General features: G+C 39.4%; 3 protein-coding genes across 6 annotated transcripts; 1 reads left to right on the top strand and 2 right to left on the bottom strand.

Moving 5' to 3' along the window:
• The first annotated feature begins 3,904 nt into the window (after positions 1 to 3,904).
• LOC104093797 (DNA replication complex GINS protein SLD5) lies at positions 3,905 to 15,219 on the top strand. Of its 4 annotated transcripts, none has more exons than XM_009599615.4 (7): positions 3,905 to 4,193; positions 10,000 to 10,212; positions 13,443 to 13,565; positions 13,945 to 14,027; positions 14,101 to 14,210; positions 14,608 to 14,683; positions 14,774 to 15,219. In XM_009599615.4, exons 2-7 carry the CDS (start codon positions 10,033 to 10,035, stop codon positions 14,871 to 14,873), a joined length of 672 nt encoding a protein of 223 aa, XP_009597910.1. In that variant the 5' UTR covers positions 3,905 to 4,193; positions 10,000 to 10,032; the 3' UTR covers positions 14,874 to 15,219. The 4 variants fall into 4 exon arrangements, with proteins under 4 accessions (XP_009597910.1, XP_009597909.1, XP_009597912.1 ...); XM_009599614.4 differs by lacking the exon at positions 3,905 to 4,193 and adding an exon at positions 9,516 to 9,671; XM_009599617.4 differs by lacking the exon at positions 3,905 to 4,193 and adding an exon at positions 9,528 to 9,628.
• Positions 15,220 to 54,582: 39,363 nt separating this feature from the next.
• LOC138893882 (uncharacterized) lies at positions 54,583 to 55,698 on the bottom strand. The gene has a single exon (XM_070178549.1). It carries the CDS (start codon positions 55,696 to 55,698, stop codon positions 54,583 to 54,585), a length of 1,116 nt encoding a protein of 371 aa, XP_070034650.1.
• Positions 55,699 to 56,244: 546 nt separating this feature from the next.
• LOC138893881 (uncharacterized) lies at positions 56,245 to 56,583 on the bottom strand. The gene has a single exon (XM_070178548.1). The coding sequence runs from the start codon at positions 56,581 to 56,583 to the stop codon at positions 56,245 to 56,247; it is 339 nt and encodes a 112-aa protein (XP_070034649.1).
• Positions 56,584 to 72,089: the final 15,506 nt, after the last annotated feature.

Genomic DNA, 72,089 nt, shown 5'->3' with positions numbered 1-72,089 from the left:
AACTGCTGCCACAGATTTTATAAATTGAAGCAAAAATATTCATTTAGCTACAAGATTTTGATTGACATAAATTATTGTGGTAAAATATACTTTGTTGCTATAACAACTTCAAACACATGGCAAAAACTAATAATTAGCTATAAATCTTTAGTGTAGCAATAAATTTGTAGCTATTTTGACAGCTATTGCCACGATAGTTAGACACTATAGCAAAAATAAGAAATTAGCTTTGTCAGTTTAACTTTTGTAGCTAAGAAATTTTACAAAATTGTGAATAGCTACCAAATTATAATTTTTGTGGCTAATATTCGGTAATAGCCACTTTTTTTAAATTCGTAGCTAAGAATCTGTAGCTATAAATACATAATGTTGTAGTGTCTGCACATGTTTCGTGTGTAGATCCAGGTACTTCTTATCAGCCCCGCTACTAGCTGAGAGTGCTTGCTATTGTACGGAGACTTCAAGGTATATCTGCCGCGTCCGCAGACCTCAGAGTCCCCCTCTATTCCCTCCTATGTCATTTACCTTCCTTACTTCTATTATTAGACTCTGGTGTATAGAGATACTAGTTTCCTTCTGTAGCTTGTGACTTATGATGTTCCGGATTTTGGGATTACTGTGTATTTTGAACAGTTAGTTGTTTAATTCATGTTTTTATTTTATTATTCCGTAAATGTTAGGCTTACCTAGTCATAGAGACTAGGTGCCGTCACGACGTCATACGGAGGGGAAATTGGGTCGTGACACAATTTTGAAAGGGATTTTTACTATTATTTTGAGTGTTTATTTCTACCTAGATTTGATTATATATTCTTGATTCTCCATGGATTTTAACCCCTAAACTAAGGATTTAAAGTATAAAAAATGGAGTTTTGGATATGAACTTAAGCGAGTGTATTTCAAGAATTTGAGGGTTGATTTGGACCCGAATTTGAAATCTAATTACATATTTGGACTCATGAGTTTATGGATAGTGAAGATCTACCTCTAGACTCGAATTTTGACCATATGGGCACGAGTTGACTTTTATTGACTTTTTGAGATTTGATAAAAAACTTGGAGCTTTATTGTTTATATTTGATTTCTATAGTATTATTTGACTTTATTAAGTAATATTTGACTAGATTCGAGTTGTTTGGAAGTGAATTTGAAAAAAAAACTATTTTGGAAGGTTAAAGGTATTCTCGGGTGGAGGTAAGTCTCTTCACTATCCTTGTAACAGGGAATTCTCCCATAAATGATGTATTTTCTACTTGCTACATGATTTAGGTGCCACGTGTATGCGAGGTGACGAATGTATATGCGTAGCTAGGTTATGAACGCAAAGTTAGGCTGAAATAATGCCTTATTTGAACTATGTGAATTGTCTGTCTATGTTTCATTGATTCTATGACTATGTAACGAGGCTTATCTATTATTAGAAGTCATGCATAGGGTTTTTGCTTGTTGATTTGGCCGTATTCATATTCTAGCCTTGCTTGACTTATGGTTTAATAATTATTGGCTCTTGTTGCTCATGTTTGATATCATGATCACAATTAAGAATATTAAATGAACATATTGAACTGTTATTGAAAGTTAAAATTACATGATTAGTCATAGCCATCTCTTATTCATATTAATCTTCATTCACATTTTTATTACTATGTCCTGGTGTGTCTTTATCACATCATCTCACGTGCATATACATGAGTTTTGAGAGCTGATTTATGAGGAAAGTTGAGAATTTTGGCACGAAAGATATTATGAGCAAATATTAATTATGGATTACAGTATTATTAGTGGATCGGGTTACACGTCGCAATATCGCTTGCATATTGATCTGTCCCTCCGAAGCCAGGTGATTACCCATGTTATTTTGGGCCCAGTGAGCGCATGCACCCATAGTTTGGTGCTTAGTTTGGATACTTGGCTAGTGTCGGGCATATGGATTGGTATTGTGAGGTGTTGATATTAAATCATGAGCATGCACATGCATCGTAGATTCATATAGTAGCTCTCATATATAAATATTGATTGGTTTATATCATTATTTCGTTTAAAAGTAATTGAGATATTTGACATTGAATTGTATTTCCTTTGTCCGAAAAGCATGTTGTTACACCTCCTTTTTTTTATGATTGTGAAAAGGAGTTTTTCCAATTAAAGTGACATTATTTGAATTTTTTTTAGGTGTCTCCACTTGGAATTATTGATTTTGGGGTTCCAAGTCACCAATTTTAAAATTTCTAATCAAGAAATTTTTTGACTCTGAAGTATGATCCGCAAACATAGAAAACCGGATAAGAAATTCTGTTGACTGGAGAAGGTGTAAGGCACTCTGCGAGTCTCATAGTTCTAGCACAGTCGCTTAGTAATTCATACTTGGCTTAATTAATTTTTGAATATTCTATGTGTAAAGGGTTTTATGCATATTTACCTTTAATCTCTTTTAATTGTTTATTTAATAAATTATGAAAATTATCTTGAACAAGTCACGCGTACGTGTACTTTCATGTGTTAAAAATTCGTGACACACGTACGTACCCACGATTAATAACATTTATTATTATTTGGAATTAGTTTGTCAAGTTGCAGGAACGCACACTTAAATTTTAATTTATGGATCATAGACATGTCACGCGAATGCACCCATAACTATGATAGTTAATTTAGTTAATCGTACCTAAAAGCATGCTAGCGTATATTGTGAGTTATTTCCTAAGTTTGAGATTTTTTGTAAAGGCCAAAGATTATGGAATTGTTTGTGAAGAAAGGTATTCGATTCAATCTCGTTACCAAGTTATGAAGTATTTACAACTTGAAGCATAACTAATAATTTCCTTACTAAAGAAGTAACTAAAGTGAATAATTATTTAGGAATTATTTGAGACCTTAATAAAATCGTTGAAGTCTTAAAAGTTTTGAATCTATTTCGGCTTATCAGCAGTCCTAGCATCATTTCTTCTTCGATTTTAGTCTATAGATTCCAAGTGAATAAATATGGCAAAGATCACTATCGATTTTTGTTGTAAAGAAAACACATTTAAACAAGTGCAAAGGAATTGGAATAGAGCTGACGGATTTATGAAAGGACTTATTGGATTATTGAATAATCTAAGAGTTTTGGGCTCGAAGTGAAGCTCATTCTAGCAGAATAGTGACAAATAAGCTTATATGGGCCTGAAAGAATTAGTGGGCGTTTGGACATAAGAATTGTAAAATTTCAAGTGGGCGTTTCTCACTTTATATATTTTATTTAATTATAACTTATTAGTTAGTTTTTTTTAAAATTATTTATGGTCACTTGACTAAAATAGCAGCCCATAGCTTTCTCATTTGGGTACCCCAATTTTCTGTTAATTAAACCCATCTACTACTCCTAACCAGTTTTACTTGTAGACTAAACTAAGCCCAATAGCCCAATAACTCATTTGGCCCTTCACAATATTTTCCAAACAAAATTCCTTTCTCTAAATTAAGTGAAAATAGCACATGCTAGCCAGTTTTTGAACTGATAATTAAAAAATAGCCAGCATTTGCAAAGTCATTGAAAAATAACTACTATTTTGCTGCAATACGGAAAGTTCCAGCATTAGAGATTAGTGAACATATGTATGAACTTCCAGCATATTATGCTGGAACTCCAACACACGAAAAGTTCCAACATAATATACTGGAGAATGGAGCACCTGCATATGAACTTCCAGCATATTATGCTGGACCGGTATATTATGCTGGAACTCCAGTATATTATGCTACAATATTTTTCGAATTTTGAATAATATTTTCTTTCACATTTATCTTTATGCGAAAAATGACTAAATTTCGATTACTTTTTAAACAATAACTATTTTTCAATTACCACTAATAAATTTGGCTATTTTAGAATTTCACCCCTAAATTAATCCCAAAACCAGACCAATTCCCCATTCTCCTCGTTATCTTCCTCGCCACAATACCCATTTTTCCCTTTCCTTCATTTCTCTATTTTATCACTTTAATTAGTCTCTTTATTTCCTTCTATTTTTTTTAAAAATTATTTTCTTTCCTTAATTGTTTTACCATTTTATTACTAAGTGTCATAGCAAAATCTCTTCCCTAATCACTCAAAATCAGAAAGTATTTCTTCCTTTAAAGAACGAATTTTAGCTGAAGATTGGGGTACGAATCTCTTTGGAGAATCAGTCTATGTTCAAGAAGTCACCAAATAGGTAAGAATTTCGAATTTCTCGCGGGTTCCACTCTCGCTATTATCAAGTTTGATTTGATATAATTTTATTTTGATTAGAGAATCTCAATCTTGTAAGTTTCTTTCCTTCTTGACATGATTTCTTGCTCTAATTATATTAGTGGTCGAATTTTATAAATATTACAAAGATCACTTTTCCCCAAAATTGGGGCCTCCAATTTCTGCTAATTGATTCTGTCACATAATAATATATTAAACTTAATTTCCGTCCTTTTATCTTGTGGGATTACACCGGGTTGTTGTTGTTGTAATTTCTGTCCTTTTAACTTTGAGTGTTAATAATTTTTAGCTATAAATACTACTACTGTTAAGGCAATGGGGATGACTTTTGGACCACTGCTCTTCACCACTGTTATAATATTGCTAGGATAAACCATATTCACTGCTTTTCAGCTACTGCTTTGCTAGCTGTAAGCCGCGACAAAGTTTGGATTCTTTTATTTCACTCGATATGAGTATATTGCTCGGAATCTTTAGAGGTTCTTGCGATCTCGGAATGTGAAGATTCTGGTATTGGTTTCTTGTTGTTGCCGTTCAAAATTTTTATCACTGAGTATTCTGAAGTTTGTTTGGCTTATTTACGGCTGCCCAAGCTCTGTTCGTTTATCGGTATTTGGATTTCTGGTTTTCTTATTAATTTGGAGCTTTGCAAATTGGTTAGCTTCTTGTCGATACTGTTTTTAGCTTCCTATGCGTTAGTTATGTGTAAAGTAGTAGTGTTCGATGCCATTTCTTAGTTTCTTGCGTGGTAGTCGTATGTAGAGTAGTTGGTTTAAATATTTATGCTGCTGGAATGCTATATTAATCCTGAAAGCTCCCAGGTCAGTTCCCTCATTCTTTATGAACATTGCTAACTTACTTGCGTGAAACTTCTCTGTTTGAATCATGCCTTTACTGCTTTCTGTGGATTGGTCATCCTGCTAAAACTTGCTTGAATACATAGGTCCTGTTAGAAAATGAGATATGGATTTAATGCGTGTAAATCGGGTTGCCTGCACTCCATGTTTGTCTAGATATAAATTTATACTAGGTTTATTCCTCATGTGTTAAGCATCCCAATATCCTAAGAGTTTCATGTTTAAAGTGTCGAGGACCATGCTTTAAGTTCCAAATATTACGGTGCTAGAAGCAAAATATTTGGTTTAATAATGAAATTTGCCTAACCCTTTAATCTACATCTGGATAAGTAATTTCTTAAGAATGTAAAAGGATTGCATTTGATTGATGTGTGACTTGGGTATTTAAATAACATAAGCCTGAACTGAGCATCATAGAAATAACGTGCTTAGGGAAGTCTGATTAACCAATTGAAGTGTTGTAATGTAGCAAAATCAATTCAGATGCATGTTTGTATGTTCTCTGCTTTCTGGAATAGCAGGTTCATGATCTGAAATATTTGGACCAAAGCTGAAAATTTGAAGAGTGGAAAACCCCCAGAGAAAGAATCGTGTGGAGTCTGCCGAAGTCTAATGAACTATTAGTTTTATTTTTGGACTCTGTTGTAGTATTAGCATGCAATAACTTTGTCATAATGGAAAAGGTGATATAAATTGCTAAGTATTTATTTGAAAGTTTCACTTATATGATTAGTTGTCAATTCTAGTCTAACAGCTAGCGATTGCATAGAAGTATATCAAAGTATATTTTCTTGCTAATCCTAATTACTTATGAGTAGTGATATGCGTTTTTTTAAAGTAGACTGAGTCTTTTATAATTACAACAACAACAACAACAACCCAGTATAATCCCACTAGTGGGGTCTGGGGAGGGTAGTGTGTACGCAGACCTTACCCCTACCATGAAGTAGAGAGGCTGTTTCCAATAGACCCTCAGCATCCTTCCCTCCAAGAACTCCCCACCTTGCTCTTGGGGTGACTCGAACTCACAACCTCTTGGTTGGAAGTGGAGGTTGCTTACCATCAGAGCAACCCCTCTTGTCGAGTCTTTTATAATTCACTGCTCAAACTTACAAATTTTTTGACATGTTGTTGGTAAACTAATAAAAAGCTAAAGTATTCTAGACTTGCTGAAAGTTAGTATCCTAATTGCGGTAGTCCATTTGAGTCTATTATAGTATTAAATTTTTTGTAAGCACTTGATTCTATTTTGAAATTATCTGCACCTCTTTGTATCTTATTCTAGTTCTAAAACTCATTCCTTTTTTTCTAATCATATAGGTTCACTTGGCTTTATCTAAAATCTGAAATTTTCTTTAATTGTGGTTCAAAAAATGATAATCTAGGGTTAGTTTCGCAAGTATTTTGGATATTTGGCCTTATCATTAAGTTAAGATTTTCTTTACCAATACACCTGCCCATTTGGGTTTATAAAATTTTGATGAATAATATTTTATTTTTTGATACATTGGTTAGTAAAAGATCAAAATTGCCTTTATAAATATTTTGCTATACTTACTCTTTTAAACACGCCCTTTTATCATACTTGTTTTCAGTTATATTTGCTTCATCTTATTTCAGATCTTGAGTATTATATCAAATAACATAGTTCATTTTTAAGACCCCTAGATTACTATTCTAGTAATTATTAATTACTTAATAAATTCGGAGGCCAACGTGAGCCCTTGCTCGTCCTGTGTGCTACTTGTTTAAGTCCAATGTGCTCCCCTTTGCGTGACGCTAATAAGTAATTAGACTAGAAACTTGAGCTTTTTTTCAAGTCTAGCACCACCTATTAGATAGTGTCCAATGCCTTCTGGACTATAGGAAGGGACATGTAGCAGTCTTAAGACACGTGCTAGAATCAATTAGTGCGCTTTAGGTAACAACTTAAAGATAGTAATGAGAGTGCGCTTTAGGTAACAACTTAAAGATAGTAATGAGGGTAGCGGAGATGATACACAAATTTCCCAAATAGCCATTGCACTTTGGCTATAAAAGTCTTAGCAGATTTTGCACGTGAGTTGATCCATTAGGCTTAACAATTTAGGTCCCCTTTAAATAATTAATTACTTCTTTTAGGCTATCAGTTCTTTCTTTATGCATTTGACTGTTTAAGTAATTATTTGTTCATCTTTAATTGTTTGCATATTTACCGTGTAGTAATAACAAACTAGTTTAACTTTCGAGTAGTAACCCAATATTCCCACATAGTCTAAAATTCGGCCGGGAACCACAGTTGTGGACCTCAAAGAGTGCCTAAAACCTTCTCTTTGAGGTAACTTGAACCCTTACCCGATCTTTGGTGATGTTGACTAGTCAAATCAGAGTTATTTGCAAGTAGGTGCCCTAACGCACCTTCAAATCGTTAGGTGACGACTCTTCTCTTTTAGTATCCATTTAAAGGAGTTGTCACATGTCGAAACCCGCTTTCGCGAGAAAATGGGGCACGACAGTACCCATCCAGCTACTCAGGAGCTTGCATTGGAGACTTCGTGGTGAGCTGCCCTATTTGTTCGATCCGCAACACATGGAGTCCCCTTTCCTTATTACCCATTTCTATCCATTTACTTTTTCCAAGACAGATGTTGTCATTTGGTTGATATAGTTTACTCTTTCTTAGATGCTTGTGATATTGTGACACCGGGTTTTGGGCGTTGGTTAGACAATTATGGTCGTGTTTAGACTCTGTCTTGGTTTTATATATATTATGATGTTATTTTGAGACTTATTCCGCTTTTATTTATATCATAACTTTGACAATAACTTAATAATTGCCTCTATTATTGTTGAGTGTTGTTTGCCTAGCAAGCAGGTTAGGCGTCATCATGATCTTTGGTGGCTTTTTGGGTCGTGACATCCGAACATCGCCATTATGTAAAATTCTATCAAGAGGTGTCCACAACAATATAGTTTGCTATGTCTTAATCAAGAATAATATTGACTTCCAATTTAAGTAGATTTTGTTTTCTTGGCTTGCGCATTAGGTTATAGGCTCTAATTTTTCAGACATTAGTTATAGTCTCTTATACCGAAAAGCTAAATACTAAAAGACTGAATTTTCTGTTCTTGTCCTTGGCTGAATACTAAAAGACTCGATTTCTGTTCTTGTCCTTCTTCACCTGATAATTTAGTTGCTAATACAGTTTTTTCTAGTTCCCTTTTCTTTCCTTGTTGATAAAATAGGTACTCGTGAGATTTGAACACTACACCATTTTGTCCAAAGTGATGTTGCAGCCACTCATTGGATACTGAACCTCCAGTTGGTACTTTTAGGAAAAGAAATTTAAAGAAAATTATGTGTAATATTGATAATTTGATATAGATGAATGTTATAGCAAGCTCTGAAATTGGATTTAAAACAGAATTGGACACTTTTAGTGCAAATATATGTCCATAAAATCAAATCCAACTTAATACATCCCATATTTGGAAAGCAATTTAAAAAAAAATCTTTTATAGTGACCATAAAAATTAAATGTAACTAATTTCTTTAAATGATGAATTAGCATAGTTTTGTATATGATCGTAAAATAAAATCGAACATAGATAATTAAAGCAAACTCACCTGTACATGACTTAAAGGGGCAGGGCTGGGCAAAAATCTGGAAAAATGTTAAATGGGGCAAGATAGGACGGGTCAAAATGTTAGCAGGTCAAGACTTGTCCAGCCCTGCCACGCCCCATTGCCATCCCTATACATGGCTAACAATGTTAAGGAAATTGGAGAAGAAAAACTTGATCATCTTAGGCCAAACATACATGCTCGTAGTCATAAAAAAACAGTAAAGGTAAAGAGAGATTATAGGACGTTAGTGTTGCCACCAAAGGCTGAATCTTCATTCTTCAATTTGCACCAAATTGGTACAGTGTTAAAATCTTACCAACAATTTTGCTTTCTTATTTTAGTTTTCCTATTACAAACACCGTTTCCTAGAATAAAATAAAAACAAAAACTTTACTCCTATTTCAATACTGGTTAATATCAAGAATACCTTGGTGATCGAAATCAATGTAACTGATGAATGAAGTTGGTTGTCCTAGCATTTGTCACATTTTCAGAAAAACCATAGTTAAGTGGCGAACGTTGTAGCAAAAATGGGGTTATTTTAATCCACCTAATGTTGAAAATATTTATATTTTAGATTTTCAGTTCCCTTAAAAAAGTAGAATTTCGACTTGTAATGGACATGATGTTATTTCAATTTAACATGTAAATTGAGGGTGTTTAGCACCCTCTTCGTCTTTGAATTACCCATTTTTCCCTGTTACTTTTATAAGTTCCTTGAATATTTTAATTTTGTAATTTAAGTCAGGGAAATTAAAAAATGGGGAGGATAAATCTGATATTTACTCTCTACTAGTAGACATGGCACAAAAAGGGATGACTGGGAATCATCACGTGCAAATCACGTATTATCCATTTTCTTGAACTCCTTTTAGCTTCCTAGCCCATCGATCCAAATTGAACTTGTTCTCTCCCTCACTTGCCGCCCATTAAGTAAATCTCAAAATCTTAAACCACCGGAGCAATTTCATCTGTGGTTAGGGGCTTGCTTCCTTTTTCGAATTCTTTCGCTGGGTCTAATGTCTTCTCCTTTTAGAATCCTGTAGCTTTGTGTTTTCTTAAAAAATTCTTTCAGAACTTTTAGATATTGCCTATTGCCAGTCTTTTTCCCCTTTAATAGGAATTCTTTCCTCTTTGTTTCAGCTTGACACTTCACTGTGAAAATGCTCATCTTATGATATTTCTAGCCAAATCTTTTGTCAATTCCTGGTGTAATATAGTGAAAAAGCACTGGTTGCACAATTATTCTTTCTATTTATTTTATGTTGTTTTAGGATTGTAATTCAAGGTGTGTTCTACTGCAGAAAAGCTTGAATCTTTGGTGAGAAAGGGAGAAAATGGATTCAGGTGATGCATCCGGATATTCAGCTGGGGTGGACGATGATTATGAATCTTTACTGTCAACGACTGATGCGGAGCTCTTGAAACGGGCATGGCGGAATGAAAAGGCTGCTCCTGAAATTCTTCAATTTGAGGCTGCTTTAGTTCAGCGGTCTAGAGAACAGATCCAATTGATGGTATGCACATTTTACATATTTAGATTTGTCTGGTTAATTTTTGAACTTTGGCTTTCACCTTATATTCTAAGTATTAGATAGATTCCTTTCTATGTCACTCCCTCCGTGCCATTTTATGTAAGAGGATTGGGCACGGAATTTAAGAATGAAAGACCTTTGAAACTTGTAGTCTAAAATTAGCCATACACATTTGTGGTTGTAATTCATCTCATTGAGGGTTAAATGAGAAGCTTAAAGTTAAATTATTTTTAAATATAGAATGGTGTTATTCTTTATGGGACAGACTAATAAAAAAAGTGCAGCACATAAAACGGACAGAGGTATTAATACTTATTTTGTGTTAAACTTGTATTTCGTTTGGCATTATGTGGTGGACATATGGCTCAGGTTGAGAATTATTAGCTGGTCTCATAATTTCAGATGGGTAGGGACTATGCTGTACAAACACAAAAGTGTTTGTTTTGCCCCAGACTCTAGCATGATTCAACTGAAGTTTCTTAGTCTTCTTGAAAGGATGAGATTCACTTTTATTTGGACATACTTACATCTAGTAGAGATAATTTCACTGGAAAATTATTGAATTAATTTTTTTTATTTTTGATAAAGTAAGTGATTTCAATACAAGGTATCAAGAAGATGCAAGAAGTACATGATTTGGCATTTGAGCTTACAAAAAATATTCGTGGCTCCTATACATAATTGACTAAGCCAGAGCTAAAGAACTAATGAAATCTAAAAGATGATCAATATCGTTGATAGGGTATAGTCTTGACTAGCAAAACAAATTGGCAATAAACAGAACCTTTAAAGAACCTATAGGAGTTGAGTTTCCATCAAAACATTTGTTGTTTCTCTCTGTCCAATTGCACCAGAAAATACAAGCAGGGACCATTGACATTGACCAGATTTCCTAATGGCTTTATCAACTCTGTAAACTCCAGCTCTTATAAGTATCCTTGACTGTGTATCCTTAACAACTATTCAATTAATGCATAACAGAAATTTAAGTCTAGAGCATCTGTTTGCACTTTGTCTGCTATTTCTATTAATATTCCTGTAGGAGCATGACTTCAATGGAATATTTTGTTCGCGCACACCCTCTCTCTCTAGTCTCCCCTGTAACTAGTAACTTTTCTAATGTCATATACCATGACACACTTACAGTTACACCTTTTGTTGTGCATAAGTTTTTTAAAGCACTAGGAGCATTACTCATAAAATATCCTAGTTTAAGAAGCATCTGCCGCTCAAAAGATGGAAAAGTTAGTACTGGAACTTAAGTTTGTCGGGGAATACCACCGTTACGTGTAACTTAGTCCAGTAGTGTTGGAGAGCTCTATTTGCAGGTATAAAACAGGAAGGTAAATGGCAACATAGACTTGAATAAACAAATGGAAGAACCATGAAAGAAATGTTAGAATCTTTTTTTCACTGGAAATTGTTGTTTGTCGATATAAGTGAGTGGCTTACAGTTGAAGCTAGTGAATTGAGAGCTTAGGAACTTGATGCTCTCAAATAAGTTGTTTAACATGTGGTTTTGGATGTGATGATTTTGTCCGGTAGAAAGCTTCTTGTGATTGCTTATTAATAAATAAAACACTTAGCAAAATTAATAAATAAAAAACTGCGTGGAGCAAAACACTTAGCAAAATTAATACATAAAGAATTGCAAGGGTAAAATAAATGCGAGGAGCATATTCTCAGCAAAACAAAAAAATAAAAACCTACAAGGGTAAAAAAATAATTGTAAGGAACGGATAAAATTCCAGGCAATAATTGTAACCTCGAGTAGTGCAATCATCAAAAAAGTAAAATAAATAAAAAAATATGAAAAATTCAATTACACACTACATATGTCTTCCCAAAAGTGGGAAACAATCCTAAACTAACTCATCCACGTTCTCTAAACATATATGTCAATGTCGATTCTTCTTTACGAGTCGTATTTCATTCCATATTTTTTGCAAAGATGGCTTCAACCATTCACTATATCTGACAAATTTCCAGCAATTCCATGCAATAGAATTTGTAAGTTTGAGTAGTGCGATTGTGCGAAATCCGGGATAAATTCACATCTGAAATACCGTTTTCTATCATGCTTCTTTATGACTACCGTATCATTCAAATAAAAGTTTCTTACTATTTTTAATTTTTATAAATCTCCGCGCAACGAGCGGGTACGAATACTAGTAAGTTGTTTAACATGGTGGTTTTGGATGTGATGCTTTTGTCCAGTAGAAAGCTTCTTGTAATTGCTTATTAATAATAAACTGAAGCCTATGGTACAGGATATAGCCACATTTCGTAAATCACAAATGAAGTTATTGGTTGTAATATAAAATTGTGTGCTAATCATAATGTAAAAGCTGTTACGCTCTCATCCAAACAACGATTATCGTGACTTTATCATTTTGTGCTGTTGCTGCTACTTAATGGAACAGTGGGTAGAATGGTTGTATGTATGCATTTAATGTCCACTGCAACTCTTTTTTCCCTGTGTTTGTTTTTCTATATGTCATACATTATTTTCTCTCACCTGTTTTGATGGTTCATGGTCTCATTCCTGGTTTGCTATCAAATTTGCTCTTCATGGTATCTGCTTCTTACTTTCATTACCTCAACTTTTTAGGTTATGATGTATTACCTTTTCTGGACATAGTCCTTTCACCCATCTTTATTTTGATTGGCTTCAATCCATCGAGACACTTCATGAACATCTACTTCAGCAGAGTGTTATGAGTTCAAACTAACACTGGCTGAAGACATGTTAGGATGAAAGATGCCGTCAGACAGGTGGTGAATAAGACATTGTTGAAATCATTGCAGAAGCTTTAATTGTTAATGTGATTGGGGAACAATTGTTTAGTAGCTCTGGTTAGGTAATCTTGATGTTATGATTGAGAAATGTATCTGACGGGAGCTCTTATTTGTACTTCAGCTATAAAACTTCACCCTATGAGTTCATTTAATGTAAAGATTTTATTTCTTAAAAAAATTATATCTTCAGTATTGGTGTACTAATCAGTATGGATTGTAAAACTCCTCTAACAGTCCAAATCTATGTTTCATTTGATAATGCTGTAGTTTCTCATCTTAGGTTACTCATTCCAAATCTTTGTGAATTAACTTTCGCTGTAGTTTCTCGTCTTAGGTTACTCAATATTAATTTATGTGACTTCATTGTTTAGAATATATTGCATTGCTGATGCTTCTTAATCTTTGCTCTTCAGGAAGAAACAGTGGAGGAATTTTCAAAAAATGGTGTTGATCCACTCACTGTGTCTCTGTACCAGATGGACTTGGATAGAACTCTGTTTCTATTGAGATCATATTTAAGAACCCGTCTCCAAAAGGTAGTCGTGAATTGTAGTATCTTATTGTGTCTTTGATAAAGGTGAAGTTCATATTCTGGAAAGAGCTATAATTGTGACGCTGGAGAGATACCTCAGTCTACCAACCACTTGTAGTTTCGAATAGTTCTTTAAGTTACTGAAAGTGTTGTTAAAGCAATGTGTTTTCTGTTTGTGTGTGATACGATCTCATCTCTCAGCTATGTTGCGCGAACTCCCAAAATGTTGCCGCACCCGTGGCGGATCCTCCAAAAATGCACTGCTTTTGTTGGATCCGACACGTACCCGGCAACATTTTCAGGGAGCCCGGGCAACAGTCTCTCATTGTGTCGATGTAGCTTATCCCATCTTCATTCATTTTGTAATTAACATTTGACTGCAGATTGAAAATTATGCATTTCACATACAAAAAACTACTGACTTACGGAATCGTCTATCTAAACAAGAGCAGAATTTTGCTGAAAGGTAGATCTGTTATTCCTTATTCTTAGTGTTCAATGCATACCAAGTTTGTGATGTTGATTGCCTGTGATGATAGGTGTATTGATGATATGGAGCAACATCTAGATCAATCTGTTCTTTCAAAGTTACCTCAAGGTTTCAAGTCCCATTTGAAGCAATCTTCGCTAAGTTTGGCAGATGACACGGGTAGGCTTGCCATACTCCGTACAGATTCATTAAGATAAATTTTTCTAGTCTCTTCCGCTATCTGCTTGTTTATACATCTCCGTGTGTGTTGAAAATCTATATGAGCTAAGAGAGTTTCTGGGAAGATAAATGGTTATGCCGTAAAGAGAGCATTTTGAAATAGTAGACGGTTTGTTGCTAAGTGATTTAAATTGTTTATGAACGCGGTGCAGCAATGTAAATGCTCTAATGAATTGCCAAACCTGCAATCTGATTGTGAGTTAGTTTAAGGCGTGGTGCAAATTCTTGTACTCATGATATCAGCTTATTTTCTTAGCATTTTAGACATCTCAGATATAAAGACTTGCAGGATTTACATTTGTAGTGAAGTAACGGTTTCTCTGCTTGTGTGTTGTAGTTCCTGAGCCACAGCTGGATCAGTATGTTATCTGCAGAAGCAAGAGATTTTTAGGAGCTTTTCAGCTTGATGACAGGCAAAATTCCTTACTTTATTGTATGTAGTTTTTATTTGGAATGCTGCCTGATTATCTTCTATGTTTGTAATTGTCTTTCTTTGATGACAGTGGGGAAGAACCAGTGAACATTGAAGCCAATGATTTATATGCTCTGCCTTACAAGTCCATAAAGCCACTTGTGGAGAGTGGGCAGATCGATCTGGTATAGGAAACACTACCCCTTTGTTTTCTGCTGATAGGAAACTGCGGCGGCTATGCACAAATCAAGACTTACATTATCCAAGCTTAAATGATGTAGTATGGGATGTTACACTGCTCAAGAATTATCTCTCACATTGTGGTATGAATACTCCTCTGTTGTCTGTTTCGAAAGATGTTTAATCTTTTAATTTGTTAATTTTTACCATGTGTGGAGTCATCTATAAAAGTTTTAGGGCTTTGGTGAAAATTTGAAAAACAAAATCATTTTTTTCGAACAAACTAAGACTAATTTCAGTTTGAAACATCATCAGCATCCTTCTTCAGTTATATATAGTTAGTCATTGTTGTAAGCATACTTGGATCATCCTTCTCATCTTCTACTCTAACTCTTTTGTACAAGGATGAAATATTCATCCTTCTCTCCTAATTACACTTCATGATAATGATCATCGTATCTATCTGGAAATATACAGCCCTTGTCACCTGGCTCGAGGTAGAAAGTGGCATCAAATTCATTCCTTTTTTTTTTTATCGGACGATATATTACATATTAAAGATTTTCAAACTCAAACTATAGGGGACTCAACCAAATAGGGGTGTACAAACCGAACTGGAAAATCGCATCAAACCGAAAAGTCAAATCAAACCGATTAAAAAACCTGATGAGGTTTGGTTTGGTATTGAGTAAAAAAATCCGAATCAAACCGACATATAAATATATAATATATATATATATATATATATATATATATATATATATATATATATATATATTTTTAAGACTTTAAATAGAATTTTCTTTAAAAAATGTCTAGAAATATTTGGGATTCTCTTATGGGATATTTAATAGAATATGAAGTGCTCCATTTTTATTAACTTTAAATAATGTGTTGTATGATAACTTTCTTACAACAACAACAACAACAACCCAGTATAATCCCACTAGTGGGGTGTGGGGAGGGTAGTGTGTACGCAGACCTTACCCCTACCTTGGGGTAGAGAGGCTGTTTCCAATAGACCCTCGGCATCCTTCCCTCTAAGAACTCCCACCTTGCTCTTGGGGTGACTCGAACTCACAACTTCTTAGTTGGAAGTGGAGGGCACTTACCATCAGAGCAACCCACCTTGTTAAGAATGCGTCAAACGTTATTGAAATGCGTCAATCTCTTTGTTTTTTCATATTCATATGTTAAGATCTATTAGATTCTTATATCTTTTTCGAATTTGAAGTGGTATTTCGATAATTGAAAATTAAATAGTACATATGATTATTTAGGAATCATATTGGTTTTTATGTTTAATTATTAAATTCAGTTAATTTTGAGAGTGTACATCAACGAAAATTAAATGTCAGGCAACTAAAAAAATAACTATTATGTGTTACTAAGAAAATTCTCCCATAAGAATATTTTAATAGATCATATGTTTGTCATTTTTTTAATATCTATTAAACATATATTTACATATAAAAAATTTAACAAAATAAGATTGACATATTATTCATATAACAAAAAACCCGAAAAATCCGAACCAATCCAAACCGATATTGTTGGTTTGGTTTTAATAAAAATCGAACCAACCCGGTTCATGTACACCCATACAACCAAATATTATAAAAATAATGCTAGATTATATGTGGGGATTAATTTTTTCTACATTGTAAGAAATGTCAACGACAAAGGCCTTTGGTGATCTTATTGGCGCATACCACGATGGGGTCTTCGATTGAGGTGAAGCGTAACAAGATAGCTATAGGAGAACCTATGGCTGGATCGAATCTTTCGCGATGGAAATGCACTCTTCCCCCAACTTTCCAACATAGGAGCTAGCTTGCTTCCACTGGTGACAGGCGGGTGAAAGGTCCAAAGGACACATAGCCGGGGCGAGTCAAAATAGAATAGTTCCATTTTCCTTCTTGTTCCTCAACCGAAAATCAAAATAAATCGGGCACTACGGTAATACGTGAAAACACATGATAGACATAAGAAATACATATATATTCGTGTCACTAAAAAAGTCTTTTTCTATAACAATAATCAAATGATAGTTAATTCTAACAATCAATTAAATATATAAATCGTGCAAATATTTTTTACTCTATCAGTATGTATGAGTTAGATTCGATAAAAAGAACACTCCATTAGTTTGCAACATGGAAAGATAATATTCATCCTATTATGATCAGTTAAATTCTATTGTAATTTATTATTATTATTATTATTATATAGTGTTAACTTAAATTTTAATCCATTTAGGAGTAATATAAATAGGACTTTTTAAAGGAGCACTTTATTTATTCTAAGAGAATGACTTTAATTCGTATTAGACAACGGCAAAGTTTTTGACGTTTTTTTTTCATGTTTACGGATCTAAGATCATTGCAAAACCGATCTGGGGCAAAGCACAAAAAAAAAGACACTAAAATTCCTAATATAAATAAAATAGGAAACTGCATTTTCAAGAAGGAATCAAATTGCTTTCAATTTTTAAAATTTGAAATAAATAAAAAGAAGAAAATACATTTTCAAGAAAGAACAAATTTTTTTTAATCTCAATACTGGAAAGAACGTACTTAAAGAAAAAAAAAGTTAAAGTTGCAATCGGCAATCACAAATTAAACACTTCATAATCCTCATTTGAGCATCTCAAGAATATTACAAACTTATTGAAAGAATACATATTGTACTTCAATTTTTTTTTAATATATATTTGACTACTATCTTAAAAGAATAATATGACATGAATTTTGGTAAAAGTATACTAAAGGGATAAAGACCGTAATTGATTTTCAATACAACAATACAAAGACAAGAACCAATACAAGGAATATAGGTAGTGACAGTTATACATAGGTCACCAACAGTCTTACGATTTCTGAAAACGCCAATTTGAATAATAAAATAAACTCATGAGAAGCATCTTAACCGTACAACAGTGTTTCTGCCAATTTAAATTCAATCATAATATTGTTAACTATAGTCAAATTAAATTTAATACCTTCACTCATTAAAATGGATCTTATTAGATACCTGTCACTTTAAATTTCACAAAGACATAATCCATACTAATGTGATACGATCCGACATGTCATTTTAAGTTCTAACTCTTATTTTCGTGCTCCGAGATCTCTATTAGCATCATTTAGTATTTCTCGATTTACGTGCACAGTCCGTGCTTTTTTCAGAAAGATTTTATGTGAATTTTGAAGAAAATATGATTTTTGGCTTTAAAAATAACTTGAGTTGACTACGGTCAATATTTTGTGTAAACGATCCCGAATCGGTATTTTGACGATCCCGGTGGGCCCGTATCGTGATTTTGGATTTGAGCGTATGCCCGAAATTGAATTCGAAAGTCCTTAACTTGATTTGTCGAAAGCTAGTAACTTGAAGGTTTAAATATTTTCTAGATTTGACCGTAGGCTGACTTTATAGCTACCGGGTTCGGATTTCAATCCTGTGACTTAGTATAGGTTCATTTTGTAATTTGAAACTTGTCTGCAAAATTTGGTGCAAAACGAAGTTGATTTGATAGGATTCAGACGCTCGGTTATAAATTTGGAAGTTCTTGAGTTTTCTTTGAAAATTTCATGCATTTTAATGTCCGATTCGTAGTTTTAAGTGTTAATTTTGGGTTTCGATCGCGCAAGCGAGTTCGTATTATGTTATTACACTTGTGTGCATTTTTAGTTTAGAGCCCGAGGGGCTCGGGTGAGTTTCGGATAGGCTACGGATCATTTTGAACTTAAATTTTTTTTGATTTTTGACTGTTGCTAATGTCCGGTGGAATGTGCTTCGCGATCGCGAAGCTACTCTTACGATCGCGAAGGGGAAACTGGGGCTGGGGCGGAATCGTTCTTCGCGAACGCAAAGTGGGGGGGGAGGGGGGGAGGGGAGGGGGACTTACCCTTCGCTAACGCGTCCGTGCACTCGCGAACGCATAGGGTTATGGGGAATCTAGGAGGAAGCTGTCTGATACTCTTCGCGAACACGATCCTTGGCCCGCGAACGTGAAGGCTGGGGGAGTAACCCTCCGTGAACGCAAAGGCCATTGGCCGCTGCTGCTTCGCAAACGCGTCAGGTGCTTCGCGAACACGAAGAACACATGACGGCCAGTGTTATAAACTTTCAATGGGTAATTGGATTTTGGCATGAATCTCTGTCACGACCCCACTTTTTCTCCGTAGGATGCCGTGACGGCACCTAGTCTCTAAGATTAGGTAAGCCTAACACTTACTAAGTAAACAGAAGAATTCGACAATCAAATGAAAAATACGAGATAAAAAAAATCATATACAAATTACAATTTCCAAAATCAGTAGTACAAGTCATAAGCTCTACTGAGTTCGCTAAGAGAATCCTTAAGTACAACTGTTCGGAATGGAAATAAAATAGTACAAAAACGAAATCAAAAGGTGACTCCGAGGCCTGCGAATGCGACGACAGGTTTACCTCGAGTCTCCACAGCTCGACCAGCCAGCTAATAACCAACAACAACCGTGGCACCTAGATCTGCACAAAAATATATAGAAGCGTAGTATGAGTACACCACAACGGTACCCAGTAAGTATCAAGACTAACCTCAGTGAAGTAGTGACGAGGGACAGTCAATACACCTACCGGACTAAACAACCTGAATAAGTGTGAAGGTGTACTAACAGAGGAAGCAATATTAATATAAAGCTAAGCAGGATAAGGAACACAAATTAATACTTGCAATGATACACTAATAACAACAATATTTAACAAGAAGCAGTCAGGTGATAATGCTGTAGAGTAAGCTGAACACAGTCTAAGTCCGAAAAAATCAAATAAAGGGAAAACTAGCAACAACTCCATAAGAACTACCGCTTTCACACCAGATATGTTCAAGCATTTTCACGAGGTACCGAACCTCATAATCACAACTCACGGGTCCCAATTCATGAACCCTAATCACTTGGCATCTTTTGCCCACATTTGCATTCATAATCGCACGGACGATTCACGTGCCGAGTGAACAACTCTCACTCAGAAGGCAAATAGACAGGAATACACGTAATGGTCAATAACGTCAGGATTCATCTTCTCAAACTGATATGGGTGATTAATCTACGTGTATGCTTGTGCAAGTGTTCTACCACGATCCAAGTCAACAAATAAGAGCAAAGACAATGAATGACACATAAGAAACGATCATTGCGAAATATACAGTGTAAATAAGACAACAATGAAGTTTGAAGCAGCGACCAACACAACAAGATTAGCTACATAGTACTGAGTAAATAATGCAACACGGAGGAGAATAATTAATAGTATGCTAAGGAAAACAACAATCAAAGACAAGTGCACAGAAAAGGGAAAATGACAACAAGACCACTCCCGAGGTGCCGCCTCGTAGTCTCAAATCGTAAAATGAATCACAACTTTCCTTATATCACTCATATGTATCAATTAACACAACGGAGCGGCAGAAACCTCGTGCAAATAATAACAACCGTACGATAGAAACCTCGTGCAACAATAACGACCACACGGAAGAAACCTCGTTCCAGAATAACAATCGCACGGCAGAAACCTTGTGCCACAATAACAACCGCACAGCAAAAACCTCGTGCAACAATAACAACCGCACGGAAGAAACCTCGTGCAACAATAACAACTGCACGACAGAAACCTCGTGCAACAATAACAACCGCATGGCAGAAACCTCCTACAACAATAACAACCGCACAGCAGAAACCCCGTGCCACAATAACAACCCCACGACAGAAACCTCGTGCAAACATAATACTGAATGCAACAACAACAACGATAATAACACAAGAATACGATAAGTAAATCAACTCAGAAACTCCAAAACACAAAGAGACGGAAGAACGAGCTCACAAGGAAAGACACAACAAGAAATAATGGTACAACATAGCAATAACTCAACAAGGAAGAGATACTGTGTTGAAATGATTCCACACATGTACAATTCAACGATAAGAGGGATAACGTGAATCAATAACACCAATTAAGGGTAAGTCAACAATGATAAGGGATAACAAAACTTCAATTAGGGTTGAGCAATTACGGAAGAGATTCAACAAACTCAATTAAGGATAAGCAGATTATGGGAAAGATAATAATAACTTCAATCAATGATAAGCAATTACGGAAAGGATAACATAGCAATAAAAGAAGCAACAACTTCAGTTAAGGCACATACGAGTTTAATCGGCAATAAGGGTAAAATATGGAGCAATTAATTCTAATTAAGACACGTAAGGGTGAATTTAGTAAATAGGGGATTTAACATAACAAAACAACTTCATATCTAATGAACATAAGAACCTAAGAGCCCTAAACGGTCAAATTTTCATAAATAAGCCCGAGCACGTACTCGTCACCTCGCGTACACGGGCTTCATATGACACAACTAGCACCAAAGACTCAAATCCTAAGGGTAGTTCCCCCACACAAAGTTAGGCAAGATACTTACCTCAAAGAAGCTAGACCGTTACTCTAAAATGATCTTCTCGAGTGAAACAACCTCCAGACGGCTCAAATCTAGCCAAAAAACTTCAAATCATGAATAAAACTCATAGAAAACGATTCTGGATAATAAAACTTCAATCTTTAACAAAAACTAAAAAGGTCAACCCAAAAGTCAATCCCGGGATCGCACCTTGGAACCTGGCAAAATTCACAAAATCCGAACACCCGTTCAATTACGAGTCCAACCATACTAATTTCATCCAATTCCGACTCCGAATCGATGTTCAAAACGTAATTAGTCTCTTTAGAAAAGTTTTTGATAAAAACCACCAATTCTCCAATCAAAATATGGATTAATTCAAAAATGAACTTCTTTAATCATATTAAAATATAAAAAATATAGTTAGATACTGACCCCCATGAAAAGATGAGAAGAACGCCGCAAAAATCACCTAAATCGGAACTCTAGAACTCAAGATATGCTCAAACTACTAAATAAACGCAGTCTGATTTTTTTTAATACACAGGGAATTTCGCTTCCGCGCCCAAAACTCCGCACCTGCGGTCTGCCAGCTGTAGTTTTTCTGCATTTGCGGACCATATTCCACACCCGCAGGCTCACAGATGCAGGGACCCAACTTCGCATCTGCGAAGCATCAGAACCAGCTCTCTTCTCCGACACTAAAGTGAGCATAACTCCCTCATACAATGTCCAAATTCGACGATATTTTTTGCTATGGCTCCGTAATTATGATAATAATGCTTCAATCAAAACAGAAATTGTAGGTCATTTTATTAATGTGGTACCATTTATTCTATAAGGAAAGACGTCGAAACATAAAAAAACAAGCACAACACAACCTAAACCTATCCGAAACTCACCCGAGCCCCTCGGGACCCTGTTCGAATATACCAATAAGTCCCAAAACATAACGTATACCTGCTAGAGGCCTCAAATCATATCAAACAATATCAAAACTACGAATCGCACCTCAAATCGAACTTAATGAACTTTCAACTTTTACAACTCGCGCCGAAATATATCAAATTAACCCGGAATGAAGCCAAATTTTGCACGCAAGTCCCAAATGACATAACAGAGCTAATACAACTCTCGAAATCACATTCCGATCCCTATATCACCAAACTCAACTCTTGGTCAAACCTCTCAACCTTCCAAAAAACATCAACTTTCAATTTTTTGCCGAATGCTTCGAATTACTCTACGGACCTCCAAATCCAAATTCGGACACACGCCTACGTCCAAAATCACCATACAAAGCTATTGGGATTATCAAAAAACTATTTTGTATTTGTCTATACAAAAATTAAATTCCGATCAACTCTTACCTCTTAAGCTTCTAAAACATGAATCTTTCTTCCAAATCAATCCCGAATCATCCGAAATCCGAACTCGAGTGCGCACGCACGTCATAACACATAATACAGAGCGGTTAGAGACCTCAAGCCACCAAACGGAATGCTAATTCTCAAAATGACCGGTCAGATCGTTACAATCTCGGGTTTTGACCAAGCGGGTTGGGGTTGACTTTTTTCAAAATCATTAAAGATTGAATCTTTTTCACTCGTGGGTAGTTTCTAAAGCCTATTTTGAATTATTTGAACTATATTTGGTTAGATTTGATTGGTTTGGAGGCTAATTCTAGAGGAAATCCGCGGTTAAGCATTGATTTGGTTGCGAAGTGATGTAAGTGTCGTGGTTAATCTTGACTTGAGGGATTAGGACTTGTTGGTTTATTTGCTACGTGAATTATGTGTGGGAATGATGTATATGTGAGGTGACGAGTGCATATGCGTTGTTATTGGGTTAAAGCATGCGGGTGGGAATTATTTTCTTGTTCTAAGTTATTTATTTGACTTTGTTTCCCGAGGCTTAGGTTAGATTATTACTTTTAATTATTCGTCTCATATTTATTGTTTATTTTGAAGATGTTGGGAGTTTTTGAAAGTCGAGTTTGATATCCTGGTACTATAATTGAAGTGAAATTGTTTCCCGCCTTGTATTTATTATTTGGATTTATATTGTTAATTTGGTAAGGAAGGGTGAAAAGCACGAAGGGTGTTGCCGTACCTTATTTGTATTAATTATCATATATTGAGAGATGTTACAAGTAAAAGCACGAAGGGTGATGCCATGCCGGTGAGTAAAAGCACGAAGGATGATGCTGTGCCATTTCATTTATGATATTACATGGTAAGGACGAGAGTAAAAGTACGAAGGGTGATGCCGTGCCATCTTCATTTCATTGCCTTATTTGATTTTCAGTTTTGGTGATTTACTTAGTTATATTGTTTCTCATTTCGGAAGATGTTATTTTGTGATTTTGTGCTTGTCGTTTTTATGATATTTCCCCGTTCGCATGTCACCTCCCAGTTAATATTTTATCGTTCTACTTGTTATTTTGCTGCTTTATATATATTTGTACAGGGTTTTTACGTAGGTGTCTTGTCATAGCTTCATCACTACCTCGTCGAGGTTAGGCTCAACACTTATGGAGTACATTGGGTCGGTTGTACTCATGCTACACTTCTGCACTTCTTGTGTAGATACTGGTATTGGTCGCAGCGGTGTTTAGAGGTGCGTTTGCTTGGATCACATTGCTTCAGAGACTTGAGGTAGATCTGCTGGCGTTCTCAGACCTTTAAGTCCCCTTCCATTTCCTATCTTTACTGTTTATCTCTGTCACGACCCCGATTTCCCTCCGTAGGATGTCGTGATGACACCTAGTCTTTAGGACTAGGTAAGCTTAACACATACTGAATTAATGGCAAAATTTAACCAACAACTATTAAATACAAAATAGAAATTTCTATACAAGCCAACAATCCCAAAACCGGTAGTACAAGTCATAAGCTCTACTGAGTTTACTAGAAGATATCTAAGTACAACTGTTCCGGAATAGAAATAAATAGTACAAAATAAAATTTCAGAAGAAGACTCTGAGGCCTGCGAACGCGACAACATGTATACCTTGAGTCTCCACAGTAATGCCCGATCAACTAGCTAGTGATCAACAAACTCCGAAGTACCTGGATCTACAAAACAATGTGTAGAAAGCGTAGCATGAGTACTCCACGACGGTACCCAGTAAGTATCAAGACTAATCTCGGTGGAGTAGTGACGAGGGACAGTCAAGACACCTACTAGACTTAATAACCTGTACAAGTATGAATGTGAAACTAACAGAGAACAATATCAATATAAAGCTAAGCATGGTAACAATAATGAAACAATGTTGGTAATAGGAAACTAAGAGCAGCAATTAGCAATGAGACACAACATGTAATAACACCGTGGAGTAAGCTGAATACAGTACCGATGAAACCAAGCAGGGAAAAATAAGTAACACTCAATAAGAGCAACCACTTTCACACAAGATTTGTTCAAGGACTTTCTCGAGGTACTTCACCTCATAGTCACATTTCACGGGTCCCAACTCATGAACCCTAACCACTTGGCATCTTGTGCCCACATTACAATTCATACCCGCACGGACGACTCACGTGCCAAGGGAGTGATAATACCTCATACCCGCACGGACAACTCACGTGCCAACTATAATAATGACCTTGACCGCACGGACAACTCATGTGCTAGAAGAATAACTTTCACACAGAAGGCAAGTGTACGAGAATATATGTAAATGATCAATAGACATCAGGGTTCACCTTCTCAAACCGATATGAGTTATTAATTATGTGTATAGTTGTGCAAGTGTTCTATCACAACTCGAGTCAACATGTAAGAGTAGAGACAACAAATGGCACATAGGAAAAAACACAACAAGACGTAAAATGCATCACTCACACCAGGTAGGCACACCCCTACACAAATATCATTAATAACAATGCCCCAGGCCATTACAAGTCATCACAAATCATCCCCGACATAGCCCACCTTGTCTCTCCATGTGCGCAACAATAAAGTAAATACTCGCCTTGTCTCGTCGCACGCACATAATAATATTCCCACCTTGTCTCGCCACATGCGCAAAACCATATATATAGCCCGCCTTGTCACGCCATATGTGCAAATATCAATAATAATAGTAGCACGGATAACTCACGTACGAGCACCCCAGCAATCCTCTCAACAATACCTCGGGTGCCAAAGAACATAACAACACAATATAAGGTCTTTCACCACATGTGCCCATGTGCCACCACTTTTCCTCAAACAATTCCAATATCACAACCACTCATAGCCCTCAGCTCAACAACACTGAGTACATTAACAACAACAACAACAACACGAGAGTACGACAAGTACATCAACACAAGAACTACAGAACACAAAAAAACCACAGGTAATAATGGTTTCAACAAGAATAGCTCAACAAGGGGAGGGATAATGTGTAACAATTATTTTCACTTAAGTACAACTCGACGATAAGAGAGATAGCATCAATCAAAGATTCCCAATAAGGATAAGTCATCAATGAAAGGGATAACAAAACTTCAATTAAGGTTAAGCAATTACAGAAGCGATAATATTAACTTCAATTAAGGTTAAGCATTTACGAAAAAGACATCAATAACTTTAATTAAGGATAAGCAAATACAAAAACAAATATCAATAACTTCAATTAAGGATAAGCAACTACGGAAAAGACATCAATAACTTCAATTAAGGTCAATAAGAGTTTATTGGCAACAAAGGTAGAACATGAATCGATCAACTCCAAATAAGACACGTAAGGGTGAATTTAGTAAGTGGAGGATTTAACATGATAAGACAACTTCATTTTTAATGGACACAAGAACCTAAGAGTCTAAAACAGTCAAATTCTCAAAAATAAGCCCGAGTACGTACTCGTCACCTCACGTACACGGCCTTCACATGACACAATTAGCACAAATTACTCAAATCCTAAGGGGTAGTTCCCTCGCACAAAGTTAGGCAAGATACTTACCTCAAAGAAGCTAGACCGATACTCTAAAATGACTTTCTCGTGTGAAACAAACTCCGGACGGCTCAAATCTAGCCAAAATTACTTCATCTCATGAATAAAAACCATAGGAAACAAATCCGGATAATAAAGCTTCAATCTTTAACAAAAACTAAAAAGACAACCCAAAAAGTCAACCCCAGGCCCGCACCTCAGAACCCGATAAAATTTACAAAATTCGAATACCCATTCTAATACGAGTCCAACCATAACAAATATATCTAATTCCGACATCAATTCGTCCTTCAAATCATCATTTTACATTTTTTGAAAGTTTTCACAAAATTTCCATTTTCCCCCAACTCAAACCACTAATTTAATTATAAAAACAAAGATAAAATCAATTCAAGGTAAAGATTACTTACCCCAATTCAACACGTGAAGAATCCCACAAATAATCGCTCAAATACGAGGTCTACAACTCAAGATATGATACAAATGGCCAAACCCTCGAATTAGAGTTCTTATATTTTTGCCCAGTGAATTGTACATCGCGATCACGGAACAAACATCGCGATCGCGAAGAGTAAAACCTTCATCTTCCCAAAACGTGCTTCGTGAACACGACATGAGGGTCGCGAACACGGTGACCAAGGTCTTCAGACCCTACGCGAACGCGTCTGTGTACTCGCGAACGCAAAGAGAAACAATGCCTGGTGCCTTCCCGCCTTACCTCTGCGCGATCGCGGACCACTGCATGCGAACGCGAAGGCAAAGTATTCCAAGCTATGCGATCGCGAGCTCCTATACGCGAACGAGAAGAACAATACTGCCCTCCTCTAAATTACACTACGCGAACACGATGGCATTGACGCGAACGTGATGAAGAAAAACCAGATGACAGAACCAACAACTCTAAAGCATGAAGAAATGGCCCGTAGCACATCCAAAATACACCCGAGGCCCCCCGAGACCCCGTCGAAACATACCAAAAAGTTTTATAATATAACGCGGACCTGCTCGAGGCCTCAAATCACATCAAACAACATCAAACAACATCAAAACTATGAATCGCACCACGAATTGAACTCAATGAACTTATGAACTTTCAACTTCTACAACTCGCGCCGAAACATATCAAACAACCCATAATGATGTCAAATTTTGCATACAAGTTCCAAATGATACAACAGAGCTATACCAACTCCTGGAATCGAAAGCCGAACCCGATATCAATAAAGTCAACTCCCGGTCAAACCTCTCAACCTTCCAAACCTTCAACTTTTCAATTTTTGCCAAATTGCATCAACTTAGCCTACGGACCTCCAAATCCAAATCCGGATACACGTCTAAGTACAAAATCACCATACAAAGCTATTGGAATAATCAAAATACCATTCCGGAGTCGTCTATAGAAAAGTCAAAACTCCGGTCAACGCTTTTTACTTAAGCTTATAAAGCAAGAATCCTTCTTCTAAATCAATCCCGAATCATCTGAAATCCAAACTCGAGCACACACTCATGTCATAATACATAATACGAAGCTGCTCAAGACCTTAAACCACCGAACGGGACGCTAATTCTCAAAACGACCGGCCGGGTCGTTACAATCTCATTCGAACAGTTGTATTTATTTCATACTATACTTGTAGACTTCTAGTTGCTCATGTACTTGTGACACCAAATTTCTGGGATCGAGTTAGACCGCATTATATTATGGGTTTATTTCATGTATTTCAGCTTTAATCTTTGTTAATAATTGTTATTATTCTATTTTGAATTGTTTAATTATTAAATTGTTTAACTAATGTTGGCTTGCCTAGCAAGTGGATGTTAGGCGCCATCACGACCCCGCGGTCGGAATTCCATGTCGTGACAAGTTGGTAGCACAGTACTAGGTTTCTTAGGTTTCACGGGTCATGAGCAAGCTTAGTAGAGTCTGGAGGATCGGTGCAGAGACATCTGTACTTATCTTCTAGAGGCTATGTAGGTTTAGGAAAATTTCATTTCTTTCTTTTTTTCTCTATCGTATGATTTTATTTTATCATTGATGTTTGAATCATTCCATTCTTGTTCTATCGTAGATGGTGAGAAACACATAACATCTATAGCCGGGCAGAAGCTGGAGCCCCCTATTGCAGCCACTACTAGGGGCAGAGGTCGAGGCAGAGCTCAACCTAGAGCTTGTGCAGCAACACCCACTGTGGAGCCTCAGATTGATCATGAGGAGGAGATCCCAGCTCAGACTACATCAGTCGGACCCGCTCAGGTCCCGGAAGGATTTATAGCCACTCCCATGCTTCAGGACGATCTAGTCCATTTAGTGGGCCTTATGGAGAGTGTGGCCTAGACCAGTGCATTTTCGGTGGCACCAGCTGTCTCTCAGGCCTGGGGAAGAGCACAGACTCTAACTACTCACACTCCGGAGCAGATGACTCCCATATATCAGACTCTAATAGTCCATCCAGTTGAGGTAGTTCAGCCTATTGTTGCTACACAGACCTGGGAGAGGCATGCGATGTCTTCTGAGGGATTGATGATGTTGGATAAGTTCACGAAGCTCTTCCCTATTCACTTCAGTGTTGCACCTTCTGAGGACCCACAAGATTATTTGGACCGTTGCTATGAGGTGGTGAGCAACATGGGTATTGTTGAGTCCACTAGAGTAGACTTTGCAGTATTTCAAATGACCGGTTCGGCTAAGAGATGGTGGCAGAATCATGTGCGAAGCAGACCAGCTGGTTCACCGCCACACACTTGGGATCATCTTTCGTAGTTATTTTTGGAGAAGTTAATTCCTTTCACTTTGAGAGAGGAGTACCATAGGCAGTTTGAGTGCCTTATAGCAGGGTAGCATGACTGTTATCCAGTATAAGACCCCATTTGTAGACCTAGCTCGCCATGCAATTATTTTACTCCATACTGAGAGAGAGAGAGAGTGGGGAGATTCATTGATGGACTTACTTTCAGTATTAGGCTACAAATGGACAAGGAGACCGAAGATGATATTTCTTTCCAGAGGGCTGTAGAGATTGCTAGACAGATTGAGATAGTTTGTGGTCAGGATAGGGGGCGGTATTTGAGAAGAGGCTTCATCATTTTGGTGGTTTTAGTGGTGCCTCATCTGGAGGCAGATGTTACAACCCAAATTCGCATACCATAGATCACGCCGTAAGTTAGTCGACATAAATCCAAGAAGAGATTATCTTTGAGATGATAAGAAGTTAATCCTATTGGTCTTAAACGATACAAGGGTGTATAAGAGTGGTTAACAAGTATTTGAAGTTAAACGAATCAAGGATGTTGTAACCCGTATTTTTGGGTAACACTAGAGGTGATTAATTGTCCCAAGAGGTCTTGTTTTAATGTATTTGAATCATATAATATCCGCATCATAAGTCTTGAAGTCAAGCGAGTTATGAAACAAAAGTCGATAAAAGTTGTCGCAACCTAGGTTTATAATTTTACTTAAACTTTAGGTCAAATGTTACTGCATTTTTCTCCCAATGTGCTTGGAATTATGGGGTGATCTACCTATCAAATTGAAGATCTATGAGTCTAGTTTCCAACGCATTAAACCGTTCATCGATACGATCTCGGAATAGAGAGATATTCGCGTTTTCGCGAGAGTGCGCCAAGCTGCTCTCTATGGGGCCCACAAAGGCGGTTTAAGACATTTGGACATATATAAGATACCTCAACCCCGTTTTAAGTCATTATTTTTCAGTATATTCAGACCTTATAACCCTAAAAACAGTCTCTCAAGGTTCTCTCATGATCCAAGACCCAAACAAAGGGCAAACAACACAAATCAAATGTCGGGAATCCCGTGGCGCTAGTAAGTTTCTTGTTCTTCTTGTTGTTGCTGATTTTTGTGTTGTTCCAGCTCATGTGGGAGGTTGTTTTAAGTGTTTTATGTCCTGTAAATACACCTTCAAGTTTTTAATATCAACCCTAGGTGATTTCAAGTCTTCTAAAGTAATTCTAGTGCCGAAAAACCCGAATTAATTGCTAGTTTCGCTTCCTTGTTCTTGTGGCAGAATTGAAGGGATATTTCGTGGAAAATTAAGGTCAAATTGGAGTTGTTCTTTCTGTTTAAAGGTAAGGAACCTCTTACTCTATATATATTTAAGATTATCCAAGTTGCAGCTAAGTCGTTGAAGCTAGAACTTGTGAAATATATATCGAAAGGCTTGGTAGTAATGTTGTTGGTTGGTGGACTATTTTGGAGGCTCAATATGATTATTAATGATGTTGTTTGGGCTGTTTGGTGATTGTATTGACTTGTGGGAAGTCATATAAATAGGGGAGGTGCTGTCCGTTTCATCGTAAAATAGGTTGTGGTCGATACATAATAGTTACGACGCTTAAACGATAATGATAGTGTCATTTGTCTTATTGTAGACTAAGGAGTCGTGACATTTGCATAGCTTGAGGTTGGGCAGTATATACAAGGTATGTGAGGCTATCCCCTTCATTCTTTTGCACGACTCCGATTGTACATAATGTAATGAACGAGCTCCCAAAGATACTCTACTCTTAGAAGCTAGCAATACTTACATTGCTGCCCTTCTTATGAAACGATTGATATTGATGTTACTTCTCTTATTCTTATATTATCAATGTTGTTGGTAGTTCCTGATTCTTATAAGATTCTTGATGAAGAGTTAATCCTAATAACGTGTACGAAGGATACCAACCTTATGTCACTCCGAAAGGTTCAAAATGTGATTCCAATGAGTCCAGCATGCATCATATATATGTATCTATTTTACTCTACCGAGCCGCGCTATAGTCGGCCGGGTACGACACCTATTGTGCAACCACTGATCAGTTGGGTTTTACCGAGCTCCACATGGCCGGGTACGATTCTACCGAGCCCTATGATGGCCGGGTACGTTTTACCGAGCCTATTATGGCCGGGTACGATATGATGATGGTGATGCCCACAAAGGCGTATGTTTTAAAAGTTTATGTATATATATGTATGTATCATGTATTTCATGTCAGTAGCCCTCAGAGGTACCCAGATGTCACAGGTTGTATATTCTCTATCCCTGTTTATATTACTGTTCTTACTTATGCTTTCTTGCCTCACATACTCAGTACTTTATTCGTACTGACGTCCTTTTTATTTGTGGATGCTGCATGTCGTGCTGCAGGTCCTGATAGACAGGTAGACGTAGCTCCCCCACCACAGTAGGCTGTCCAGTTCAGCGGTTATTGGCGAGATCCCTTCTCCGGACTTGCCGTGGTCTTGGTATGCATTTTTGTTATAGACATTATGGGTATGTCGGGGCCCTGTTCCGGCAATGTTGTAGCACTTATGTTCCTTTAGAGGCTCATAGACAGGTGTCGACTTATGTATGGTTTAGAATGCCTTTTCGGCTGATTTTTGTTGTATAGTATTTCATGGCATCATGATAGCTCGTACCTTATATATAGTTTCTTGACAGTCTTATCGTCCCATGTTATGTATGTTCATGACATTATCTTTCATTGTTGGATGTTCATGATCCATGTCTACTATTTATATTGATCTTGTCGGCCCTTAAAGATAATAAGGAAGGTTAGATAAAATGTACGTTGGTGCTCGGCAAGTATGGCCCGGGTGCTAGTCATGACCCTCCAGTTGGGTCGTGACAAACTTGGTATCAGAGCAAGTCTGTCCTAGGGGATGTCTATGAGCCGTGTCTAGTAGAGTTTTGATTATGGATGTGTAGCGCGCCACATTTATAATCAGGAGGCTACGTGACATCTAGGGTTGTTACCTTCTTCCTGAATCTAGATCGTGCGTAGAGTTGAGTAGTAAGTGTTCATATCTAATATTCACCTTGTTTTCTTTCAGCGATGCCTTCGACTAGGAAGCAAGCAATTAGTAAACGGCTTGATACAGCTGTGGGAGAGGGTAACATTCAGGTGCCTCCAGCCAGAGCAGGCCAAAGTGAGGCTCAGAGTGAGATGCCGTCTCATACCTCTCCGTCTCCTCCAGAGGATATTAGGAGGCACCCAGTACATCCAGTTCCTCCGTCTAGCACTACAGACCACGATATGCGCAGTGCGGTGCAATTGTTGACTAGCTTGGTAGCTGCTCAGGCTCAGAGGCAGAATACCAGTGCTACTGATAAACCGGTTAGTGCGAGAGTTCGTGATTTTATTAATCTAGACCCTCCAGTGTTTACCAGATCAGACCCCAAGGAGGACCCACAAACATTTATTGATCAGATTCATCGTACATTGCGGGTTATGCATGCTAGTGATACGGAGGCAGTAGAGTTGGCTTCTTATCGGTTACAGGATTTAGCGATTTTCTGGTATGATAGTTGGGAGAGATCTAGGGGTCCGAATGCTCCTCCAGCCGTGTGGAAGGAATTTTCTGAGGCCTTTCTTCGTCATTACTTGCCAGTTGAGATACGACGAGCTAGAGCTGATAAGTTCTTGAACCTTCGACAGGGTAATATAAGTGTACGAGAGTATAGTATACAGTTTGATTCTTTAGCAAGGTATGCTCCCCATATGGTGGCCGAGATGAGTGATAGGGTGCATCTATTCGTGAACGGGTTGGGACCACATCTGATAAATGAGTGCACAACAGCCTCCTTGGTAGAGGGCATGGATATTTCCCGTATTCAGGCTTATGCCCAGACCCTAGAGGATCGTAAGCGCCAGCAAAGGGCAGATAGGGAGCAGGATAGGGGCCAGCATAAGAGGGCGAGATTTGCAGGGTATTCTGATGAGTTCAGAGGCAGTATCAGGCCCCAATCTTCGAGGAGTTCGGCGCCACCTGTAGCTAGTGCTCCTCCAAAGTTTCAGAGGCCTCGGTATGATCAATTTACCTATTCTGGTTCAGGTCAGAGTTTGAGGGCATCAGGCTCACAATTTCATAGAGATACTAGTCAGACGAGACCCCCAACACCTCGTTGTGATCAGTGCGGCAAGGCCCATTTTGGACTGTGCCATCGAGGTTCCGATGCATGCTATTCTTGCGGACAGCGTGGCCATATGATGCGGGATTGTCCTAACAGAGGAGGTGGTGGTATGGCTCAACCGACTGGATCTGTGTCTGGTTCTTCCTCATCAGTTCGACCTCCAGCACAAGGTTTTCAACAGTCGACAGGTCGTGGTAGAGGTAGAGGTTCAGTGCCGAGTTCGAGTGGTGCTCAAAATCGAACCTATGCTCTAATAGGTCGACAAGATCTCGAGTCATCTCCGGATGTTGTTACAGGTATATTGTCTGTGTTTTCTTATGATGTATATGTGCTAATTGATCCAGGATCTACCTTATCATATGTTACACCCTTTGTGGCTAATAAGTTTGGCATTGAACCTAAATTGATAAGTAAACCACTTGCGGTATCCACTCCGATAGGAGATTCTGTGATTGCTAGAAGGGTATATAAAGGTTGCACTGTGATAATTTGTAGTCGTCAAACCTCGGCAAATTTATTTGAGTTAGAAATGGTTGATTTCGATGTGATAATGGGAATGGACTGGTTGGCCTCATGCTATGCAAATGTTGACTGTCGTACGAAGATGGTTAGTTTTCAGTTTCCTTGTGAACCCGCCATTGAATGGAAGGGGAACATTGCTACGCCGAAAGGTAGGTTTATTTCCTATCTTAAGGCAAGGAAGATGATCTCAAAAGGTTACATTTATCATCTTGTTCGCGTTAGGGATGCGGAGGCAAAGCCGCCTACTCTACAATTAATCCCCGTGGTCAATGAATTTCCAGATGTTTTCCCAGATGAACTCCCAGGCCTTCCTCCTGAAAGGGAGATTGAGTTTAGCATTGATGCATTGCCTGACACTCAACCGATCTCTATCCCTCTATACAGGATGGCCCCGGCAGAGTTGCGAGAGTTGAAGGCACAGTTGAAGGACTTGCTGGATAAGGGTTTCATTAGGCCTAGCACTTCACCTTGGGGTGCGCCAATCTTGTTCGTGCGGAAGAAAGATGGGTCGTTAAGGATGTGTATCGATTATCGACAGTTGAATAAGTTTACAATAAAGAACAAGTATCCACTTCCAAGAATTGATGACCTGTTTGACCAACTCCAGGGTACCAAGTATTTCTTCAAGATTGACTTGCGTTCAGGGTATCATCAGGTGAGGGTTAAGGAGAAGGATATTCCAAAGACGGCCTTCCGGACAAGATATGGGCATTTTGAGTTCTTGGTGATGTCGTTTGGGCTAACAAATGCCCCAGCAGCTTTTATGGATCTCATGAATAGTGTATTCAGGCCCTATCTTGATGTGTTCGTGATCGTATTCATTGATGATATTCTGGTGTATTCTCGTTCGGAGGCGGAATATGCGGGCCACTTGCGGATAGTATTACAGACCCTTCAGGATCATAAGTTATATGCTAAGCGCTCTAAATGTGAATTCTAGCTGAACTCAGTAGCATTCCTTGGCCATGTGATATCTGATGAGGGTATTAGTGTCGACACTCAGAAGATCGATGCAGTGAAGAATTGGCCGAGACCTACAACACCGTCAGAAGTCCGCAGCTTCCTAGGGCTAGCAGGATATTATAGGCGGTTTGTAGAAGGGTTTTCCTCTATATCAGCACCATTGACTAAGTTAACACAGAAAGCTACCAAGTTCCAGTGGTCTGATGCTTGTGAATATAGTTTTCAGGAGCTAAAGAATCGATTGACATCCGCGCCAGTGCTCACTCTCCCAGAAGGAACAGAAGGTTATGTGGTATATTGTGATGCCTCAGGTATAGGTTTGGGGTGCGTATTGATGCAACGTGGGAAGGTGATTGCTTATGCATCAAGACAATTGAAGAAGCATGAAAAGAATTACCCGACTCATGATTTGGAATTGGCTGCAGTAATATATGCTTTGAAGATATGGCGGCACTACTTATACGGCGTCCATGTTGACATCTACACAGATCACAAGAGTTTACAATACATCTTCAAGCAGAAGGAGTTGAATTTGAGGCAGCGTAGGTGGCTTGAATTACTGAAAGACTACGATGTCGAGATATTGTACCATCCCGGTAAAGCTAATGTTGTGGCAGACGCTCTCAGCCGTAAGTCAATGGGAAGCTTAATACATATTGAGGCAGGTAGACAAGGGTTGACCAAAGAGCTTCACCAGCTGGCCAATATGAGAATCAGATTGTTGGACTCTGATGATGGAGGTGTTACTGTACAGAATACAGCAGAATCATCTTTGGTAGCCGAGGTAAAAGCACGGCAATATGAAGATCCTACCTTAGTAAGATTGAGAGAGGGAATTCAGCAGTGTAAGATTACAGCTTTCAAGATCGGAGGAGATGGGACACTGAGATACCAGGGCTGATTATGTGTACCTAGTGTGGCAGGGTTACGAGAGAAGATTATGATTGAGATTCACCAGTCCCGATATTCTATCCATCCTGGCTCGACAAAGATGTATCATGACGTTAAGGAGTAGTATTGGTGGGATAACATGAAGAAGTCTATTGCAGAATTTGTAGCCCAGTGTCCTAATTGTCAACAAGTAAAGATCGAGCATCAGAAACCTAGTGGATTGATTCAGAATATAGAGATTCCGACCTGGAAATGGGAGATGATTAATATGGACTTCATTATTGGATTACCTTGCTCTTATCATAAGTTTGACTCCATCTGGGTGATAGTTGATCGACTTACAAAATCTGCCCATTTTCTGCCAGTTAAGACAACTTATACGGCTGAAGATTATGTGAAGTTGTACATCAAGGAGATTGTTAGGCTTCATGGTGTGCCGGTATCTATTATATCAGACCGAGGAGCTCAATTTACGGCTAACTTTTAGAGGTCTTTTCAGAAGGGTTTAGGCACACAAGTAAATCTCAACACTGCATTCCATCCGCAGACTAATGGACAGGCTGAACGTACCATCCAGACGCTTGAAGATATGCTACGAGCATGTGTTTAAGATTTCAAGGGGAATTGGGATGACCATCTGGCACTTATAGAATTTGCCTACAATAATAGCTACCATTCCAGTATTAAAATGGCCCCGTATGAGGCACTGTACAGGAGGAGATGTAGATCACCAGTTGGATGGTTCGAAGTCGGTGAGACAGAATTATATGGGCCAGATTTGATTCACCAAGCCATTGAGAAGGTGAAAGTGATACAAGAGCGACTGAGGACGGCACAAAGCAGGCAAAAGTCTTATTCCGACGTCCGACGTCGTGATCTGGAATTTGAGGTTGGTGATTGGGTTTTCCTGAAGATCTCGCCGATGAAGGGTGTTATGCGTTTTGGGAAGAAGGGTAAGTTGAGTCCGCGGTATATTGGGCCGTACAAAATTCTTCGACGAATTGGACAGGTTGCTTACGAGTTAGAATTGCCATCTGAATTGGAATTTGTCCACCCGGTATTCCATGTATCTATGTTGAGGAAATGTATTGGAGACCCTTCTCGGGTCGTCCCTATCAAAGATGTACAAGTTACAAAGGATCTATCATATGATGAAGTGCCAGTGGCTATATTAGATCGACAAGTCCGCAAGCTGAGAACAAAGGATGTAGCTTCCGTGAAAGTATTATGGAGGAACAAGAATATAGAAGAAATGACATGGGAAGCAGAAGAGGAGATGAAGTCTAAATACCCTTACCTATTCCAGAGTGAAGATAACGAGGATGCCGGGGGAAAGAAGGACGCATTATAAGGTGAAACGGCTCTATGAGGTAAGCAATAGCTTGTGAATACTCTTTTTTAAATACAAAATGGTAATATGCAGATAATGTACATATCCATAATGCTTTGTATAGTCTTGTAAGGCCATAGGTTAGGTTTAACTGCTTGCAAGTTTGGCTAGTGTCCATTTTATAGGGGAAACTCAGCCGGAAATCTCCGTCGGAATCCACGATGAGTTAGACACCCCATAAACCCTTACATTCGAGGACGAATGTTCCTAAGGGGGAGAGGGTGTTACAACCCAAATTCGCATACCATAGATCACGCCGTAAGTTAGTCGACGTAAATCCAAGAAGAGATTATCTTTGAGATGATAAGAAGTTAATCCTATTGGTCTTAAACGATACAAGGGTGTATAAGAGTGGTTAACAAGTATTTGAAGTTAAACGAATCAAGGATGTTGTAACCCGTATTTTCGGGTAACACTAGAGGTGATTAATTGTCCCAAGAGGTCTTGTTTTAATGTATTTGAATCATATAATATCCGCATCATAAGTCTTGAAGTCAAGCGAGTTATGAAACAAAAGTCGATAAAAGTTGTCGCAACCTAGGTTTATAATTTTACTTAAACTTTAGGTCATATTTTACTGCATTTTTCTCCCAATGTGCTTGGAATTATGGGGTGATCTACCTATCAAATTGAATATCTATGAGTCTAGTTTCCAACGCATTAAACCGTTCGTCGATACAATCTCGGAATAGAGAGATATTCGCGTTTTCGCGAGAGTGCGCCAAGCTGCTCTCTATGGGGCCCACAAAGGCGGTTTAAGACATATGGACATATATAAGATACCTCAACCCCGTTTTAAGTCATTATTTTTCAGTATATTCAGACCTTATAACCCTAAAAACAGTCTCTCAAGGTTCTCTCATGATCCAAGACCCAAACAAAGGGCAAACAACACAAATCAAATGTCGGGAATCCCGTGGCGCTAGTAAGTTTCTTGTTCTTCTTGTTGTTGCTGATTTTTGTGTTGTTCCAGCTCATGTGGGAGGTTGTTTTAAGTGTTTTATGTCCTGTAAATACACCTTCAAGTTTTTAATATCAACCCTAGGTGATTTCAAGTCTTCTAAAGTAATTCTAGTGCCGAAAAACCCGAATTAATTGCTAGTTTCGCTTCCTTGTTCTTGTGGCAGAATTGAAGGGATATTTCGTGGAAAATTAAGGTCAAATTGGAGTTGTTCTTTCTGTTTAAAGGTAAGGAACCTCTTACTCTATATATATTTAAGATTATCCAAGTTGCAGCTAAGTCGTTGAAGCTAGAACTTGTGAAATATATATCGAAAGGCTTGGTAGTAATGTTGTTGGTTGGTGGACTATTTTGGAGGCTCAATATGATTATTAATGATGTTGTTTGGGCTGTTTGGTGATTGTATTGACTTGTGGGAAGTCATATAAATAGGGGAGGTGCTGTCCGTTTCATCGTAAAATAGGTTGTGGTCGATACATAATAGTTACGACGCTTAAACGATAATGATAGTGTCATTTGTCTTATTGTAGACTAAGGAGTCGTGACATTTGCATAGCTTGAGGTTGGGCAGTATATACAAGGTATGTGAGGCTATCCCCTTCATTCTTTTGCACGACTCCGATTGTACATAATGTAATGAACGAGCTCCCAAAGATACTCTACTCTTAGAAGCTAGCAGTACTTACATTGCTGCCCTTCTTATGAAACGATTGATATTGATGTTACTTCTCTTATTCTTATATTATCAATGTTGTTGGTAGTTCCTGATTCTTATAAGATTCTTGATGAAGAGTTAATCCTAATAACGTGTACGAAGGATACCAACCTTATGTCACTCCGAAAGGTTCAAAATGTGATTCCAATGAGTCCAGCATGCATCATATATATGTATCTATTTTACTCTACCGAGCCGCGCTATAGTCGGCCGGGTACGACACCTATTGTGCAACCACTGATCAGTTGGGTTTTACCGAGCTCCACATGGCCGGGTATGATTCTACCGAGCCCTATGATGACCGGGTACGTTTTACCGAGCCTATTATGGCCGGGTACGATATGATGATGGTGATGCCCACAAAGGCGTATGTTTTAAAAGTTTATGTATATATATGTATGTATCATGTATTTCATGTCAGTAGCCCTCAGAGGTACCCAGATGTCACAGGTTGTATATTCTCTATCCCTGTTTACATTACTGTTCTTACTTATGCTTTCTTGCCTCACATACTCAGTACTTTATTCGTACTGACGTCCTTTTTATTTGTGGACGCTGCATGTCGTGCTGCAGGTCCTGATAGACAGGTAGACGTAGCTCCCCCACCACAGTAGGCTGTCCAGTTCAGCGGTTATTGGCGAGATCCCTTCTCCGGACTTGCCGTGGTCTTGGTATGCATTTTTGTTATAGACATTATGGGTATGTCGGGGCCCTGTTCCGGCAATGTTGTAGCACTTATGTTCCTTTAGAGGCTCATAGACAGGTGTCGACTTATGTATGGTTTAGAATGCCTTTTCGGCTGATTTTTGTTGTATAGTCTTTCATGGCATCATGATAGCTCGTACCTTATATATAGTTTCTTGACAGTCTTGTCGTCCCATGTTATGTATGTTCATGACATTATCTTTCATTGTTGGATGTTCATGATCCATGTCTACTATTTATATTGATCTTGTCGGCCCTTAAAGATAATAAGGAAGGTTAGATAAAATGTACATTGGTGCTCGGCAAGTATGGCCCGGGTGCTAGTCATGACCCTCCAGTTGGGTCGTGACAAACTTGGTATCAGAGCAAGTCTGTCCTAGGGGTTGTCTATGAGCCGTGTCTAGTAGAGTTGTGGTTCTTATGGGTCTTATCCTGAGCAACTAGCCTACAGTGCACCATCAGTTCCTATTAGTGAACCTCCGATCCAGAGTTAACATGGTGGTTATGCAGGTTGACATGGACAATTATAGGGTCAGCAGTTACAACAGCCGAGGGCTTATTATACTTATGGAGATCTGAGGCAAGTTGCAAAATTTTGCCCTAGGTCATAGGGCGACATGCCACAATAGGGTTCTCGTGTCATGGTTCTGGCACCGGTTGCTTCACCGCCTACTCAGCCAGCTAGAGGCGGGGGTCAAGCTGCTAGAGGTGGAGGTCAGGCCATTAGAGGTGGAGGCCAGCCAGCTAGAGGCCGTTTGAGAGGCGGAGGTCAGAGTGGTGCGGCCCAACCCTATTTTTATGCATTTCCAGCTAGACCTAAGGTAGATTCATCTGACGCCTTCATCACAAGTATTGTTCCAGTTTTCCATATAAATACTTCAGTTCTATTTGATCCGGGCTCTACTTATTCCTATGTGTCATTCTATTTTGCTTTATATCTGGTTATGCCTCGTGATTCTTTGAGTGCTCTTGTATATATGTCCACGCCTGTGGGAGATTCTATTATTGTATATCGTGTTTATCACTTATGTATGGTTTCTATCGGGAGCCTTGAGACTAGTGTAGATCTCCTACTTCTTGATATGGTTGACTTTGATGTTATTTTGGGCATGGATTGGTTGTCATCTTATCACGCTATACTGGACTGCTACGCCAAGACTATGACCTTAGCCATTCCAGGGTTGCCTCGATTAGAGTAGAGAGGGACTCCTGGCCATTCTACTAGCAGGTTATTTTTTATGTGAAGGCTCGACATATGGCTGAGAAGGGATGTCTAGCATATTTGGCCTATATTCATGATCCTAGTACGGAGGTTCCTTCCATGGATTAAGTACCAGTTGTGCGTGAGTTTCCAGAGGTGTTTCCTGCAGATTTGCCGGGATGCCGCCCGAAAGAGATATCGACTTCTGTATTGACTAAGCTCCGGGCACTCAGCCCATTTCTATTCCACCATATCGTATGGCCCAGTTGGGTTGAAGGAACTAAAGGAGTAGTTGCAGGATTTGCTTGATAAGGGATTCATTAGACCTAGTGTCTCGCCCTGGGGTGCACCGGTGTTGTTCGTGAAGAAGAAAGATGATACGATGAGGATGTGTATTGATTATCAGCAGTTGAACAAAGTCACTATCAAGAACAAGTATCCTTTGCCGAGGATTGATGACTTATTTGATCAACTTTAGGGTGCCAAAGTGTTTTCGAAGATTGATTTGAGATATGGCTACCATAAGTTGAAGATTAGGACATCAGATGTCCCTAAGACAGCTTTCCGAACTTGATATGGGCATTATGAGTTCCTAATGATGTCATTTGGCTTGACAAATGCCCCAATAACATGGATTTGATGAACCGGGTATTCAAGCCCTATCTGGATGCTTTTGTGATTGTCTTCATTGATGATATTTTGGTATACTTCTGCAGTCGAGAGGAGCACGAGAAACATCTTCAGATTGTACTTTAGACCTCAAGAGATAGTCAGTTATATGCCAAATTTTCAAAGTGTGGGTTTTGGTTGGATTCAGTTGCCTTTTTAGGGCATGTGGTATCTTTTGAGGGCATTGAAGTGGATCCTAAGAAGATTGAGGCAGTTCAGAACTGGCCTAGATCTACTTAATCTATAGAGATTTAGAGCTTCTTGGGTTTGGCGGGTTACTATTGCCGGTTCGTGGAGAGGTTTTCATCTATTGCAACCCCATTGACTAGATTGACCTAGAAGGGTTCCCCATTTAGGTGGCCCGATGAGTGTGAGTTGAGCTTTCAGAAGCTCAAGACTACTTTGACTACAACACCAGTATAGGTGTTGCCTACAAGTTCAGGATCCTACACTGTGTATTGTGATACATCGCGTATTAGGCTTGGTACAGTATTGATACAGGATGGCAGGGTGATTGCATACGCATCTCAGCAATTGATGGTTCATGAGAAGAATTACCATGTTCATGACTTAGAGTTGGCAGCTATTGTTCATGCATTGAAGATTTGGAGGCATTACTTCTACGGCGTGTCGTGTGAGGTATTCACTGATCATCAGAGTCTACAACACTTGTTTAAGAAGAAGGATCTAAACTTGAGGCAGCGAAGGTAGTTAGAGCTATTAAAAGACTATAATATCACCATTTTGTACCATCCCGGGAAGGCCAATATGGTGGCCGATGCCTTGAGTAGAAAAGCCGTGAGTATGGGTAGCCTTGCATATATTCCAGTTGGTGAGAGACCTCTAGCATAAGATGTTTAGGCCTTGGACAATCAACTTGTGAGGTTAGATGTTTCGGAGCCTAGTCGGGTTCTTCCTTACATGGTCTCTCGGTCTTCTTTGTATGAGCGCATCAGAGAGCGTCAGTATGACGACCCCCATTTGCTTGTCCTTAAGGACACGGTGCAACACGGTGATGCCAATGAGGTTTCTATAAGAGATGATGGGGTGTTGTGGATGCAGGTTTGGATTTGTATGCCCAATATGGATGGGATGCGTGAGTTAATTCTTGAGAAGGCCCACAGTTTGTGGTGTTCCATTCATCTGGTTGCCGCCAAGATGTATCAGGATTTGAGGCAACATTATTGGTGGAGAAGAATGAAGAAAGATATAGTACAATATGTGGCTCGGTGTTTGAACTGCCAACAGGTGAAGTACAAGCATCAGAGGCCTGGTGGTTTGCTTCAGATACTTGAGACTCCCGAGTGGAAGTAGGAGCGTATTACCATGGATTTCGTTATTGGGCTCCCACGAACTTTGAAGAAATTTGACGCAGTATGGGTCATTGTGGATAGGTTGACCAAGTCGGTGCATTTCATTGTGGTGGAAGCTACCTATTCTTCGGAGTGGATGGCTGAGATCTATATCCGCAAGATTGTCCATCTTCATAGTGTGCCGGTGTCCATTATTTATGATTGGGGAACACAGTTCACATCGCATATTTAGAGGGTTGTACATCGTGAGTTAGGAACACTGCTTGAGTTGAGTACATCATTTCACCCCCAAATTGACGGGCACTCCGAGCGAACCATTCAGATCTTGAAGGATATGCTGTACGCCTGTGTTATGGATTTTAGGGGTTCTTGGGATTAGTTCTTGCCGCTTGTGGAGTTTGCCTACAACAACAACTACCAATCGAGTATTTATATGGCTCCTTATGAGGCCTTATATGAGAGGTGGTGTCGTTCTCCAATTTGTTGGTTTGAGACGGGAGAGGCTCGGTTATTGGGTACTAATTTGGTTAGGGATGCCTTGGAAAAGTTCAAGATGATTCAGGATCGGCTTCGTACAACACAGTCTAGGCAGAAGAGTTATGCTGATCAGAGAGTTCGTGATGTTGCATTCATGGTTTGAGAGATGGTTTTGCTTTGGGTTTCACCCATGAAGGGTGTGATGAGGTTCGGGAAGAAGGGCAAATTGAGCCCTAGGTATATCAGACCATTTGAGATCCTTGAGAGAGTTGGTGAGGTGGCCTACAAGCTTGCATTGCCACCTAGCTTATTTTTAGTTCACCCGGTGTTCGATGTTTCCATGATCCAGAAGTATCACGGTGATCCGTCCCATGTATTAGTTTTCAGCTCAATCCAATTAGATAAAGATTTGACTTATGAGGAGGAGCCGGTGGCTATTCTAGCACGGCAGGTCCGGAAGTTGAGGTCTAAGAGTTATACTTCTGTTAGAGTGCAGTGGAAAGGTTCGCCGATCAAGGCAGCTACGTGGGAGTCCGATTTTGATATGGGCGTATGCCCAAAATTGAATTCGGAAGTCCCTAACTTGATTTGTCGAAAGCTAGTAACTTGAAGGTTTAAATATTTCCTAGTTTTGATCGTAGGTTGACTTTATGGCTACCGGGTTTGAATTTTGGTTTCAGAACTTGGTATAGGTTCATTTTTATATTCTTTGCAAAATTGGTGCAAAACGGAGTTGATTTGATAGGATTCAGACGCTCGATTTTAAATTAGGAAGTTCTTGAGTTTCTTTAAAAATTTCATGCATTTTGACGTCCGATTCGTAGTTCTAGGTGTTATTTTGGTGTTTGGATAGCGCGAGCGAGTTCGTATGATGTTATTACACTTATGTGCATTTTTGGTTTGGAGCCCGAGGGGCTCAGGTGAGTTTCGTATAGGCTACAGATCATTTTGAACTTAGAAAATTTCTGTTTTTTGACTGTTGGTGATGTCTGGTGCAATGTGCTTTGCGACTGGGAATGGGAAACTGGGGCTGGGGTGGAATGTTTCTTCACGAATGTGAGGAAATGGTCGCAAACGCGAAGTAGCCGGGGGGGAGGGGGGATTACCCTTCGTGAACGCGTAGGGTTGGGGGGATCTGGGAGGAAGCTATCCGATACTCTTCGTGAACGCGATCGTTGGCCCGCAAACACGAAGGTTGGGGGGAGTAAGCCTTCACAAACGCGAAGAGTGTCTCGCAAATGCAAAGGATTCTGGCCGCTGCTGCTTCGCGAGCGCGTCGGGTGCTTCACGAACACAAAGAACATTTGACGGCCAGTGTTATAAACTTTCAAAAAAGGGGGTTTGAGTCATTTTTCACCATTTTCAAGTTTGAGCTCGGCCTAGAGGCGATTTGGAAGAGATTTTTCATCCCAACTTCACATGTGAGTAGATTTTAACTTGTTTCCTTACATTTTCATAAACACTTATTAATTTTAACCTTTAATCTACGCTTTTTCATGGTATAAATTAGGGATTTAGGTAGAAATTGTGGAGTTTGAGAAATTGAGTTTTAGACCTCAAATTGAGGTCGAATTTCGAAATTAATCACATAACCAGGCTTGAGGTGAATGGGTAATTGGGTTTTGGTCTGAATCTCGGGTTTTGACCAAGCGGGCCCGAGGTTGAGTTTTGTTGACTTTTTTAAAAATCATTAAAGATTGAATCTTTTTCACTCGTGCATAGTTTCTAAAGCCTATTTTTAATTATTTGAAATATATTTGGTTAGATTTGATTGGTTTGGAGGCTAATTCCAGAGGAAAAGCCATGATTGAGCATTGGTTTGGTTGCGGAGTGAGGTAAGTGTCGTGGTTAACCTTGACTTGAGGTATTAGGACTTATTGGTTTACTTGTTACGTGAATTATATGTGGGAATGACGTATATGTGAGTTGACAAGTACATATGCGCTGTTATTGGGTTAAAGCATGCAGGTGGGAATTATTTCCTTGTTCTAAGTTATTTACTTGACTTTGTTTCCCATGCTTAAGTTAGATTATTACTTTTAATTATTCGTCTCATATTTATTGTTTATTTTGAAGATGTTCAGAATTTTTGAAAATTGAGTTTGATATCCTGGCACTATAATTGAAGTGATATTATTTCCCCCCTTATATTTATTATTTGGATTTGTATAGTTGATTTGGTGAGAAAGAGTGAAAAGCATGAAGGGTGTTGTCGTGTCTTATTTGCATTCATTATAATATCTTGAGAGATGTTGAGAGTAAAAGCATGAAGGGTGATGCCGTATCATTTCATTTATGATATTACGTGGTGAAGACGAGAGTAAAAGCACGAAAGGTGATGCCGTGCCATCTTCATTTCATTGCCTTATTTAATTTTCAGTTTTGGTTGTCGCGCCCCATTTTCTCGCGAAAGCGGCCTCGACGTGTGACAACTCTTTTAAAGGGAGGTATTAAAAGAGAAGAGTTGCCACCTAACGATTATTAAGGTGCGTTAGGGCACCTATTTGCAAATAACTCTGTTTGACTAGTCTGTGTTACCAAAGATCGGGTAAGGGCTCAAATTACCTCAAAGAGAAGGTGTTAGGCACTCTTCGAGGTCCACAACTGTGGGTCCTGGCCGAATTTTAAACTATGTGGATTATGTGATTAGGCTAGGTGATCGAATAAACAAAGGAAAATATAGAAGCTGAAGTGTCTTATCATAACACATAAGAATCAGTACAAATCTTTAATGATTACAAGGATACAACTACATTGTTCTATGTTAGGTGACTAAGTGTAAATAACAAGTATATAAAGAAAGAGGGGTCCTAAGTTTTTTTAGCCTAAAGGATAACCCCGTGCAACATAAATTATACTTCGCAACTCCCTTAAGGTAGGGGGTTACTCATATTATTCAGCGGGCACAAACTATCATCTCCTGCTACCCAATTACTATGTTGAAGTTGTTACTTAAAGGCGCTCTAATTCAATTCTAAATCGTACCCTATGCGTGCACTACCCGTCCCATACCAACGGTTCAAGAGGCTTTGGACCTCTATTTGGGTGGATTAGACTTTACCTAGGTTGCTCAAAATGATAAAATTAATCGCGCATTCAAAAGATATATGACTTCACATAAAGTCAACAAATGGCTCAAGTTCACCTCCACACATAAGCAAGAAATGCACGCGGGCAGATTTAGGCAACTGGACAATTTTAGAGTTAAGAAACATTATAGCCGTTAAGTCCTATAGGAATAATTTCTAGGTGATTCTGATTTCCAGCAGTGTACAAGCAACGCTACAACTTTAGGCTAACAGAGTTGTAGATTAAAAGTATTACAATCCTATAGGCAGGATATCTAAATGTTCATGCAGTAAGGTAATAAGACTGCTCGAAAGCCTAAGATTAACAACACTGATCTTATGAATACACTGTCTAAGACGAGTAATAGCATCATATAGGCAGTATTTCTAACTGATTCATATCTAGGCGGCAAAGTTATTGAAAGCGCAAGTTTTTGTTTATTCCTACAAGCATGCTTTCTAGGCGAGTCACGTAATGGAAGGAAATATACCAAGGTGAGCAGTTTCAATTATTGTGTTGACATGATATCTAGGTGCAAAGATGAGGCAGTTAAACAAACAACAAACAAGTCCAGTTTAAATCCTATAGGCATGCTCTTCTAACATTGCGAGTTAAGACATTAAATTAATCCTAAATCATGTTTTCTAAGTGAATAGGCAAATTAACCAGCATGTTTACAGATAATTCCCAAAAGATGAAGCATGGAAAGTAAACAAGACAGTTAAAGCCCTATAGACAGGTTTTCTACCCATTCATGCAAGAAAATAAAATATCCTAGCCCCCATTTCATTAATTTCCCTAGCATTCAGTTTACAAGTTATTACAAACCACATTGAATGATTACAGACCCAAATACAAATACAGAATAACCAGTAACATATATGGGCCTTCAAATAGGCTTAGAACTTCATGTGAAATGCATTCCCAAACTCTAGGTGCAGACAGTGTGCTTCAGACCCCTAATACCAAAGGCAGGCCCAACATACCAGTGCCAAACGAATAACTTACTCACCCAAACGGATGCCAAACTTAATCATACAAGTCACAACTATATACTAAGTCACAAAGACAGGGTTACAAGAAATAGGGTAGTCTCATGCTATATTTCCAGAAACAAGTTCAAAGTGATAGGATTGAACATCATAAGCTAGAAAACCACTCCAAATAGAGTTTCAAAGTAAAGCATGATCCAGAATTAACCTAGAGGACTTTAGACATAAGAGTTTTAACATGAAGGTCCAACAGAATCAAAGACAGGAATAAGTGAAATAGTAGTCTTCACATGGAAGTTCTAACTTGAGAGCCTAGTGAAGGCATGATCACAAACAACATAACAAATAGGCTAGTGGGCATAGTCTACAATGGTTGACAAGCAATCACTTAGTTGAACATGGGAAACTTAACATGCTGAGCATCAGTCATAACACAAAAGTTTGTACATATTACCATAACTCATAGTAGGTGAAATATGTCAACTCTAGATTAACAGGATATGCAGGCATCATGACTTATACCAGTTAACCACATATAGAATAAGAGGCTATATATTGAAGTCTTAGGCAATATTTGAAGAGCACACAATTGAATAAGTTAAAAGAGCACACATTAGAGTTTACAAATAGCAAGAAAACATGTCATGTTTGTTTAGAAGTTCAGGCAATACTGGAATTTAGAAATTACATGAGCATGGATCAACCATAAGAAAGTTAATAAGTTGTACATGAATGACACAATAAGAAGTAATACATTAGAACAAATTCTGGGCATGAATTAGTCTATCACAAGAATCTGAAATAAGCAGAGAGATGAACTCATGACAAGCAGCAGATATAAACATTCAGAAATACACAAATACACTAGGCTAAGCAGGCTTAAGATAGTCAGAAGTCATGGACATACATCAAAGCATAGAGCTTTAGGTAGGTTCTGATGCTAGGAAACACATGGCTACAGGATAACGTCAAAGCAAAGAGGACCACAAACAGAGACGACATAGTAGCATATTGGTCCACCAAAGCTTAAGTGACATAGATATACAGAGCATAAACACAAGCAAAAGATAATGAAATTGCGAGAGTCAAAGGTACTTACTAGTTATAAATTAATGAAAAAGTAAATGAGAAGAGCAATTTCCAGCAGCAATTCAATTATTAGTAGCAAAGAGTAGTAGAATCCCAAAATCCCAATGCGTCACAGTTCCCAAGGGTTTTAAGTGAACCCCGGGCAGTGCTCGCATTGAGAAAAGAACACAATCGAATTTTAATGGCCTTGGCTTTCAGCCAGCCAAGGTCTTAAGTTTAGAACAATAGCATAAGTGAGAGTGAGAAAGTATTTGCAGTGATTTAATGATAGTCGTTGAGACCTAGAAGGGGAACGGGGAAGGGGCTTATATAGTAGTAGAAATTGAACGAACAAACAAGGAAATATAATTAATGAAACACAAATAAGGAAAGAAAATATCACATGCAATCAATAATAGAGCCGGTAAAAGAAGAATCGGAACCCAAACCCTAGTTGGAATCGAATTTAGGGCAAATCGTTCACAAGCCCCAATCACAACGGAATCAACGAAGATATACTAGATACAAGAGCGATTTTTCTCTTCTCCAGTGTATAGAACCATAGAATCAAAGCCAAATCTCTGAGGATCAAACTTGACATAAGTATAATGGTAGCGAAAGTTACCATAGATGAATGATAATAACAGAAAAGGTAAGTAGAATCCGTGTAGGAACGCTTACGAGGAAGGGCGATGGGGATCTTTTAGGTCCGCTAGGGTTTGGCCTCTGAGGTAGAAGAGAGCAGGTGAGGGCAGGCTATGGAGAGATAAGTGGTCTCTAGGGTTTGGTTATGGGATATAAGGAGAATGAGGGGATTTATTATGGGTCGTTGATCATTTAAGATCAACGACCTAGATCGAATAGGAAACAGGGCGGGTCAAATGAACGGTCCCTGACCAGGTCAAATTAGAGGGCCGTTTGGCTTGGGCTCTGTGAATTGGGCCAGGGATTTAGGGTGTTAAGCCATTAATATGGTCCGAAAATTTGCATAACTTGGGCTATATTTTAAATACAAGAAATTAAGGAAAACTAATTTAATAAGATAGTTAAATAAAACATAAAAAATATTATTTATGCAACTTAATATGTTAAAATAATATATGAAGGTTATAAAAATATAAAAAATTATTTTGACCTTGAATAAAATGACAAAATACAATTAATTGTAAAATATAGGCTATTTTTGCAAACAATGTGTAAATAGCTCAAAAATACAAAAAATGTAATTATATGAAATGACGTAAAATGTTATAAAACATGCATGTGGGTGTAAATAATAAATTTGAATGATTAAATAATCCCACAAATAATTTAAAGGGATATTTAATAAATATTTAAATAATTAAATGTGAGAAAATCAATTTTAAACTTTAAAAAATTATAGACAATTATAGAAAATTCCTATATGAATCCTGTAAATTAGGTAATAATGAAAAAAATAAAATTTTGAAAGTATACATGACATTTATAAAAATATGAGGGCAAAATTGGGTAACAACAACTGCCCCTCTTTACCTAGGAATGATGAAAGAGTTGTCGGGTAAAGAAAATGATGACCAATTTTGTCCGAAGTGAATGAGGAATGATGTGTTATGAAAAAAATGGGGGCAACCCTGATTCTTGAGTTACCTACATATCCCTAGTGTTACGGGAATCATGCCATGTGTAGTTCTGAATCTAACGGCGAACAAAAGCGATGTAATTGTTATAAGAGTGGTCGCATGTTTCGAAAAGGACCTTTTGGATGCAATATTGTCGTGATCAACGGATGATTTCAAGTAGAGCTATGAATGCTAATTTGATCGTTGCGGATGTATAAGGCAGATATTTGAACGATTATAGAACAAGGGTAGTCAATTGCTGATTATCGGTTACGTTTGAGGTGATCGAAGATGTAAACGTTGTGAACGAAAACCGGAGCGGGAATTGCTCCTGTTTGTAGAAAGGTTACCTCCCGAGTTACCTGCAAAACTTAAAACACAATACACGCGAATATATATGGGTTATTACGAAAATTTAAACATGATGCAAATTCCCTTCGAACCATGAAAGTTGTCTTTGGACGATGAGGATGATGTCCATAGACCATGACGTCCTGGGCCATGAAGGGTATGATAAGGGATTCGCAGGCCATGAAATGGTGTCCTCGGTCCATGAGGATGGTGCCTCTGGACTATGACACCTTTGAATAATGATATGCAATTTTGAGAGATCCTCCGGCCATGGCATGATGTCTTCGGGCTATGAGGTTGATACCTTCAGACTATGATGCCTTCGGACAATGTGGCAATGTTTGAGCCCATGAAATGCAAAGATGCGGCGATGTTGATTGTTCGATAGAGGAAATAGGCAATGCTTAGCCACATGCGAGAATGAAGAGAAGCCGTGCTTAACCTTGTGTGAGATGGTGGCAGTGCTTAGCCCTATGCAGATAATGAGGGCAATGATTAACCCTATGTGAATAAAGGCAGTGTTTAGCCTTATGCAATGATGGAGGCAATGCCTAACCTCATACAAAGAATGGAGACGGGGCTTAGCCTAATGCAAGGGAATGCAGTGCTTAGCCTTATGTAATAATGGAGGCAGTGCTTAGCATCATGCAGTGTAGTGGAGACAGTGCTTAGTCTCATGCTAGGGAAGGCAGTGCTTAACCTTATGCAGTAACGGAGGCAGTGTTTAGCCTCATACAAATAATGGAGACGATGCTTAGTCTCATTAAAGGGAAGGCAGTGCTTAGCCTTATGCAATAATGAGGGCAGTGCTTAGCCTCATGCAAATAATGGAGATAGTGATTAGTCTCATACAAGGAAAGGCAGTGCTTAGACTTATGCAATGATGGAGGCAGTGCTTAGCCTCATACAAAGAATGGAGGCAATGCTTAGTCTCGTGCAAGGGAAGGCAGTGCTTAGCCTTATGCAATGATGGAGGCAGTGCTTAGCCTCATGCAAAGAATGGAGACAATGCTTAGTCTCATGCAAAGAAAGGCAACGCTTAGCCTTATGCAATAATGAAGACAATGCTTAGTCTCATGCAAAGAATGGAGACAATGTTTAGTCTCATGCAAGGAGTGGAGATAATGTCTAGTCTCATGCAAAGAAAGGAAATGCTTAGCCTTATGAAATAATGGAGACAGTGTTTAGTCTCATGCAAAGAGTGGAGATAGTGTCTAATCTTATGCAAGGAAAGGCAATACTTAGCCTTATGCAATAATGGAGACAATGTTTAGTCTCATGAAAGGAGTGGAGACAGTGTCTAGTCTCATGCAAGGAAAGGAAATGCTTAGCCTTATGCAATAATAGAGACATTGTTTAGTCTTATGCAAGGAATGGAGACAATGCTTAGTCTCATGCAAGAAAGACAGTATTTAGCCTTATGCGATGATGAGTGCAGTGCTTAGCCCTATGCACGAAGAGCAATGATTAAATGCGAGAGGGAAAAGTATTTCTTAGCTTGATGCGTTTGCGTTTGGAGACTTTTATCGGTGTGAAGATAGTGATCTTGTTGTGTGTATATATTTGCGGACGTTCCTGTTATATCCATTGTGCCTGCATCCAAAGGAAAATTGTGAGTTTGGAGAGGAAAAGGTTGGTTCGTGCTCTCGATTCCTTGCTTTGATTTTGTTCCTGTCTCGAGGTCCTGTTTGAGTCATCCCGGGTAACGTCTGGCTACTATAGAAAGAATGAAATTTTTGAATAAATCGTTTATATAAAAATGTAGTTCTTTGAAATATGTGGTAATGCATGAGAGCAAATAAATTTGTCGAATTAGTGAATGTGACACGCTTTTGAGACATTGCAACCTCCTTAACTCGGAATTTTGAGGATCCTCCTCAAAATTCTGCCCCAGTTTAATGCCTACTTCTGGCAATACTCTTCTTGGTAATCCTTGACATAATGAGATCTGACAAACTCGAAATCTTGCCCCAGTTTCTGATCATAGAGGGGAAGGAAGATTTTATTATGATGTGACCAAACCCACAGGGCTACCTACGCATCCCCTCTTAAACGGGAATCAGGTCAAGCGTAGTTCAAGTTACATCAAATAGAAAGTGCAAACATAGCCTTAAACATAGTATCTCTTGACTGCATCCGAATTGATAGGTTTTGTCCAAATCTCTACATCCATCTCTGCAAGTATAAGGGCTCCTCCTGATAGTACTCGATGAACCATATAAGGGCCTTGCCAGTTGGGTGAGAACTTTTCTTTTTCTTCATCCTGATGTGGGAAGATTCGTTTAAGTACCAATTGCCCTGGTGTGAATTGCCTTGACCTAACCTTTTTATTGAAATCTCTTGCCATTCTGTTCTGGTAGAGTTGACCATGACACGTTGCGTTCATTATTTTACCATCAATGAGAGCTACTTGTTCATACCGGTTCTGTATTCATTCCGCGTTGCTGAGCTCGGCCTCTTTTATGATCCTTAGGGAAGGAATTTCCACTTCGGCAGGGATAACGACCTCGGTACCATAGACCAGTAGGTAGGGGTTGCCCCAGAACGCAGCCAAAGGCTCCATCCAACACGAATAGCTAAAGCAGCAGAGGTCTTCCGTGTTCTGGCAGGACCAACATAGGCAGTTTAGATAAATACTCCTTGATTTTGTCGAAGGCTTTTTGGAATGCTTTGGTCCAACTTGTTGCAGCATCTTTCCTTAGCATTTTGAAGATTGGATCACATATCACCGTTGATTGTGCTATAAAACGACTGATATAATTGAGGCGTCCTAGAAAACTCATCACATCTTTCTTATTCTTTGGCGGTGGTAAGTCCTGGATAGCTTTGATTTTTGATGGGTCTAACTTAATACCTTGGCGGATGACGATGAATGTAACAACTTTCTAGAAGGGACTCCGAAGGCACATTTTGTAGGGTTCAACTTCAAATTGTATTTTCGAAGCCGATCAAAAAATTTCTTCAGGTCTTCTATGTGATCCGAACTCCTTTTAGATTTAATGATAACATCATCCACGTACACTTCTATTTCGTGGAAGATAGTTTTCATGGCTCTCATGTAGGTGGCCCCAGCATTCTTCAAACCAAATGACATCATTTTGTAACAATATACCCCCCATAGTGTGATAAATGCGGTCTTTTCAGCAACCTCTTCATCCATCCTGATCTGATGATATCCTATGAAGCAATCCACAAAGGCTTGGAGTTCATGCTTGGAACAGTTGTCGATTAATATGTGTATGTTAGGCAATGGGAAATCATCCTTAGGACTTGCTCTATTCAAATCTTAGTAATTGACACATACTCTAACTTTTTCATCTTTCTTTGGAACCGACACAATGATGGCTAACCAGGTCGGGTATTCGACCACTTGGAGAACCTTGGCTTTAATTTGTTTGGTGACCTCCTCTTTTATCTTTAAACTCATATCTGGCTTGAATTTCCTGAGCTTTTGTTTTACCGGTGGACACATAGGATTGGTGGGTAGCTTGTGAGCTACTATGGATGTGCTTAACCCCGTCATATCGTCGTAGGATTATGCGAAAATGTCCTCATATTCCTTTAGGACCCTGGCATACTCTTCTTTCTCTGACGGTGATAGATGAATGCTTATACGAGTTTCCTTGACTATTTTAGAATCCCCTAAGTTAATGGCCTCAGTTTCCTCCAAATTAGACTTTGGTTTGTTTTCAAAATTCTCCACTTCTTTGACAATTTCCTCAGGTATTACATAATCTTCCAGATCTTCCGAATTACTGTCCTTATATTGCGTTGTCTCATTACATGTCACAATCGTAGGTTCATCAGGATATGTAATAATTATACTAAAAATAATGTAGAAAGATAATAATAAATATGAAAAGCAGTAATGCATTAATAAAAATTTAAAATGTCAACAAGTACGACTCGATGGCTCGAGTAATTATTTCAAAACAAAATATTAAAAATGTCTTAAATGCTCAAAACAATTTGAAATCAAGTCATGCTAATTTGTCAGGCTACCCAGGAACTCGGCGAGCCCAAGATGGTGCAGCGTTCCAGTTCTTGAGAACATGTAAGGTCTTCCTCAACAATTGCACTGCAGTCCGTGTCCTCTTCATCGAAAAATAGCTTCTTTATACAGGCCAAATTCTCATCTTCCTCGGATCGCCACATCATGTCAGTCTGACGGAATGTCTGGTGTAGAGGTGGTATGGGTTGTTCCAGCGGATGATAATGGGCGCGCCATAGCGGTATCCAATCCTGATGTTCCTGTACGGTATATTCATACCCGAGTAAAAAGGTCATGCCATGATACTATGGTTGTATGGGTTTAGCAATCCCTTGAAGCTTTTTACTGAGACCCTTGCCTGGTTCATATCCCTTCCACAACAATATGCTTTTTATCTTCTTGCTCCACCATTTATCCTTTCAATTGCATTTACCCGCTTAATGCGGTGATATGTTTCTCCACCCAACTTCCTCCTGTTTTCGATGACTTGAACGGTCTGGTTGGTGTAGATAGGGTTGCTTCCGTCTCCATGAATGATCATCTCCTGATGATTCCATTCGAACTTCTAGCTTGGTGTAGAGTAGAAGTCACTTCCCCAGCTGCATATATCCATGGTCGTCCCAACAATAGGTTGTAAGTAGCAGATATATCTAGCACTTGAAACTCAACGTCAAACCAAGTCGGACCCATTTGTAGATCAAGGTTGATTTCCCCGATAGTGGTTCTCTGAGATCCGTCAAATGCCTTTACATTCATGCTTCCCATTCGTATCTCGTGCAGGCCCTTATCTAATCTTTTCAGAGTGGTCAGCGGACATATGTTCAGACTTGAACCTCCATCTATCAGGACCCTGGCAATGAACTTGTCCTCAAATTGCACTGTGATGTACAACACCTTGTTGTGACTCAATCCTTCTGGCGGTAATTCATCTTCGTGGAAAGTGATTTTGTGACTCTCCAGTACCTGCCCGACCATGTTAGCCATCTCTCCACTAGTGATGCCGGCGGTTACATAAGCTTCACTCAACACTTTCATCAAGGCATTCTTATGTGTGTCTGAATTTTGCAACAATGATAAAATGGATATATGAGTGGGAATCTTATTCAAGTGGTTAACAATAGAGTATTCCCTTGCTTGTATCTTCCTCCAAAGGTCGCCAGTGCCAGTCTCAACAACAGGCGGTTTAGGTGCAGCTTCTTTGCTTGTTCCTCCCAGATTCTCAGGTGTGTAAACTCTGCCAGTTCTAGTCATACCTTGCGCGACACCTGCTTCTTCCATTTTGGCTTTTCCCTTTCTTCTTGTTTTCACAACATAATCCCATGGGATGGTATCAGACTTGTACAGTGGTATGAGAGCTACCATTACAGTGAAGGGTATAGCTACCTCAATTTCAAATGGCACCTGGGTTTGTGCCACAACTGGTGTGAGGGTGACCAGAGATGTTTTAGGAGTGCCCCTCTCTCGAATGAGTCCGATGGACCATTCCTGATCCCATTCCTTGTCAGTTTCTATCATGCCCTCACCTCTGTGATCCGAGAGAGGGTTATTGCAGACATTCGGTGCAACTTCTTTTTCTTGTATAACCTTAGTGTCGATCAACGTCTGAATCTTGTCTTTCAACGTGCGACATTCCTCAATGGTATGACCCTTCATGCCTAAATGATAAGCACATGTTTTGTTGGGGTTGATCCATTGGGAAGGATTTTCCACAACAAAAATAGGAATAGGGGTGACGTAACCAGCGGCCTTTAGTCTCTCATACAGTTGGGCTATGGGTTCAGCAATTGGGGTGTATTGTCTAGGAGTTCTGCAGTCAAACTTTGGACGTGGCTTTGGGTAGTTTTGGCAGGCGGATGGAGGTGAATGGTAATATGAAGGTTGAGTGTTATAGGTATGGTAGGTGGCGACAAGGTATTGGTATTTTGGGAGTGAGGGTTGATATGTAGGTGGAGGTGTTTGGTATGTGAGGGGAGACTTAGGGCCCTACCATCACATCACCCACTACTTTTTTCTTTGAAATACCTCATGATTGCAAGGCTTTATTTGTGGCTTGCAACGCCTTAAAATTAGTCACCTTCCCGCTCTTGATTCTTCTATTCTCTGTCCCAACTTGATGATGTCTGAGAACTTGTGATTCTCAATGACCATCAATCTTTCATAATACTGCGGATCTTGAGCTCTAGCAAAGAACTTGTTCATTTATTCTTCTTTGAGTGCTGGCTTTACCTTTGCGACCTCTAATCTCCAACGAGTAGCATACTCGCGGAAGGTTTCTGTCGGCTTCTTCTTGAGGTTTTGAATATAAAAAATGTCTAGCACGTTCTCTGTGTTGAACCTGCATCTATCCATGAAATCCGATGCCATACTTAACCAATTTGCCCACTTCTTTGGGTTTTGACTGATATACCAAGACAAGGCGTCTCCTGTAAGACTTCGCATGAACAGTTTCATGCGGATTTGTTCATTTTTACCTACTTCTACAAGCTTGTCGTAGTAGGTTTTCATATGCACCTTCGGATCACCAGTGCCATCGAACATTTTGAACTTGGAAGGTTTGTAACCCTCCGGCAGTTCCACATCTGGTTGAATACACAAATCTTCATAGTTTAGACCTTTATCGCCTTTCCCACCTTCAACACTCTAGACTCTCCTTGTAAGTTTCTTGACTTTCTCTGCCATGTTTCGAATGAGCAGGTCCTTTTCAGTTAGCTCAGGTATGTATGGGGTTTGCTGCGAGGTATGGGGTAAGGTTTCCGCATATATCGGATTGCTTTGATGAGTTCTTGGAACTTGGATATATGGGTGTTCGTTGGTTGAGTTTTGGGTATTAGTTGTAGGTTGCAGTGCATTTTGGGGAGTGTGATAAGTAGTGGTTTGTGGGTATTGAATTTGATGATGGTGATGTTGTTGAGGGGTTTGCACTGGGGGTGGGTTAAGGTTTTGGGGAGGTGCGGGATTATGATACTGGAGTGGTGCGGGAAGGCAACCCATACCGCTGAGTTTGAGAGCTTAAGGAAAGGTAGCCTGAGTGTGTGGGAGTATCATATGAGGTTTGCGCCTGTCCAAATATGAAATATGCATGTTTCCCACTATGGAGGCTAGAGTGCGCCGATTTGTGAAGGGCCTTAGCCCATTGGTAATCAATAAGGCCGCTACAGCTGCCTTGAATTCTGACATGAACTATGGGAAGATGGTGGTGTTTTCTCAAGTTACAGAGAACCGTAAGTTGAAGAATAGAATGGAGCGAGAGGGTAGCAGCAAGGCCTGGTCCGCGGACAACTTTGGTGGTTCATTGGTGGTGGTGGTGGTAGGTCAGCATTCGGAGGAGGGTCATCAGGGCCATCCCAGTCTTTTGCTCAGTCTTCAGTCAATGCACTGCCGTCAGGGCCCAGTCAACAACAATGGAGTCGTTTTAGGCCCGGTCAGGGCAATAGGGGATCCTAGCAGTAGGGTCGGCCTGGTGGGAGATTCCAGCAGCAGCGGAGGCCCCCATGCCCTAGGCGTGGAAAGATGCACTTGAGAATCTACTGCATAGACCTACCCATATGCTATGGGTGCGGATTGAGGGGTCACATTCAAAGGGATTGCCGTTCGTCCTGCCAGGGTGTGGGTAGGTGTACGACACAACCAGCCAATTTTGCAGCTACTACATCCGCATCACCTCCTACAGCTCAAGGCACTCCAACACCCACAGGGCATGGTTCAGCTAGGGGTGGTACACAGAGTTCGGGAGGATCCAGCCGTTTCTATGCTATGAAGGGACACCAGAGTTCAAAGGCTTCTCCAGATGTTTTCATAGGTATATTGACTGTCCAATCTCATGATGTGTATGCTCTTATTGATCCCGGTTCCACTTTATCCTATGTCACTCCTTATGTTGCTATGGAATTTGGGATAGAACCGGAACAACTTCATGAGCCGTTCTCTGTATCTACTTCGGTTGGTGAGTCTATTGTGGTCGTGCGGGTTTATAGGGATTGTGTTGTCATGGTGCGTGGTCGGGACACATGGATGGTCTCATGGAATTGGGGATGGTTGATTTTGATGTAATAATGGGGATAGACTGGCTTTATTCATGTTTTGCCAAGCTTGACTTTCGAACCAGAACCATTAGGTTTGAATTTCCAAATGAGTCCGTGATAGAATGGAAGTGGGATAATGTGGTGCCGAAGGGTAGGTTTATTTCTTACCTTAAGGCCACGAAGATGATTAACAAAGGCTGTATTTACCATTTGGTCCAGGTTACGGACACCGATATTGAGGCACCTATACTTGAGTCCGTGCCGGTTGTGAATGAATTTCCGGAGGTCTTTCCGGATGAGCTCCCTGGGATTACACTAAATAGTGAGATTGATTTTGGGATTGATGTGATGTTAGGCACGCAACCTATATTTATTCCACCTTACAGAATGGCACCGGCAGAATTGAAAGAGCTAAAGGAACAATTGAAGGATTTGTTAGAGAAAGGTTTCATTCGGCCGAGCGTGTCGGCTTGGGGTGCACCGGTTCTCTTTGTAAGAAAGAAGGATAGGTCACTAAGTATGTGTATTGACTATCGGCAGCTCAATAAGGTCACGATAAAAAATAAGTACCCACTACCAAGGATAGATGACTTGTTTGATCAATTGCAGGGTGCTGAATACTTCTCCAAGATTGATTTAAGATTCGGGTATCACCAACTGAATATTAGAGAGCAGGATATTCCAAAAACAGCTTTCAGGACCCGGTATGGATACTTTGAATTCCTGGTAATGTCTTTTGAGCTAACAATACCCCCCAACTTTCATGGATCTTATGAATTGATTCTTCAAACCTTTTCTTGACTCATTCGTGATAGTGTTTATTGATGATATCCTTGTATATTCGCGAAGTCGAGAGGAACATGCCGTTCATCTAAGGGTAGTTCTACAGACTCTATATCATCACAAGTTATATGCGAAGTTTTTGAAATGTGAATTTTGGCTTGAATTTGTCACGTTCTTGAGTCATGTCGACTCGAGAGAAGGAATTAAGGTTGATCCTCAGAAGATTGTAGCTGTAAAAAATTGTCCTAGACCTACAACTCCAACAGAGATTCACAGTTTCTTAGGCTTAGCGGGGTATTACATGAAATTTGTGGAGGGGTTCTCTACTCTTACTTCTCCGTTGACTAAATTGATGCAGAAGGCGGTTATGTTCCAATGGTCAGATGCTTGTGAAAGAAGCTTCCAAGAGTTGAAATCAAGATTAACTACGGCACCGGTGTTGACTCTACCAGAGGGTACATATGGGTTTATGGTATATTGTGATGCTTCAAGGATCAGACTTGGGTGTGTATTAATACAATACGGCAAGGTGATAGCTTATGCTTCTAGGCAACTCAAGAATCATGAAAAGAACCATCTAACACATGACTTAGAACTTGCAGCGGTGGTATTTGCATTAAAGATTTGGCGTCATTATTTGTATGGGGTCCATGTGGATATATTCACGGACCATAAGAGCCTTCAATATATTTTCAAACAGAAGGAATTGAATCTAAGGCAGAGAAGATGGCTTGAGTTACTCAAGGATTGCGGCATCGATATTCTATATCATCCGAAAAAGGCAAATGTTGTGGCAGATGCTCTTAGCCGGAAATCTATGGGCAGTTTAGCTCACTTGGAGGCATGTCAAAGGCTGTTGGCCAAGTATCATCTATTGGCTAGTTTGGGAGTTTGTCTTGTAGATTCTAGTGAAGGAGAGGTGATTGTGCAAAATAGGGCCGAATTATCGCTTGTGGTGGAGGTCAAGAAGAAGAAATACAATGATCCATTGTTGGTACAATTGAAGGAGGGGATTCATAAATATAAGACCATGGCCTTTTCTCTTGGCATGGATGATGGTACACTAAGATACCAAGGATGACTATGTGTTCCAAATGTAGATAGTCTCCGGGAAAGAATCATGACTGAGGCTCACACTTATAGGTATTCCGTGCACCCATGCTCTATAAATATGTATCATGATCTTAGGGAAGTCTATTAGTGGAATGATATGAAGAGGAATGTAGCGGAGTTTGTGGCAATATGTCCAAATTGTCAGCAAGTGAAGGCCAAGAACCAAAGGCCCGGTGGGTTGGCACAAAACATAGAAATTCCAATGTGGAAGTGGGAGATGATCAATATGGACTTTATGGTGGGACTACCTCGCACGCCTCGTAAGTATGACTCGATTTGGGCGATTGTGGATCGACTCACGAAATCAGCTGACTTCTTACATGTTAATGCTACCGACACAGTAGAACATTATGCTCAATTATATATCAAGGAAATAGTCAAGTTGCATGGCACTCCAGTTTCTATTATCTAAGATCGAGAGGCACATTTCACGACTAAATTTTGAAAGAAATTTCAGCAAGGTTTGGGTACTCAGGTGAATTTTAGTACAACTTTTCACCCGCAGACTGACGGGCAGGCAGAGCGGACTATTCAGACGCTTGAGGATATGTTGCGCGCTTGTGTTATTGACTTCAAGGGTAGCTGGGATGATCATTTTCCACTAATAGAATTTGCCTATAACAACAGTTATCATGCTAACATTCAGATGAAACCATTCGAGGCTTTATATGGTAGGAGATGTAGATCTCCCACTGGATGGTTCGAGATTGGGGAAGCAAAGTTGATAGAGCCAGACCTCATGCATCAGGCTATGGAGAAGGTTAAGATCATTACGGAATGGTTGAAAACAAGTCAGAGTCTTCAAAAAGTCCTATTCGGATGTGCGTCGCAGGGATTTTGGATTTTAAAGAGGATGATTGGGTATTCTTGAAAGTTTTCCCTATGAAGGGTATAATGCGGTTTGGTAAGAAAGGGAAATTAAGTCCGAGGTGTGTTGGACCATACAGAATCATTCAGAGGATTGGTCAGGTGGCTTACAAGCTTGAACTACCTTCAGAGATGTCTTTAGTACACCCGGTGTTCCACGTATCCATGTTGAAGAAGGTGGTTGGAGATCCGTCACTTATTGTTCCAGTTGAGGTTTTTGAGGTTAACAAGGAATTGACTTATGAAGAAATTCCAGTTGCCATTCTTGATAGGCAAGTCCGTAAGCTGAGAAATAAAGAAATTGCCTCTGTGAAAGTACTATGGCGAAACCAACAGGTTGAAGAGGCCACCTGGGAGGCCGAGGAAAAGATGAAGAAGAAGTAACCTCATTTGTTTGAATAGCTATGTAATCGATTCTATGAAATTATTCCCTGTGAATTATGTATCATTTGTACAGTTGATGTTAAGGGTGTTCATTTTTGGTAATATACTACTCGTGAGGCCACGACATTGTTCTTATGTTATGTTGTGTCGTTGGTTCATGTATATGTTGTTAGGGTTGGTTTCTGGGATTCTCTGACAGGTGGATGGGCCCAGATACAGGGGAAACTCTGGCAAAAGTTTTGAAAATTTAGGGAGTTAGTAAAAAATTTGGAACTGTTGGTGTGTGTTATAGCAACTGAGTCACATTAGTTTCTAATGGCGGATTTGGCCCTCATTTTAGGATGAATGATCTTAAGTGGGGGAGGATGTAAGGCCCCATAAAATTTCACATAAAACTCGGGGTTTCGTGGTGCCAAGATAGACTTATGTGTTGACGATTGTAGAGATTCTTCGCGGCGAGCATGCTCGCCACGGTACGGACTTGTTGGGGAGTTGAGGAAAATTTTTGGCAGAGTAGGCGGTCCATTTTATGGTCGCAGAACTGATCTGCGTATCGCAGATCCGTCGCAGAGTGAAGCAGAGAACTGGGAAAATTTGGGATGACATTTTGTGGTCAATTATGCGGCCGCATAATTATTTTGCGGGCCGCACATTCGTCGCAGAAGCCAACATGAGAAACTTTGGAAGGAAGTTCTGCAGTCCATTATGCGACCGCAGAATTGGTCCTCGGACCGCAGTCCTGCCTCAGACCCAACTCGAACAACCTAGTTTTGGAACCCTTTTCTGCGATCCCCTTTGTGGTCCGCATACCTGTTTTGCGGTCCGTTTCTACGACCGCAGACCCGGCTTTGTAAAGTTTAAGTTTGAAAAATTTTACCCGATTCCATTTTCATAAAAACAACTATTGGATTATTTTGGCTGGTCCTAACTGATATTTAGAGAGAATGGAGTGGTCTAGAGTGAGAGGGGAAGTTCCTAAGGTTATTATTCATCAAATCTTGCTCAATGTAGAAGAATTCACAAGAAAAACTCACTAGGTCTTCATCCTAGAGGTAAAATTCTACTCCGTAACCCTCAATTTCGAGATTTAACCAAAAATAGGTAATTAGGCAAGCAATTCTTGGGTATGAGAGTGTATCTATGCATGCATGTATAATCATAAGTGTGGTAAGGTAGTTGAGCCCAAATGGGTAGACCTTGGGTTGTGGGGTGAGGGAAATCGACCATAGGAGGACCTTGTGACCTTAATGCACACCTAATGTTTGATAAAATGCTCAAATGAGTTGGAAATTTACTTCAATATGGAAATTTACTTGAAAACTTTTCTTTCTCCTCACTTGATGTTTCGGTATTGTTTGAGGCTCCCATTGATTTTATGATTGTCCTTCCTTGTGTTATCATTCGTTCTATTGAGAGGGTATTTAGTCATTCATACTAGTACTATTCCATCTGTACTAACGTCCCTTTGGCTGGGGGTGCTGCATATGTAATGGATGCAGGTGGTTCTACAGCAGGCGACTTTGATCATTGATAGCGGTACACCCTCTTCCTAGCTGACTTGGTGAGCCCCACTTCATATCAGGTCGTATATCTTTTGTTCCTTGTGTATTATGTTTTGAGGTATAGCCGGGGCCTTGTTGCCGGCATTATCATCGTACTCTTTTGTATCTATTAGAGGCTACGTAGACATAGTGTTGGTGGAATGTTGGTGTTGGAGAAGTCAAACTAGTAATGTTGTATTTGTATCACACGTTCCACTTCAAACTATGAAAGTGTATGTATTTTGAACTTTATAAATGATGTGACTAATGATAAGGAATCGGCGTAGCTCACATGATCCTCCCCATTTTTTAATTATTGAAATGTATCTTTCCTTTATTCATGAGCGAGTTCGGGTATAAGGTATTGTACAGGCTTGTTCGGTCGAGTTATCTCGGTTGAGCGCCGGCCGCGCTCCTCGAGGTCGGGGCGTGACACAAACTATAAATTATACACGTCTCCCAACTAAATAATAATCTTTTGTTTGCATTCATATGCATGATATTTAAAAAATAAAATAATTTAATGACTGCAATTGGAACTGAAAATAGTTGAACTCACCTTAGAATCATTTTAAGAAAATAAAGACAATAACCATCTCTAGTCTGCTCATTAAACAAAAAAATTCAATTTAATAAGAGCTAAAATGGCTATCTCAAATTAATTTACATGATAAACCAAAACAAGGCAAGAGCTATCCGATTTCAATGTAGGACATTCAATCACTGTGAAGTCGCTGTAACCACCAATGTCCAGAAGCTATTTCAAAGCTTTGTCCAGCAAAAAGATTAAAAAAAAGATTTAACTACAGATTTTGTTATTGGTAATACCTTTCACTTATAAAACTTTACAAGATTTTGAATTTGAACCTTCATTGATATTGACACATGTGATTAATCTTAGAGAATGAGTTTATATCATGAGAAACATAAAGTTGTCACGACCCCAATTTCCCTCAATAGGATGTCGTGATGGCACCTAGTCTCTACGACTAGGTAAGACTAACATGCATGGAGAAATAACGGAAATACAACTAAACTTCAAATAAAAACCTTCAAACTAAAATAATTAACTCAGCAATACGATAACCAACACTCTCTCCAAAACCTGGTGGAACGGAGTCATAAACTCTACAAGATAGTGCTACTAGTCTCGAACTACAATATTGTTTGAAACAAGAAAGAAACAGTGGGATGTCTAAAATAGAAGGGGACTCCGAGGCCTGCGTACGTTAGGCAGGTATACCTTGAAGTCTCCAAAAGCAGCTACTCAAATCAATTATAGCGTCCTGCATGGGCAGACATACTTGGATCTGCACAAAAAATGTACAGAAACATAGTATGAGTACACCACAACGGTACCCAGTAAGTATCAAGCCTAACCTCGGTAGAGTAGTGACGAGGCCAGTTTAAGACACCTACTAGGATATAATAAACAGAATGAAAACATAATAACAAGAAGAATGGAAAGCGGAGCAATAAGTAATATGAAGCATGTTAATAACATAGACTAATGAAAGAATGGTAAGCATAGAGATAACATAAGGGAAGCAATTAAAAAGAGCCACAGTGTTCATATACGGACAATAACTGATGAAACAAGGAAGAGCAAAACAATAAGAAATGTTCCCACTAAATAACTCTTTGCAACATGAGAATAACAACAAGAATCGCAACATGGTACCGCCTCGTGCACAATAAGATTCACAACCAAAGAACCGCCTCGTATATATGTCGAGGATCACAACTGAGGTACCGCCTCATATTCACAATTCACAATCTCAATCACAATCTTTCCTTATACCGTAGCGTGGGCCTTACATTTAATAGGTTTTGAAAACATAATTCTCGAAATAGCTATACGCACTTTAGCCCACCTTATGACACCGCTTGGATTCCCGTAGTTCCCCTACAAGTAACACGCACATAAGTCCCACCTTATGCCGTCACATACATATTAACCCCTAGCCTTATATCGCTGCATGCGCGTCAATATCATATCACAACAACAACTCGTACCACAAGTGCCTATATGTCACAACTTGCCAATAATCAACAATATCAATGGTTCCACAACAATAGCCCATGGTTCCACCACAACATATACAAGAATATCAACAACAACAATGAATGTAAAATGCTCAACAAGAAAGGTGTCTCAACAATATCAATTTTGCCTCAACATGATAACGGATTTCACAACTTCAACATCAATAACCCAACAATGAGAGAGATAATGCATAACCATGATATTAAATAAGAATAACTCACAATGGAAGAGATAACGTATAACAATGACTTCAAATAATGGAAATCAACAATGAAAGAGATAACATGAACAATAACTTCAAATAATGATAATCAACAATGAAAGAGATAACATGAACAATAACTTCAAATAATGATAATCAACAATGAAAGAGATAACATGTAACAACAAAAGAGGCAACAAGTTGAACTAAGGCATGAGAGCAATTTATCAATTAGGAAGTAGAATAAGTGTTAACAAAATAATTTAAGCCATGTAAAGATGGACTAACAAAAGTAACAATAGATCGAGTATGAGAGTTTAGAACATGATATGACAATTAAATTAAGGCATGAAAAGAGTCTAAATAGCTTAATCCAGTCAATTACCACATACAACCCGTGTACCCACTCGTCACCTTACGTACACGGCTTTCATATAACACAAATGACACAATCAATCCCAAATCCTAAGGGGTAGTTCCCCCCCGCATAAAGTTAGGCAAGATACTTACCTCAACCAATTCAACTCTTGGAAATAGCTTTTCCCCTAAAATTCGCCTCCATACGGCTCAAATCTAACCAAAATCCACTTACTATCATCAAACAATGCAAGGGAAATCAATTACAATAGATATAGCTATGATCTTTATACTTTTTCCAAAAAGTCAACAAACGTCAACCCAAGGCCCGCCCGGTCAAAATCAGGGTCCAATGGTAGATTCCGACTACCCATGACCCCACGACTTTATATATAAGATTAGTTTCAAAATCCGAGTCCAAAATCGACTCTCAAAACTCAAATTCTTATTTTTCAAAAACTCGACAAAGTTTCAAAAATTTTCACTTTGATTCACATGATTTTGATGTTAAAATCTAAGATATATTTATAGAATATGATTAGAAATAGATTAGAATCTATTACCCAAAGTTTGTAGGTGAACATCTCCTCTCCAAATCGCCTCCTACAGAGTCTATGGTTCTAAAAATGAGATAATGTATTGAAGCTCTTATCTCCTAGCCCTTTGTACCAGTTGCAATTGTCGCATTTGCGACACAGGGTTCGCATTTGAGAATCCTCACAATTGCGGACGAGAGCTCGCATTTGCGAACCCTGACAGCCTCATCATCATCGCAATTGCGACAATAGACTTCGCAATTGCGAAGCTAGTAGTCTCGCAAAAGCGAACAAATGTTCGCAAATGTGAACTTAGTCAAAATCCTGTTGACTTCGCAAATGTGAAGGGGAAGTCGCAACTACGACATCTGTGCCCCCACTGTCACCTTCGCAATTGCGAGGCTGGTAGTTGCAATTGCGATAACTAGGCACCAGCTACACCAGCAATTCAATTTCAATTCAATCCATTCTGAAACATGTCTAAAACTCATCCGAGCCATCGGGGCTCCAAACCAAACATCCCCACAAGTATAAAAATATCATACAAACTCGCTCACACGATCAAAACACAAAAATAACATCTAAAACTATGAATCGAACACTAAAATGCATGAATTTCAAAGTAAAGTTCAAGAATTTCTAAAATTACAACTAAACGTCCGAATCCTATAAATCAACTCCAAATGACACCAAATTTTGCAGACAAGTTCTAAATACCATAACGGACCTATTCTAAGTCCTAAAATTAAATTCCGAGCTCGATAGCTAAAAGTCAACCTACGGTCAAACCTTTCAACTTCAAATTGTCAAATTTTGGCAAATCAATATAAATCAACCTACGAACTTTCAAAATCAATTTCGGGCATACGTCTAAGTCCGAAATCACGATACGAAACTATCAGAGCCATCAAAATACTGTTCTGGGGTCGTTTTCACAAAAATCAAAGTTTGGTCAACATTTCTAATTTAAGCTTCTAAGTCAAGAATCAAAGGATCCAAATCAACCCAAAAACTTCTCGGAACGAAACTAACCGACCCCGCAAGTCACAAAATCATAAACCCACATGTGTGAAGCATAAAAAGGGGGTAACCTGGATCAATTACACAAAACGACCGGTCAGGTCGTTACATTCTCCCCCTCTTAAAATAAACGTTCGTCCTCGAACGTGCATAAGGACATATCTGAAGTGATGAATAGATGATGATAACGACTCGACATGTCGTGCTCGGTCTCACAAGTCGCCTCCTTGGCCGGATGACCCATCCATTGAACCTTTACTGGAGCAATGTTCTTTGATCTTAACTTCCGGACCTGTCTATCCAAGATAGACATCGACTCCTCAATATAAGTCAAATCCTCATCCAATTGGACTGTGATGAAGTCTAAAACATGAGATGGATCACCATAATACTTCTGGAGTATAGAAACATGGAACACCGGATGAACACAAATAAACTAGGTGGCAATGCAAGCTTGTAGGCCACCTCACAAATCCTCCCAAGGATCTCAAAAGATCCGATATACCTAGGGCTCAGCTTGCCCTTCTTCCCGAACCTCATCACACCCTTCATGGGTGAAACTCGGAGCAAGACTCACTCTCTAACCATGAATGCAATATCACGAACCTTCCGATCCGCAAAACTTTTCTGTCTAGTTTGGGTTGTACGAAGCCGATCCTGGATCAACTTGACCTTCTCTAGGGCATCTCGAAAAAATATGTGCCTAATAACTTAGCCTCTCTCAGCTCAAATCAACCAACTGGAGAACGACAACGCCACTCATATAGGGCCTCGTAATGAGCCATCTGAATACTTGATTGCTAGCTGTTGTTGTAGGCAAAGTCCTCAAATGGCAAGAACTAATCCCAAGAACCCTCTAAATCCATGACACATATACAAAGCATATCCTCCAATATCTGAATGGTGCGCTCGGACTGTCGTCCGTCTGGGGGTGAAATGTTGTACTCAACTCAACCCGCATGCCTAACTCATACTATATAACTCTCCATAAACGCGATGTAAACTGCGTACCCTGGTCAGAGATGATGGATAGTGGCACACCATAAAGTTGGACAACCTCGCGGATATAGATCTTAGCCAGCTGCTCTGAAGAATAGGTAGTCACTACTGGAATGAAATGAGCCAACTTGGTCAACCTGTCCACAATCACCCATACTGTGTCAAACTTCTTTTGGGTCCGTGGGAGCCCAACAACATAGTCCATGGTAACACGCTCCCATTTTCATTCGGGAATCTCAAGTCTCTGAAACAAACTGCCTGGCCTCTGATGCTCATAATTCACCTGCTGACAATTTAGGCACGGAGCTACATACTCCACTATATCTTTCTTGATTCTCCTCCACCAATATTGCTACCTCAAATCCTGATACAACTTAGCGGCACCCAGATGAATGGAGTATCGCGAACTGTGTGCCTCCTAGAGAATCCACTCATGCAACCCATCAACATCAAGCATACATAACTGGCCCTACATCCGCAACACACCATCATTTCTGATAGAAACCTCCTTGGCATCGCCGTGCTGAACCATGTCCTTAAGGACAAGCAAACGAGGGTCGTCATACTGACACTCTCTGATGCGATCATATATAGATGATCGAGAAACCACGTAAGAAAGAACTAAACTGGGCTCTGAAACATACAATCTAACCAACTGGTTGGCTAAGGCCTGAACATCCAACGTTAATGGCCTCTCCGCAGCCGATAGATATGCTAAACTGCCCAAACTCTCCACCTTTCGACTCAAGGCATCAACCACCACATTGGCCTTCCCAGGATGATATAGAATGGTGATATCATAGTCCTTAAGCAACTCTAACCATCTCCGTTGCTGCAAGTTAAGATCTTTCTATTTGAACAAATGTTATAGACTCCGATGGTCGGTAAAGGCCTCACAAGGGACACCATAGAACTAATGCTGCCGGATCTTTAATGCATGAACAATAGCTTCCAATTTCAAGTCGTGGACCGTATAATTCTTCTCATGGTTCTTCAACTGCTGAGACACGTAGGAAATCACCCCACCGTCTTGCATCAACACCGTGCCAAGGCCAATACGTGATGCATCACAATACACAATATAAGACCCCAAACTCGTAGGCAACACCAATACTGGGGCTGTAGTCAAAGTAGTTTTGAGCTTTTGAAAGCTCGCCTCACACTCCTTGGATAATCTGAAAGGAGCACCCTTCTGGGCTAATCTGGTCATAGGTGCAACAATAGATGAGAAACCCTCTACGAAACGACGATAATACCCGGCCAAACCAAGGAAACTCCGAATCTCAGTAACTAAATACGGCCTGGGCCAACTCTAAATTGCTTCAATCTTCATCGAATCTACCTTGATCCCCTCACACAACACCACATGACCCAAAAATGCCACTGAATCAAGACCGAATTCACACTTTGAGAATTTTGCATACAACTTCTTCTCTCTCAAGGTCTGGAGCACGATCCTCCGGTGATGCTCATGATCTTCCCGGATGCGGTATTACACCAAGATGTCGTCAATAAACACAATAACGACTGAATCAATATATGGATGGAATACACTGTTCATCGGGTGCATAAATGCTGCTGGGGCATTGGCCAGCCCAAACAACAACACAAGAAACTCATAGTGACCATACCGAGTCCTAAAGGTAGTATTCGGAATATCCGATTCCTGAATCTTTTGCTGATGATAATCTGACTGCAAATCAATCTTTGAGAACACTCTGGCACCCTGTAGCTGATCAAAAAAGTCATCAATGCGCGGTAATGGATACATGTTCTTCACTGTAACCTTTTTCAACTGCGGATAATCAATACACATGCGCATAGAACCATCCTTCTTCTTCACAAACAAGACCGGAGCACCCCACAATGACACACTAGGTTTAATGAAACCCTTATCAAGTAACCCTTGCAACTACTACTTTAACTCCTTCAACTCCGTTGGGGCCATACGATATGGTGGAATAGAAATGGGCTGAGTACCCGGCAACAAGTCAATACCAAAATTGATATCCCTATCGGGCGACATGCCTAAAAGATCTGCTAAACATACATCTGGGAAGTCTCTCACTACTGGAACTGACTCAACGGTAGGAGTATTTGCACTGACATCTCTAACAAAGGCTAGATAAGCATCACGCCCCTTCTCAACCATCCGTTGAGCCTTTAGAAATGACACAACCCTGCTAGGAACATAATCCAATGTAACCCTCCACTCTAACTGTAGCAAACATGGTATAACCAATGCCGCAGTTTTGGCGTGACAATCCAAAATAGCATAATAGGGCGACAACCAGTCCTTGCCCAAGATAACATCAAAGTCTACCATACTACATAACAATAGTTTAACTCTGGTCTCAAAATCACCAATAACAACTAAGCACGACCGATACATACGCCTCATAATGATAGAATCTCCCACATGCATGGACACATGAATATGAGAACTCAAAGAATCACGAGATATATTCAAATACAGAGCAAAGTAAGATGACACATATGAATAAGTGCATCCCGGATCAAATAAGACTGAGGCATCTCTATGGTAAACCAGAACCATACATGTAATGACTGGGTCTGAAGAAACTACCTCTATCCTACCAAGAAAAGCATAGAATCTGGCCTGGACTCCCCCTCTAGGGCGACCTCTACGCACCTGTCCCCCACCCCTAGCTGGCTGTGCGGGTTGAGCGGCAACTGGGATATTAACCATGGCCTGAGTATTTTGTGGACCTAAATAAATCCGTAGAGCATGAGTAGTCTGTAGAGATGCACCCCTCCTGAGTCTGGGGCAGTCTCTAACCATGTGTCGGGTATCACCAAACTCAAATCGAGCTCTCGGTGGGCACTCCTCTAGAAAACCATGTGCATCCTCTGAAGCCAAACCACTGAAAGTACGAGGGTGATACTTCTTGAACCTATCAAGTCTAAGCTTCTCCTCCTCAGATGTTGCTTCCCTAACCGCGGGCTGAACCGGAACAACAAATTATACTGGTATAACCTCTAGGACCTGATCAACATGGACCCACTGCTCTAGGGTATGGGACATGGGAGTCTGAGCTCCTCCCCTAACCTAAGATGTGGCTGGTGTAAGTGGAGTCAACCTCGCCTGAGCTAGAGTACCAAACATGCTCAAGAATTGTGTGAGGGTCTCCTGAAGTGCAGGGGTGGCAACAGGTGCCTTGAGGGCCTGTCCCCTAACTGGAGCTACTGGTGGCTCCTATGTTGCAGCTCGGGCAAGTGCTCTGGCTGCACCACGTGTCCCTCCTCAGCCTCTACCCCGGCCCCGGCCTCTCACGGCTCTAGCAGGGGGCACATGTGTCTGATCGTGAGATCCAGCACTGCGTGTTCTCACCATCTATGATAGAATAGAATGCCAAAGATTTAGTTTTCGAAGTCCACCAATTCGCACGATAAGGAATCAAAGAAGTGAAGTTTTCCTAACAGTTCCGTAGCGTCTCGAATATAAGTACAGACGTCTTCGTACCGATCCGCAAAACTCTACTAAACCTACTTATGACTCATAACACCTATGAACCTTGAGCTCTGATACCAACTGTTCATGACCTCAATTTCTCTCCGTAGGATGTCATGATGGCATCTAGTCTCTACGACTAGGTAAGCCTAACATGCATGGAGAAACAACGGAAATATTACTAAACTTCAAATAAAACCCTTCAAATTAAAATAATAAACTCAGCAATATAATAACCAACACTCTCCCCAAAACCTGATGGAACAGAGTCATACGCTCTACAAGATAGTACTACTAGTCTCGGACTACAATACTGTTTGAAATAAGAAAGAAACAGTGGACTGTCTAAAACAGAAGGATTTTCCGAGGCCTGCGGACGTAGGGCACGACAGACGTACCTGGATCTGCACAAAAAGATGTGCAGAAGTATAGTATGAGTACACCACAATGGTACCTAGTAAGTATCAAGCCTAACCTCGGTATAGTACTGATGAGGCCAGGTCAAGATACCTACTAAGATATAATAAACATAATGAAAATGTAATAACAAGAAAAACGGAAAGCGGAGCAATAAGTAATATGAAGCAAGTTAATAACATAGACTAATGAAAGAATGGTAGGCATAGAGATAACATAAGGGAAGAAATTAAAAAGAGACACAATGTTCATATACACACAATAACTGATGAAACAAGGAAGAG

Source organism: Nicotiana tomentosiformis, chromosome 6, assembly GCF_000390325.3.
Source record: "Nicotiana tomentosiformis chromosome 6, ASM39032v3, whole genome shotgun sequence".
Taxonomy (NCBI): domain Eukaryota; kingdom Viridiplantae; phylum Streptophyta; class Magnoliopsida; order Solanales; family Solanaceae; genus Nicotiana; species Nicotiana tomentosiformis.
The sequence above is the reverse complement of the archived record's forward strand: the minus strand, read 5'-3'. Positions and strand labels throughout refer to the sequence as shown.

Coding starts and splice junctions, on each gene's coding strand:
- LOC138893881 (XM_070178548.1), bottom strand. CDS start 56,583: ATGTTCGATGGCACTGGTGATCCGAAGGTGCATATGAAAACCTACTAC.
- LOC138893882 (XM_070178549.1), bottom strand. CDS start 55,698: ATGAAGGGTCATACCATTGAGGAATGTCGCACGTTGAAAGACAAGATT.
- LOC104093797 (XM_009599615.4), top strand. CDS start 10,033: ATGGATTCAGGTGATGCATCCGGATATTCAGCTGGGGTGGACGATGAT. Junction 13,566..13,944: donor TAAGAACCCGTCTCCAAAAG/GTAGTCGTGAAT, acceptor ATTTGACTGCAG/ATTGAAAATTATGCATTTCA. Junction 14,028..14,100: donor GAGCAGAATTTTGCTGAAAG/GTAGATCTGTTA, acceptor CTGTGATGATAG/GTGTATTGATGATATGGAGC.